Source organism: Trachemys scripta, chromosome 4 (genome assembly GCF_013100865.1).
Source record: "Trachemys scripta elegans isolate TJP31775 chromosome 4, CAS_Tse_1.0, whole genome shotgun sequence".
NCBI lineage: Eukaryota > Metazoa > Chordata > Testudines > Emydidae > Trachemys > Trachemys scripta.
Genome location: NC_048301.1, coordinates 109,906,462 through 109,971,469, shown reverse-complemented (window position 1 = coordinate 109,971,469; position 65,008 = coordinate 109,906,462). Strand labels below are relative to the sequence as shown.

The 65,008-nt window shown below is 47.5% G+C and overlaps 1 protein-coding gene across 2 annotated transcripts; it reads left to right on the top strand.

Annotated features, from left to right (window-relative positions):
* The first annotated feature begins 10,437 nt into the window (after positions 1-10,437).
* On the top strand, positions 10,438-61,593 carry PNPLA2 (patatin like phospholipase domain containing 2). Of its 2 annotated transcripts, none has more exons than XM_034770355.1 (9): positions 10,438-10,993; positions 39,109-39,341; positions 39,648-39,713; positions 52,426-52,635; positions 53,644-53,704; positions 54,913-55,086; positions 55,938-56,070; positions 57,071-57,238; positions 58,525-58,654. In XM_034770355.1, exons 1-8 carry the CDS (start codon positions 10,807-10,809, stop codon positions 57,234-57,236), a joined length of 1,230 nt encoding a protein of 409 aa, XP_034626246.1. In that variant the 5' UTR covers positions 10,438-10,806; the 3' UTR covers positions 57,237-57,238; positions 58,525-58,654. The 2 variants fall into 2 exon arrangements, with proteins under 2 accessions (XP_034626246.1, XP_034626245.1); XM_034770354.1 differs by having other exon boundaries at positions 10,439-10,993; positions 57,071-57,193; positions 58,525-61,593.
* The last annotated feature ends 3,415 nt before the right edge of the window (positions 61,594-65,008 follow it).

Here is a 65,008-nt window from a genome sequence, read left to right as displayed (position 1 = left end):
AAAATATACCTCTAACCAACATAGTTATACTGATAGAAAATCTGTCTGTAGACCAGGCTCAAATATGAAAGGCAGCGTTGTGTGGGGGATAGGATTGTCAAGTTATGGTACCATTTTCAAAAGGTCTTTAGTAACTTGGGCCAGGGCCGGTGCAAGGAAGCTTCACGTCCTAGGTGAAACTTCCACCTTGCATAGCCCCCCACAGCAGCTCCCCACCCCAGCTCACCTCTGCTCTGCCTCCTCCCCAAGCACGCTGTCCCCGCTCTAATTCTCCTCCCAGGCTTGCGGTGCCAAACAGCCGATTGGCGCTGCAAACCTGGAGGCGGGAGAAGTGGAGTGGCGACCACGCACTTGGGGGAGGAACGCTGGTGTTTTGTTTGTTTGGTTTTTTTTTAAAATTGGGGGCACTGCTTTTTGGCACCCCCAAATCTTGGCACCCTACGCAACCACCTAGTTCACCTTAATGGTAGCACTGGCCCTAACTTGGGCACTGAAGTTCCACTGACAGTCACTAGTAATTTAGGTGCCTAACTTGCTTAGGCACTCTTGAAAATCTTACCATTAGAGACCTAGGTTTCATGCATGCACCGTCCTTGCATAGGCTCTGTGCTAACTTATTTTAAACAGGGGGAGTTCAACAGCTCTTCCTTGATTGCCTTCTAGGTTAAAGTTCGTGAGCTTGGCTAATATTAAAAATAGTTTAAATTGCATGGAAATTTAAACAGGTGGGTTTTGAAATAACTTCCTCTTTCCCAGCTCAGACCTCTTCTCTAGGTTCCCTGTCTGACTCATTTAAAGTAGGTTGGTTCTGCTTTGCATCTCTTTTCTGAGGCTAAAATGTTATAAAATACTCCATAAACAGCTCAATTATCAGTTATTCATAGATAATCAGCATAAGATGACCAATATTGTGGTCAATGGACAGGCCCCCAGAGTGTTGGGTTTTTTATAAAAGGATACAAAGAAAAGAGTGGAAATTTGCCAAAAAGAGGTATTTTTTTTTTTAACTTTATTCTCTCCATTTTCATCAGCCCTCTGAGAAGATAATGCAGTGCTCACAGATAACTGACTTTGGTTTTTGCCATTTCAATGAGATTTGTACAAAATAAAGGTTTTAAGTTCCTGTTGGACTGAAATCTGGGATGCAACCTTAACTGTGCTACAGTTCCACTGTAATAAATAACCAGTTTTTCCAGGGCCTGCAATGGTGTCAAGGCAAGATGTGTCCATAACAAGTGAACCCGGCATCAGTTTCTGGATAGATTTAAGACACGTAGCACCACTGATCATCTTCTAGTGGTTGCACAAGAGAGGAGGAAAGCACAGTTGACAGTTGCAAATGTCTATGAAAGAAACAGGCACAGCCTCTTGCTCATATGTAATTGAAAAAAGCAGAGTGTGGCTGTAGCCTCTACCTAACTTTCTAATAGCAGCTGGAAGGGCAGCCAGTCTCCTAGGTTGCTCACTTGCCCCACAAATGCTGGGCTAGCAGCTAGCCCCTCCCTCAGTCAAAGGAGGTGATATTATCTCTTCCACTTGTTCCCCTACAACTAGTATCCTTTCCATGTTCTGTGAACCAACGGTAAGCCAGCTCGTTCTCATCCAAACAGCAGCTGAGGCACTTGACCCTTCTGCCTGGTCAGAAAATAAAAGAGCTGGGCCCCCTCAGCATAGCGAAGGCATAGCAATCTCCACCTCCTCACCAACCCTTGTAACTGCCCCATAGCTCTCTAAAGAGAGCAGGTGACAAGGTGGAACCCTGTAGCACTCCCTGGGAGGGCCCCACCAGCAACCTTTGAGAGCCCTTACTTATGCAAGAATGGTCCCACCCTAAAGCAACCCCATTCACTCCTGGTACAACCCCCAGCTGTGTCCACATAACACCTCATGATCAACAGTATCAAAGGCAGCTGGCAGTTCTAAGAATATCAGGGTGGAGATGCAATCTTGGCCCATTGCCAGGAGATTATCTACTGATGTAATAAGCTGCTCTGTCCCATGCCCCCAAATTAACAAGTGTCCAAAGGTACTGCAGCCACCTGATTGTCATTATTTGTTCAATAATTGTAACTGGAAAAGGCAGCTGAGATACTGGTTGATAACTGGCCTAGCCAAGTCTCAATGGCTCCTAGTCTAGCCCTTTGTATAAGCTGCACTCTGCACAAGAGGCCTAACTACTCCAAATGTCCTTCTCCCATTCTTCACCTGTCCTGCCATGCTGTTCTTTAGGCCTAGAACTATCAACCTAACCTGAGGTGTTGGCCACCTACCATCTACTCCAAAACCCTCCTGAAAATGCACCATTTCTGCTAAACCTTATGCAACTAATCTGCCCTGGAAAGCATAGTCTCAGGTTTGTGTGTTTAAAAACCAACTGACTACATCACACTACTTTGTGATAAATATATAATCAGATCACTTGGTGCTCTGTTTGTCTGCAGCATGTGGCTAGTCTATGGTAAACCCAGCACTTGTTAAATACTGCATTGGTGGAGTTCCCAGAATACCCTTGAGGTGGCAATACACTTTACATAACATTCCACGAAGCTTACAGAGGGAGGGGGACTTATGTATGTTTTAAGCAATTAGGTACGTAGGAAGTTTGCATGCTTGTTTCACAATTCAATAGCAGACCATCTAGTCTGTCTTGTTTACTCCAAGCAAGGAAGCAAAGTGTTTTCATCTATTCTCCCCAACTCCCAGTCTTTCCAGTTGACACTGAACTGGTTTATAATCAGAGTGCTATGTCTAGAAATCTCCATCAGCTTCCTCTAGTGCACTGGGTCAAATTAATCATAGTTCTAACTCCATTGACTTCAGCAGGTGTCTACCACTGAGCAATCTGGCCCATTGCTTTGTCTCTATAGATGTTATTCTGTATTTTCAGTTGTAGCTTCCTTCTTTGCAGTGCTAATGCTTCTTGCATGAATCATCGTAAAATGTGCTTTAAAAGATAAGGACAAGGGCTTGTTCCTACTGAAACCACAGGTAAGGCCCAGAAAGTTGTGGTATATTGTATACACTATAATCCTCTAAAGATATCCCTTTCTCTTTATGTATCCCAATGTCAGGACCAGGGCTCACTTTGGCGCATTCTATGGCACAAGCTCTGTTCCAAAGGTAGTGACATCAGCAATATTGGGAAAGGAAGGAGAACCAAATCTTTATCCTGGAGGTTATGGTGGTAACTGATTACCATAAAATATCTAGCAAGGGAGAGTGCTCTGCTAATAAGGTTGGTGGTGAGAGATGGAAACTTTCATCTCTGGGATATTAGTTCTACTCCAGCTCAGCACTGACGGAAAATCATTTCTTGCGAGCACCTCAGAGCAGGAAGCATGACGTCTTCTCTATTTGGAAACTGCCAGATATATCCCAGGTGCTACTGGAAATAGTAATTAAGTGATGGCTCCGTGGTGGCATCTGTCAAGTCAATTAGTATTCTCCATTGAGTCACTGAGGGTAGGTCTACAGTGCACCTGGGAGCAAGCCTCCCAGCTCAGGTGAACAGACTCAAGCTAGCATGCTAAAAATAACAATGTGGAGCCTGGGGCTGGGGTGGAGACTGGTTAGCTACAGAAGCTCAGAGATAGGGTGTGGGGTGGGCTTAAGAGTCCGGGCTGCTGCCTGAGCCACAACATCCACATTTCTACTTTTAGCACCGTAGCTTGAGCTCATCTTGCGTGAGTCTGACTGCCCAGGCTATTGCTCCAGCCTACACTTATCTGCATTAATTTGGGTTTGTTTTTTAAAGGAAAAAGTAGTTGTAAGAACAAATATTGTCGTACTATGAAAGCAAAGACTCTGTCCTGGCATAGACTAGTAAAACAGAGCTGTGTTATGAAGGTCTAATACACAGTCACAATGCACAAAGGCAATCCTAAAATAGGGAGAAAGTCAACTGGAGTCTTTCCATCAGCTTTAATGAGAGTTGGATCAGGCCCTGGATTGTCTAAAGGAACGTTGTGTAGTCAAGCTGTAACATATGAATGTCATAAAAAAGAGAAGCCGACGTTGTTTGTGTATGTGCTGTACCATAATAATAGCATCATGTTAATTGTATGTAACCCAGGTGACTAACAAGAATGTAATGAAAAGGTTGCAGAAAAAGCTTTCTCACTGCATACCGAGCATTCAATAGGCATGAATGAATATGCAATTTTTGATGAGCATTCAACATGTCAGAAAGGCAATGGTGTAAAGTCTGCTGACACAACACGTTTGAGGGTCACACAGATTTCCCTGTCGCTGGTTGCTTACTGAAAAATCACTGGCTTTGGAGGATTACCACCTGGGAGAAAAACATCACCATTATTTTGTTTGCCAACATTTTTTTACCAGCTAAAGAATCCAGGAAGTGTTCAGCCAGAAAATAGCGTTTACACTGTTTATTGCAACAATCATAACAATATTGTGCTATTTTGCCAGGCAATAATAAGTCCTCAGTCGTATAACCTTGAAGACCAAAGACTGAGTGATGTAAACATCTGAGGAGATGTTTCTCAGATACAGACTGAACCCTGCAGTTTACAAGGTGCAGAAAAACAGGCAGAAGCAACATTAGCCTGAGAGGAAATTTGGTCTTTTGGTTGAAGCACTGAGCTAGAATTCAAGGGATCTGGATTTAAGTCCCAACTCCTATGTGATGTTGAGGCAGTGACCCTCTGTGCCTCAGTTCTCCTTTGTAAAATGTGGCTAGGAATGTTTCCTTTGGCTTTGCCTACAGCAGAAAGTTTTTTTTCCAGTATAACCTAAAGTATGAATTTAAACCAATACACTTACACCTGTCAGGGATGGTCTAAATAATACTTAGTCCTTCCATGAGTGCAGGGGACTGGACTAGATGACCTCTCGAGGTCCCTTCCAATCCTATGATTCTTTGATTCTTTGATTCTGTGATATGGGGTCACAAATTGAGCTAGCCCTTTAAGAGGTTTGGGGTGCCACTGCACTTGTCCCAGCTTAGCTCTCCTCCCCGGATGAAGGAGCTAAGTGCTGAACTCATGTGACAAAGAGCCTGTGACTAAACCAGGCTTGTTGGGGCCGGAGAGCGAACAGCCTGTGGAGAATGAGCAGGGAGGAATTGCAAACAGCAGTAGAACTGGGAGATCCGAGGAAGTCGGAATTAGTGCTTTATAAAGAGTGGGAGGAGAGTGAATCCAGGAAGAGGCCCTGGGAAATCGGAGCCCCACAATGAGGCTATCTGAGGGAGGCTAGATAGCCCTGTTATGGAGGGTTCCCAGGATCAGGAACCTGTAGTAGAGAGTGGATGTGGGTGCCCCCATACTGCTGTTGTGTGTGAGGAGGATGGAAAGACTGTATTGTCATCTAGTGAGGTGATGTGGTGAGCCCTGTGACCAAGGGAGGATGACACGTCTGACTAATGCCCAGCACCTAAAGTGTTGGTTGCCAGTGGTTGGCTGGAGTGAGGGAAACTGAGGCAGCACATGGGCCTGAAGCCAAGCTGTGTAGCTTCCTGATGCAATTTGTATAATCCCTATGTAGCTGTTCTTGTTATGGTATAAGTCTCTTTTGGGTTAGTTTATGTGGCTTAGGAAGGGGATTAAACTAAAGCAAAAAAAGCTACTCTGACTCTGGAATAAGAATGTCCACATGGACAGTTATGCTGGCATAAATGGAGAAATTCTCCTGTGTAGACAAGGCTTTCATCTGCCTTGTCTGTGAGCTCATCAGGACACAGGCTAACTTTTAGGCCTTGTCTACATGGGAACACATCACCAGTTATACGCATATCAGTGTTTAATTTTTTTCTTTATCCTGAGACCATTGAAGCCAATGGCAATTAGGATACTGGATTCCCTCACCGCAAGTGTTTCCAACCTGACTTTATTGATGCTTAATTTGCTGCTGTTCTGATTTATTTTTTTTTTTTTTACTCTCCTTTACTGCCTCTCTAAATAAGCATTTACACAAGGGATCTAAAAAAGCACAGTTTAGGGCTGGGCATCTTTTCTATTTCCTGTAGTGTTAATTTTGGTCTCCCGTCAGTACTTCTCATCGTCACATTGTTGTGCCATTTCAGCTGCGGGCCATAAATATGGCTCTCACGTTCCAGGATCTTTCTGGGCCTGTGTGCTGAGGTAGTGCTGAGATAGTACTTTGTCATGCTGTCTGTGGGACAATCCGATAAAGGCAGCTGATCCAATGCCCACGGGAGTCAATGGCAGTCTTTCTACTGACTTTGTCTGGCTTTGGGTCAGGCCCAAAACATGTTGTCCGAGATGACCCACTACTGTATTACCCATCATTCCCTGCCCTCCCACAAAAAAGGAAGAACGTGGACACACTGATCCCCTTGCGTCCTGTACTTTGCAGTCTCTTCCACTGAAGGAGATAATCCTCTATGGCCAAGTTTGTTAGCACTGCCTTCCAAGAACTTCCCTGTGCTATCCCTCTGGATCAGCGACCTCCAAGAAGCGGAGTCCCTGGGGAAGGCAGGCTACAGCACTAGAGCACTCAATTGGAGCCTGTGTCTGGATTACTTTACAGCAAATGTGCTATTATAAAGAGCACCACCACCCCTCAGAGGCACAACCGCTGCCTTGTCCATCTAGCTAATTATAGGAAATGGGGAAGAATTGCTGTGTAATTACTCACGGGACATGGTCTCCCTACTGGCAGCACAATGCTGATCCTGCATTCGTTAGTCCACCAACTCCCTCTGTTGGTTTCAAAGTGTGTGTGGGGTGACCAGAATAAGGGTCATAGGACTGGGTCTCATGTGTGTGCTTCTGTCAGTTCCATATATTCTGGCATTTCCAGCACAGTTTCTGGTTTTTCTGACCGGCGATAGAAGTGGCAGGGAAATGGAAAATCTTTTCGGCAAACATTGTGAATTTTCCTTGCTCCCCTATTTTTCCTCAAAATCTTCCCACTAGTGCTTTGCTTTGGGCCCTGATCCTGGGAATTTCGGACTCCCACAGCACACATTGACTTCAGTGATGGTTGTGGGCACTTGGCATCAGGCTCATAGTTTCTGTTATAATGGGGCACTAGCTCCACCATAGCTGAGAATAGCTTACGGTTTAACAGCTGACTCTACTACTTTCTCTAAACGCCACAGGTTGACTCAGATTGCCTTGACATGTGTTGTGCCTCAATAGAGTTTATTCTAGGGTCCATACTTGGGTCATTGGAACAAGGGGGTCCTGAGACACCCCCCAAAAAATCACATCCACATTTTACAGTTATGTCTTATTCTGCACAATAAGCTCAAACTATTACACTCATCCACCCCAATTTTAGTCCGCTGGTGTCCAGCATCCACTGCCCCTCTGGGAAAGCAATACAGGCATTAGCACCTCTGCTTACAGAGCACTTCTGAGCAGAGATGCAAACTACATGGAAGCTATGGGGAACACTCTCAGCTCTTTGTACCGAAGAACCATGAGTCTGAATTTGTTCCTTTGCGTGCTGTGCACAACTTGCCTTTGCTTGGAGACTGGGGCCACAATGGGGCTCTCCTTGGAAGTGCGACTGGTGTTCATTATTTTGAGGGAGATCAGCCCCCCACAACTGTACCTTCAATTCCATCTACCTGTCTATGAAAGTCCTGCCGTGGGCAGCAGTATGTGGAGTATGAAGCATGGTATGATGTGTGGGGCTGGGCTGATCCGGGAGAGACTAGGTGCCACATAAAAATGACATCAGCAGGCTGGTGCAAGAATCCCAGCCAGGATGAATCAGTTCTCTGCTGGTAGAGCTCTTACTAGATAGCTTTCAGCATGATGGACTAGAATTTTGCAGGCCCCTGGAACGGCTCTGCTGGATGCACACACCACGCACACAGCATTGCAGGAGGGTGGGGGGAAGGAATATGGAGAACAGGCATGCTCAGTGTGTGGGACAGGCACTTAGGATTTGTCTACACTGGGGAAACTAATTCGAATTAAAGTAAGGTATGAACTTAAAGGATACGTCCACACTACCTGCCAGATAGCAATCGATCTATCGGGGATCAATTTATCACGTCTCATCTAGACGCGATAAATTGATCCCCGAACGCGCTCCCCCCCCCGTCGACTCCGGAACTCCACCAGGGCGAGAGGCGGAAGCAGAGTCGACGGGGGAGCCGCGGCTGTTGATCCCGCGCCGTGAGGACGGGAGGTAAGTCGATCTAAGATACGTCAACTTCAGCTACACTATTCTTGTAGCTGAAGTTACGTATCGTAAATCGATTCCCCCCTCCCCCCCCGCTAATGTAGATCAGGCCAAAGTGCAAGATCTATTCACAGCTTAGAACTATTTTCAGGCTTCATTCAGTGCATGAAGAGTACTCTTTTAACTGAGAACATCCTTTGAGATGAATGGGGCCATTTCACACCTCTGCTTCCAAACCTGCAGGTAGATGTGCAGATCCCCTTCCCCATACAAGGCCCAGATCTGGGGTAGGAACTCTGGATCACCTCTCTCCTCCATCTTGATGCCACCAGCTCTTATGTGCAATGCCATGGCCCCTCCAATCTTACCAGGGTCAGGGAGGGCCCAGGGAGAGATGGGATTTGGTAGCTGAGTGATGGAGGAGGGTGCCCAGAGGCACAAAAGGAACTTAGCAGTGTTTGTGAAGCATATTCAGGATAATTTGATCAAATGTTTCCTGAGATGCACATCCAATATGAGATGCTCCTAATTATCAGAATGCTCTAGAGCCCATGTGTGCAGCTATACTGGCATAATAATAATATATGGAGATATACCTATCTCATAGAACTGGAAGGGACCTTGAAAGGTCATTGAGTCCAGTCCCCTTCCTTCACTAGGCAGGACCAAATACTGTCCCTGACAGTTGTTTCTTTTGCCCCAGATGGCCCCCTCAAGGATTGAACTCATAACCCTGGGTTTAGCAGGCCAATGCTCAAACCACTGAGTACTGATTGCAACAGAGTCTGGGATTTGTGGTAAAAATTTGGGGCCAGTGGAAGGGGGATCCCAATCTATGGCCCCCAAAAAATGAGGTTTTAATTTTCAAAATGCTCCAACATCCATGTCCATAGGACAGTTATCTTGAATATTGGTACGGGACAATAGGAGCCAGGGTGTACGTTATGGTGCAAATTTGGTCAAAAGGTTCCTCAGATACAGCCCCCACCCCACTAAGGACCTCATTTTAATATATTAAAATTACTCTAAAATCCACAGGCAGGGGAGTGAGGTGGCAGCCTTGAAAACTGGCATTCTGCAACAGGGCATAGGATCATAGGAGATGGGGGAGAGTACCCATTGAGATGAATGGGGTGGTTCATGCCTCCCACAGCTGATGTGTCATTTCCATGGATGAATGGAGAGGTTCAAGCCTCCGCAATCCTCCTGTGCTGCGGAGTGCTGTGCAGAGCCTTTTCCCCCTCTGTTAGTCCCTGAAGTGGAATATGGAGTCTTGGGCTTCCCTCCCCTTTTCTGCCTCCAGCTGGTACCTGTGCTCCTGCAGCTACTACTTTCCCTTCTCCCCATAGCCCCTCCAGCTGATGTAGACATTAGCCACACCAAGGATATGGATGCTCCTTTTAGAGGGTGATGTGTAAGTTTCCATGCATGGTCATCTCACTGATGATGTGCAGGAAAACGGGGGCTGGGGTAAACAAGGGGAGGCCAGCTACCGAGAGCAAAAGCAACACTACACACACACAAAATATTTGTTTCTTTGTTCATCAGCAACACACACAACAACCCACTCCACAATATACGCACCTCACTGCATTATCCTGTACTTCCACAATACACACACAACTCACCCCACAATACACACCCACTTCAAAACCCTGTATGCCCGCAACACCCCCCCACTCCAAAACTACTACTCCCACATACACAAACCACCCCAGAATACACACACAACATACCACAACCCTAAACCATCGCCCACCCCTCCAGAACTCCACACACCACAAAAACACATACGCACCAGGCCAAAGCCCTTCATCCCCTTCACACACACCCCATCACACAGGCGTCATCACAATACACACACACACACACGGGTGCCTAGCTAGACTTCCTCTGGCCAGTGAGTGGCTCTCTTGTCATCAGTCTGGGCCGAACGCCACCGCAGCCAGCAGCCATAACTACGGAGCGCACCCCAGCGAGCCACATGTGCATTCCAGATGTGCGTTCCACAGCTGCGCGCCCAGCTTCCCTTGTGGGCAGCCCCTTTAGAACGGAGCCGGCAGCTGCTGCTGGCACCGGTGCCGAGCGGGAAGTCCTCTCCCAATGATTTTTTTTCCACTCAGAAGCCTCTTTGCAAGGTCTCACCCGCCGGAAGGGCGGTATAGGCTCACCCCCGCTGCCATTAGCCGGTGCAGGAGTCTCCTCCCTCCGGCCCCTTGCATTTGGCGTGGGATTGGCTGCTCCGGCCCCACAGCTGACAAGCCGGAGCTCCTCCCCTGCCAGGCCCGCACCCGATATAACACTGTCCCCCTCCCCTCTCTGCTGCTCATCAGGTGCAGGCAGTGGTGGGGGGAGCAGGCGAAGGAAGAGGGCAGAGCAGGAAGGGACCGGCACAGGAAGGAAGGCGCATCGCATCGCATCCATTCCCCTTTATCCCGGGCCAGGGCCGGCAAAGCCCAGTAGAATGTGAGCGGGAAGAGCGACGCACGCGGATCGGGGGTGCCACAACTTCTGCCCCTAGCTCGCTCTTGCCGGGCTTGGCTTGCCCCTGCTCCGGTCCTCCGCTCGCATTGCCCAGGCGGGGCGTTTGTCCGCTGAGGGCTTGGCGAGCCTCGGCTGCCCTCTGCCCTCCCCCCTCCCCGCCTAATCTCTCTCTTCCCAGAGACGCTGCTAGGCGGGGAGGCGATGTTCCCTCTGGACTCCACCTGGAGTATCTCCTTCGCGGGCTGTGGGTTCTTGGGGGTGTACCACATCGGGGTAGCCAGCTGCCTCCAGGAGCATGCCCCCTTCCTGGTAGCCAACGCCAAGACGATCTACGGAGCCTCCGCCGGAGCCTTGACTGCCACGGCCCTGGTCACTGGAGCCTGCTTGGGTGAGGAGTTCATAGCTTTGGGGTGCGCGGTGGTGGGAAGTCAAATAGCCTGTCCCCGCTGCTAGTGCAGGGCAGATCCGGCCTTATGCCTTCCCAGCCCATGTAAAGTAGGGCCGGTGTGTGTGTGTCAACTGGGGGGAGGGATAGCTCAGTAACTTGGGGTTGTGACTCGCGCGTGTGTGTCATAAACGGGTGTGTGTGGTGGCGGAGGAGGGGGCGTTCATGAGCCTGCCCTAGATCCTAGCTAGATGGGAGGTGGGCAATGGGATGGAAAAGTTTGAGATCCACTGGACAAGAGAAGGCCGATAAGGGATCCTCTCTGTTCATCACAGGAACAAAAAATACACTCGAATATGCGAACTATTTTGCCCCCAGGCGATCCCTTTTGCTGGTAAATTCTGTGCTGCATATAAGCAGTTTTGTTTTTTAATGTAGAAGCTCTTTGAACCGGGGACTGACTGTTTCTTATGGCTCCTCTTCATGGGGAAATTGAACAGAATAACTGTTGAGGAATAAGCTATTTGGGAACAGCTCACCCTGTGGACACTCTATTCTGGAATAAAAGTGTCTCAATTTTAGAAGAGTACCCACATGGGATCTCTTTTTCTTAAATTATATGTATCCACCTCTAAGGAATTACTTCTCCTCGATTTCCCCCTCCAAAATATCCTTTCAAGTTAGTTTGTTTCTTGTTACATAAGACCATTCAGGAGCACAGACTAAAACCAAAGAGGGACATTTGATCTGAAATGGAAAGTGAAAACACATCCATAAACAACAAGACTAATATGGGTTATGTGGATAGACTTCAGTGAAGCTGGTTTTAGTGATCACTATGGGCCTGATATAGCCTATGAAAACTTATAAAAGGATACCTAATGAGTATGGTGGCTCTGTACTGGATGTCAATTTATAGTATAGTTGATGGAAGTCTTTAATGCAGGGGTGGGCAAACTTTTTGGCCTGAGGGCCACATCTGGGAATAGAAATTGTATGGCTCACAAAATTGAATGCTCACAAAATTGGGGTTGGGGTGAGGGAGGGGGTGAGGGCTCTGCTTGGGGTGGGGGCAGCATGCAGAGTAGAGCCCCCTGGCTGCCCCTACATGTCGGAGCCAGAGGGGGTCCATGCTGCTGCTTCCAGGAGCTGCGTGGAGCAGCCCCAACCCTGCTCCTGGGCTGGAGCGCTGGAGTGGGGAAAGCCCCAGACCCTGCTCCCCAGCGGGCGCTCGGGGGCCGGATTAAAACGGCTGGTGGGCTGGATCCAGCCCATGGGCCGTAGTTTGCCCGCCCCTGCTTTAGAGCATGTCTTGCAATGAAACTGTTTTGTACGTTGTAATGCAATGATAAAATTTGTTCTAAAAAGGTACTTTTGTTATAACATTATCACGTTAGGTGGGAACTGCTGTGCATTCATTGTACTGGACTAGAATTATGGCTGTGTGATGCAGATTGATCAAAGCAATTAATACAGGAAATTAAGCATGACTTTTTTTTATATATAATATATATAAAAAAATCTGCATCATTGTTGGACCACAGCGGCACAGGCTAAGCGAAGATTCAGCTTTTGATTAAGTTCTGTAACTTCAGTGTAGTTAAAAGAAACATACTCATTGCTCATTGTCACTCTTTTACCACCGTTTGGGGATGGAAAGTTACAGCAGATGAGTTCTTAATGGCTTTGTACTGGAAGCAGAAAAGTGACTGGAGAAAAAGTGGGGGCAGCATATAATGTGCTTATGAGTTTGATTATCTGTGTCTCCAAGAAATGGGGAAATCTCTTTAAATAGAGAGGCTGAAAATAAGGGGGACAAGGGGGTAATCACCTTTCTAAACCTGCTCTTTTGCAGTATTCAGCCTTCTGCTTAGATGTTTCCTCTGGAACGTAAAAGGAAACGTAGCTTTACAGAATATCTCCTGCACAGGTCACCAAGTTTTGTTTTGTTTGTGTATGCCATGGACAGCAACTAAGTGAGATCATAGGGGGCCTTGTGGTTGTTCATTCCTGAACTGCTTACGAGACCCTATAATACAAAGTGTTCAGTGATGCTGTCAAGGCTGATTCCCCACTCTGGCTCTTCGAGTGCAGGAGGTGGGGGCCCACAAGGATTTTAAAAATTAATACTTGCCACTCCCGGATTGTATTAAACTCCCAAGGTTACAGCTTCTCTCTGACCTTGGCTTGGTAAATGCTGCCACCACCCAAATGCAAAACCCGTTTTGGAACCCAGGAAGACGCACTTGGGAATTCCTTCCTGTGGGGTACCCTCAAGCCCTTTCACCCACCCCCTTTCAGGGAAGAGCTGAGAAAGAAAACAAAGGAAATTAACTGTTGCTCCCAGCTAATTAAACAACCTGTGCCCAAACCTCTTAGGACACCAAAAATCCAATCCTGTTCTTAGAAAATACATCTGGAACTTAGGCTTTTGCTAAATTTTAAGAGCAATTCCAAAAATTAAGCACCCAAAATAGCTTTCTTGGGGGTTCAGCTTAAAGGTTACAAGCAAACCAAAACATCTGGGGTTAGCACAGAAGAGTCCATTAGCCATAAGAAATAAACAGAAATAACCCTAATTGCGTCTTTTTAAACATTCCTGATCTAATTACACATTTGGGAGTTCGAAATAAGTAGTTCTAGGTATGATCTGATTTATAATCATACCTGGCTTAAAGCCTCTCATAGGGGAACAGGGAGCAGTTATGCTCTTTCCTGGAGAAAAACAGACACAAAGGGGAAGTTGTGGGTTTTTTTATTTATTTTATTGTTTTTTCCCCATTTTTAAAAGTTCTAGCCTTCCCATTGGCTCTTTTGGCCAGGTGCCCACTCAGTTTCCTTTAACTGGGGGACTTTTTTAACTCTTTACAGGTAAAGCAAGCAGAGAACAGCTAACTGGATGGCTGGGTGTCTCCTCCCTCCCCCCGCCCCCTTCATTTATCATAGATGAAATGTCCAGGAAACTTTAGTCCCTTGGTGGACTGGACTGCCAGACCTGTATAGCTAAGAAATGCCCCCATGTGCAATATGCAGCAATATAATGGATTAAAAAATGTTCAGTGTAACTAAACTGAGGAGTGTGTATATGTGTGTGTATGTGTATATAATATATGGCATGTTTTGTGTTTGGCTGCGAAGAAGGGGTTAACAATGGCTCACAAGCATCTGCCTCTTTATACTGTACTATCTCACTCTAAACCTGGGCACAATAATAAGTGGTTATACTTGCCGTTTGTCGTCCTCTCCTCTCTCTTGAGCCCTGGATATGAGGCCTTTTAAAAGGTTCTGTCTATTCTGTGGGACCTGCTGTGGTTTTGGAGTGGGGGTCCTACGTGCAATGGATCAGGTCAACTTATGTGGCAAGACCAAACCATGTTTTACCTACTTTGGGGACCTAAAGGCCAGTGGCTCTCAGCCTTTCCAGACTACTGAACCCTTTCAGGAGTCTGATTTGTTTTGCATACCCCCCAAGTTACACCTCACTTAAACTACTTGCTTACAAAATCAGACCTCAAAATACAAAAGTGTGACAGCATGGTATTACTGAAAGACTGACTTTCTCATTTTTACCATAGAATTATAAAATAAATAAATTGGAATATAAATATTGTACTTGCATGTCCATGTATAGAGCATATAAACAAGTCATTGGCTGTGTGAAATTTTAGTTTGTACTGACTTTGTACCCCTGGTTGAGAACCACTGCTATAGACTGTAACTGGTTTTCTCTCAAATGACTACTTCCACAGTGATGACCAGCCTAGATATAATTGCACCCTGTGGGATCTTAAACACTTATTTGTTGGGAGTTTGCCAGAATGTACCTTGGGTGGGGAGTATATGGGGCATCCAAACTGCAGTCTGGGACTATAGCCTTGCTCCTTGTGCCAGTTGCTCTGGTGAAGGGGGTAGGACTTCTTTAATCTATCACTTCCCATGGAGGAGTCAATCTAGCGAGAACTGCCACTGACAGGGACTCCCTTGATGCAGCTGCTTCTCTGTCAGCCACAACTTTGTTCCATGGCAGAACAATTAGGCCATGTCTATATGTACAGCGCTGCAGCGGCACAATTGTGCCAATATAGCTCTGACGCTGCAGTGCTTGAGGTGAAGATGCTCTATGCTGATGGGAGAGAGCTCTCCCATGAGCACAACACCTCCTCCCACTTCCACAAGCAGCAGAAGCTATAGCAGCTGGAGAAGCTCTCCTGCCGACATAGCGCTGTGCACACAAGCTCTTAATGTCGGTGTAACTAATGTCACTCAGGGGAGTGGTTTATAAGTTATGCCGACATAGGCTGTAGGGTAGACATAACCTTAGTTTCTAATCGGAGAATCCCATTGCCACCCTGTTCTGTGGGAGAACTGGTGTAAACAAGAGACCGGGTGCCAGGAACTCCTGAGTACTGCTTCTGGCTCGGACACAGATTCCCTTTGTAGCCTCAAGCAAGTCACTTATCCTGTCTATCTCTATTACTACTGTTTGTATTCCGGTAGCACCTACAGTTATACCAGGTGCTGTCTGCACACAGTCCCTGCCCCCAAAGAATTCACAGTCAGGGACTTCTATAAACTAGGATTAATAATATTTATTTGCCTATATCCTGGGAGGTATTGGGGAATAAGTGCTGAGGAGAGACAAGCCTAAAACCGGATCCTCAGCTGGTGTGAATCAACACAACTCCATTGAAGTCAATGAAGCCAATTTGATTTATGCCTGCAGAGGATTCAGTACCTAGATTCAAACCCTTCTGTGTTCTGTAGGGTGCTTTGAAATCTGATCTGAACTTGGCATCTCCAGTCTATTTCTGTAGCTGTGTGTGGAGCTCTGTAGGTAGCTGGCACCTGTCATTTTCTGTTAATGGGAGGACAGAAGAGTCAACAGAATGCAAGGTGGCTGATTCTGGTTTGCCACTGAAAGTAAAAGTGGCCTTGGTGCCCGGATGAGGCATGTCCAACAGTCCCTGCACCTCATCCCTGTTGTAAACACTTGACTCTGAACTCTAGACTGTAGTTCGGGGGTTAGGCTTGGGGAGTGCGTGGACTGAATCACTAATGGGAGAGGACACAAAGGTTGCAGATTCCTGCACTTGTCAGCAAAACAGCTTGTTCCAGGAAAAGCTATCAGTGGCTGCATGACAAAGGCAGGAAGCCGGGTGGTAGCAAGTGCTGCAGGGGATCGGTTGCTCAGGGTTCTAATGCTAATTGTGGCAACTGTCCTGTGGTGCCCTCTGGTCTTCAAATTAGAACACTAAAGTATCTTTGTTTCTTTTGATAGGCAGGGGGGCACTTCGGAGAAGCCCTGTTTGTTTGCCTGCAGATATGATTGAGGCTATGATGCATCTGTGCCTTGCCTCTGAATTCAACCGGACCCCATCATGCCATGTTAAATGCTGTCTGGGCAGGGGTGAGGTTCTTTTGTATGTTAGAGCATTTTACCTGATTTCATTTCTGTCTCAAAAGTCCTGATCAAAGTCAGTGGAAAGACTCCTCCTGTCCGCTTCACTGGGCTTTGAGTCAAAGCCCCAAATCCCCTACAGTCAGGCTTCTGTTAGTAGCAACATCTTCCCAGTCCGCACTTGGTCCCTGCAGCATGTAACTATCATGGTCTGCGATTGCCTCCAGCTTGTCATTGGGTTGATTTCCCCATCGTTCCTGACTTTGGAGCAATTTATTTGTATTCTGGTTGAGCACCAGTCAAGATCAGGGCCTCAGTGTGGTGGGTGCTGTACAAACATGGAACAGAGTCCCTGACCAAAGAACTGTTACTTTAAACAGGGGCAAGATGCTACAGTGAGTGAGGAACATGAGGCAAAGACAAGGGTAATAGTGGAAGGAACATAGTTGTGTATATTAGCTCTGTTTGGGCTCTTACTTAGAAATAATGTAGGTGAACCAGAGATATTAATAAATCATGAATGGACCCTCACCTAGCTATTGTTAGGCAGTTTACCCTCTGTGGGTATCACAGTGGATTGAGGATTTTGGATTCTTCCCAGAGAGTAGCTGCAATAGCAGCTTATGGTCTACATTTGAAGTACATAAGGCAGTGTCCTACACTGGTACAATGTCTGTGCACTTGGTGTGGAGCACATTCTACATTAGAATCCTCTTAAAGTGAACTTGAATATAGATAAATACTTGTAGAGTCCCAAACAATTTCAAAGCATTGCAATAAGCAAATAGCTGTAGGTAGAATGAACCACTTTTAAAATGTAGCCATGTCTGGGTCAGAGGAGAAAGCTGTTTTTAAACAGTGGGGAAGTGAGATGGGGCAAACTTGGATATGAACTCTAGGGCAGAACTCTGTTCTTAGTGCTGTGGACTCATTGAACTGGGGACCTTTTCTACTCTGCAGTAAAATCTCTCCTGACTCCCTTTGAGTGATCTATTACCATCTCCAATATTCCCATAGCATAGTTGATAGATCTGCTTTAGAGGGATGACTGCCGATATCAACTCTTCTGGAATTTGAACCTGTGGTTCTAGAGAACCATGGCATTTTAAACCTGATGCTTAGACCAGCAGATCATCCCTTCTGGCTTATGTAACCTATAATGTCCATGGACCTGTAACCATCTCTGGTATTCCTGTAACATGCAACTGCTCTCTCCTGTAGAGTAGCATAAATAAATGCAGATTGGCTCTGCTAAATCAGCCACTTTTTCAAGGAGGAGGTGGATTTATTGTATACACCTGGCTACCATGAAAACACGTTATCAGTGGGAGCCTCAATGATTCACCTGAAGCATAAATCAGCTGTGACACTATCAGCAAATGCCATAAAGCATGTAAGGACATCACCAGTAATGAGAATCCTGCACACACGGCTGTGAGCCAACATAGAGGAGGCCACAGATTTATGAGCAGGATAATATTGTTTGCTCATGACATTCTTTAAGAGGTTGTCCTTAAGTTAGAGGCTATACGAAGGTTTTATTGGTGTCATAGTTAAGACCTTTTGTCCCAGCCTTGATCTGGGACTAGGCAATGGCTATTTGATGTTCAGGTATATGCTCTCAGGTGATAACATAACAAGCTGTCATGTGACCACAAGAAAGAACACTGCTCAACACCAGAGACCTTTGTGGGGGCAGCACATTTTTCTTCTTTCTGCTGAGGTTCACTGAGGTCAATGAACAATAATAACCCCTTGCTAAAAAGGACACCTAGGGAGTTTGTTCATAGAGTGTACAAACAATGGCTTATCAACAGACAGCAGAGGTTACTGTGTATGGAAAATGTTGGACCAAATCCTCCATTAATATAAATAGGCAGAGCTGCTCTGAAATCAGAGTGACCCCATCTTATATTAGCTGTCTGGCTGGTGAAGTGTAGATTGGGAGGCAATAGTCTGATTTCCTGTGCAATCATGGAAAGAGGGAGGGACATGGGACAGCCTGAAGCTGTTTCCGCATGAAAAGGAGATTTTCCCCCCCCCCCCCCGTCCCAGATATAAATTGCGTAGTTGTGGCGTGTGGATGGCTTCTTGAGATACTGGGAAGAACTTGTGTGGAAATCTGCAATTGTGCATGGTGCCTCACAAACACACTTAAGAAAGGGGCCCCTCAAACTTTAATTAGCTGCTATGGCCTTGTTTGGAAGAACTGCCTCCTTGCATTTACATGAAAATACTCCATTGGTTGTGTGTGGTGTAGTGGTTTCTCCCCCCCCCCCCCCCCCGCGCGATCAGTAGAACATACTCCAGAATCAGTAGAGGTGAAGCCCTGAGTCTTAAATTAAGATGGTATGATGCATCCACACAAGCACCATCTGCATGCCGTCAAATCTGTCAGTTGAAAATGTCCTTGGCTTGCAAACTGACAGTTCCCCTCCCACCCTGGTTCCATAGGTCCCTGCAGTTGTTGCACCCTCACTAGTCTCCCCAGCTGGAAAAAGATGACAGCAATAATGATTGATCATGATTACTTGCTCACCTCTAGAGAAATCCTTTTAAGATCCTGTGAGGCCTGTTTATAATATGGAAAGTCTTTTCTTGTGTTTGTTTGCCATCAGCCACTGCTAATGCATCTCAGGTTAGCATTTTATCTGAAGAGAAATGGTAATTCTATTTCATTAACCTTTCAAAGGATTATGTCAAGACTGGGCTCGTCAAGACTGAATCAGTCCTTTCTTCCTCAAAAATCTCTTCTGAGTCTGAAAACTTAAGGCTTGTGAGCTGTATGTGTCTGTTTGTCCAGTAGCCAGTTGGACCACTTCCTCTAAATTGGGTGACTCAACCACATTAACTTCCAAAGCACTGGGTTTGCAGATGATTGTGGTTGGGCTCTTGCCTCACACTCCCTCTCCACTCAGCCCAGACTATCTGGGCCCAACTCTCTTGATGCCTTGCGTCTTCTGTCGTTTCCACACGTGCAAAGTGGGTGTAATATACCTGACCAGCATGAGTGAGTGAAGCCTTCTGATGTAGTTGCATATTGTACAAGCCCCATACCGCAGTAAGGGACCATGCAAGTGGCGAAGCAGTGGAGAATCGGGCCCTCTGTTCACATGAGCTGGCAGGGTTTGGAAACTGACAAGAATCCTGCTGTCAAAGAGCACTATCTTCGGGAGTTTCAGCACCCTCTCAGCTCACAAGAATGGAGCAAAGACAGTGGGTGGCATTTACAGCAATGCCCCAGGCAAAATACAGCTGATGCCTTAATGCTGAGCCTGCTGGCATCCTCTCACACTGGTGGCTTTTCCTCATAGCCTCTAAACTTGCCCACTTCTGTTACCCAATTCAACCCTTTGGCTCCCTCACTCCTTCAGTTTCTAAGTGTGCCTGGTGGCACAGAAGGGAGGGGAGCTGGACTGTAGCCTAGCCTAGGATCTCCCAGAATCCTAGAGATTTAGGAGTGGTCACTCTGTAGCACTCTTGTCAGGCTGTCTGGCTTGTCAAGCAGTAACAAGTACATTAAAGGGGTTGGCTGATAGTTTCCCCTTCCTCATCTTTTTTGCTAACCACTGTGGCTTTCGAGGGTAAGCTTGAGCCTGTTGGAAGAGGCCACAAAGTGATTAGAATGTCCTGTGACCTTTCTAAGATCCCTCCTGGGAGGGAGGCATTAATCCACTCAATTAGAGCTTACCTGTGAGGCTGAGGCCTGGCCTGCCAAGACACCTCTTAATAAAATGCACCTGAAGATTCTGACTCAGATTTCCTGGGCAGAAGAACAAAGAGGTCTGTCTGATCATGTTCAGGACTGGTTGTGGGCACAGCCAACAACTTGTGACATCTGTTCACAGTACTGCGCAGGCCGCATGGAACATGTTTCTGTGGAAAGTGTTTAGGCATTTTAGTTGGAGATCAAAGAGACATTGATGTGATCCCAGCAGGGATTAATTAGGGCAGGTAACTTGCCTGGTCTAATCAGTGCCTGGGGTGGCTGAGGTGTGGAAGTCTGCCATTACATTTCAGGTGCAGCCTTCGGGGGCTTTGTAACTACCTGTGATCAGACTGCAGGGGGAGGGGGGGAAGTCCTTTAGCACTTCCTGGATCCCAGTAGGATCAGACTGCAGGAGCTTCAGGCTCTTAAAGGAATGATCCCCAAACTATGAATGGAAGTGTAGGGATTTCACTGCAGACTGGTGTATTGGGGGCTAATCTGAGGAGCTCTATAATTAGCGCATTGCATCCTGCTGGCCACTTCCCATAGCCTACAGCTACATTACTCATCCTCATGACGCAGAGGATCATTACAGGAGGATGATTCCTCTCTGCCTCCCCACAACATGGCTAAGGGATTCGGATACAGATCTCTCTCCAAGTCATGGTTTTCCCCTCTTAAGTCTTGGACCTTATCCATGCTGGGAGATTTGCCTTGATTCCAGCCATGGCCAACCAATTCAGTGGAGCAAACACCCACTGTTACTGTGGAGCATATCTACTGTGATGGAACCAGGATGAGCTGCACCAGTACAAATAGTGGCTCTTCACTGCCTGTGCTGGTGCAGGTGTAGCTGTTGTGATGGCTGCAGCCATCACAAGTGCCCAGTGTATGAAGCCCTGGTGAATGTGTTTTGAGCAGCCATTTTCCAGAGCCTGGGTTGAGTGAGAAACCTTGATTATCCTTCCTTGCTGTGAAGGGGAAATGGGTTCACACCACAAAGTCCCTTGGAGTTTTTGAAGACCCCTCTTTTGGAGGTAGGATTTGAAGGCTGCAGCACCATTTGGAGCTTTAGCCTGGTGCAAAGTCTTGAAGACTTTCTCCATTGCCAAATATGGTTGAGGAGTGGGCAGAAATTGAGATTGTAATGATTGGGTGAGCCCTTCAACAATCCCCAAAGCAAGACCAACATGACATGCCCCAATTCACCTCTTAGTGGGGTCCCTGGATGCAGCTTATTTAGGGCTTGGCTAGACAGGAAGGTTATGCTGGCATATGGTAGGGTGTGAATTTTAAACCACAATAGTTAAACTAGTATAACTCCCTGTGCTGACGCCCTTATTCTGAAATAAAAGTGCGTGGAAGAGCTACCAGTATAGTTCTACTCTCCCATGTTGACCAGCCCTAAGTCTCCTAAAATACATGCATGTACAGAGAAGCCAATTCCAGGCACATTCTTAGCTCTGTGAGGGTTCTGCTCTGCCTGGCAGATCTCGCTAGACTCTCTGCTGTCTCATGACTCCTCAGGTTTCTATCCTGTTTAACAGCCTTGTAGGAGGAGCAGAGGGTTTGCTCTTAAACTGGGCTACATGCTATGCTTTGTGACCAGTACGCTCCGATCTCAGTTGGTTAGAAACATCAGTCATAATTTTTTTTTGTGCCCAAGAATCAGCGACTTGTGGGCCATGGTTATAATCTTACTGCAATACCCAAAGATGAAGGTATCAGGACCGCAAGAGAATCTGCTAACCTTTCAGCCCTTCCTCCCCCCACCTCCGTAAGTAAATTCCATAAGGAAAGGGATTCCTCACAAAGCTAAATGTGTCCCTGGTCTCCTCCAAGTGTGACTCAGAGCAAAATTTCTCATTATGACTTAATTGCTGTCAGTTTGCCCCAAACGACCTAATGCCGCTGGAGAAAAGTTGGCTCGTGTAAGGTTGTTCTTAATGTATATCCACATGATGGAAGGGCAAAGAGGACATAGCAATTGGGGCCATAACGGGCACAGAGGCAGGCGCTTTGCATAACATAAATTGGCTGGCCTATAGTGCCAACTGGAAAAGCTGATCTCTTGTGTTAGGCTCCAAGCACATTCTGTGCACACTGCTCCTTAAGGGCCGTGTGTGTGTGTGTGTGTGCGCACACACTAATTTTCTATGCTCTTTGCTGTCTTTTATCCCAAAGATAAATGATGCAGATCGTGTATTCTTAGTGTGTATGAAAACTGTAACCCCCTTGTCTCCTTCAAACATGTCGTTATCTGAAGAATACTGTCTTCAGTGTGGTGGTCCTGGTGCACTGTTAATTAATGAGAATTGGTGCAAGCTCTTGAAGTCTATTCTTCTTCTTGTGGTAGGGGCTGATCTTGGTTGGGAGGCTCTAGCAAAAGGAGACCTCTGTACATGCACATATTAAGAGATGAGTCCCTGTGCTAAAGAAATTACAGCCTGAAGAAACAATTCAGACACAAGAAGTATTAGCCCCTTTTTATTGAGGCATAGCGAGATTAATGACTCTCCTGAGATCACAAGAGGAGCCTGTAGCAGAGCTAGAAATCGAACACAAGTCTTCTCAGGCCTAGTTCAGTGCTTTAGGCACAAGTCCATCCTTCCTATCTGGGGAATGGGAATCTTCTCTCTACATTCAATGGGATTTGGGTTAGGCCGCTAGTCCCTGGGGTAGATATATTTTAAACCATGACCACGTGGGCCTGGGTGGGATAGGAGGAAGAATACCAAGCAAGTTACTTTCCTTGCCAGTCGGACAGGAGTCATGCTGGCTGTGTGTTCATGCTCATCCCCCATGGGCTAGTTGTTGTTAACTCCCCAGACCTAGTCAGTACAGGCCCAGATCTCAACAGAAGCAGTCTGGCTTTCTCCAGTCTGAGTGAGTGACAGGAAAAACCAAGGTGATAAGGGCTGATTCTCATCAGCTGACTAGTGCAGAAATGACCTTTGTCCTTGCTGCTTTCCAAGGCAGATTGCCTGCAGAACTTTGCAGGGGTAGAGGTGGGGATGTGCTGTGTATGGTAGTTCTGCTTCCCCTGGGGTTTTAAGGCTGCATCAAATCTGTCCAGTACTCAGTGAATTTTTCTGTGCTACCTTCTACCCCTGAAAATGGGCACAGACTGACTGCTGCTGCTTTGCATCTCTCCTGCCTTGAAATGGAAGTACAGAGTTCTTGCAGAAAGGCTGTCTGCTTTCTCGAACAGCCGCACCAATGCTACAGGGCAGACACCCAGCTATGTAAATCCATGCAGCTCAGCTGACTTACACCAGTTGAGGAGCTGGGCTCAGCTTTTTTGTGTGTGTTAGGCTCTTTCTCCCAAAGCAAGGCTCCTCTGTGTCATAACCCTATTGCATCTATACCTTGGGGCGAGAGCATGTAGCCCAGGGGTCGGCAACCTTTCAGAAGTGGTGTGCCAAGTCTTCATTTATTCACTCTGATTTAAGGTTTTGCATGCCAGTCATACATTTTTAGGTCTTTCTAGAAGTCTATAATATATAACTATTTACTTTACATACAAAAATAGTTTAAGGTTTTTAAAATGTTTAAGAAGCTTCATTTAAAATTAAATTTAAAATGCAGAGCCCCCCGGACTGGTGGCCAGGACCCAGGCAATGTGAGTGCCACTGAAAATCCGCTTGCGTGCCACCTTTGGCACATGTGCTATAGGTTGCCTACCCCGATGTAGCAGATCTCTCCTGTAGTGGAGGTGCACCAGTGTGACACACTTGTACCAGGACACCAGTTTTCACTGTGCTGATATTGGCTTGTCCTGCAGACCTGTCAGCTGACCACCTGATTCTTCACTGCCTCCAACCTTGGGTAATCACTTAACCCCATGTGAAGTGGTGTCACCCACTAGTGAGTTTGAGTGGTAGCATTTTACTTGCATCTGACATTCATTGGACTAGTTTCTCTTTTCATTCAATGTTACACTGATGGTGCAACACCATTGGTTTTAGTGGAGTCGCTCCAGATTTGTACTGCAAGAGGAGAATATAGCCCCGCTTTGCCCTGTGTGTGGTCATCTATGCCTGTGCAAGGCAGTAGAGGATCAGGCCATTTAACTCTCCTGGAGTTTGTGTGTGTGTGTGTGTGTGTGTGTGTTTGTCTCCTGTCTTCCCGCTTCTGGCATTTGCAGCATGTATGCTGTATGAGGGACAGCGAAAAAATGAGCATTGCAGTGCACTCAGCGTGCAGCTCCTGATGGATCACATATCCTATAGATGCCACATGGCAGAAAGTTCTGATCTCTCCTTAACCCAGGAGCAGGGGTCAGAACAGAATCTTCCCTTGTGCTTAGTGGGTTTCATTCTGTTCCCGCATCAGAGCGGTTCCACTGAATTCTGAAGGGTTGCCTTGAGAGAGAGGGCTGAAGTTAGCTCTTCAGTATGCCTGGATAGAGAGGGTCAGTCTTATTTAAAACCTCCCCTTTTTGTGCTTTGTTTTACCCTGCCAGCATCTCTCTAATGCTGCATTGCTGATCACCATATTAACTTACATAAGGGAATTATCTTATGATGAAAGAAAAGATGATCCAGGCTGGTGTAACTGCTTTAATCCCAGTAGCAACAAAGCAGAATGATCCTGGCTACCAGTCTGAGCTAAGCTCTTCTTTGCCCCCCTGCTCCATAGCAGCTCCCTTTTATACGTGGCTTGGCATAGGCAAGTATTTCAATGCCTGATACAAAGGCAGTCGTGAGTCAGACTGCTGTCCACATGGCTTACTATTGCTGTGCAATGCCTTGGACTCTAACATAAAGGTTTAGATGTAAAGGTTTAAACGTAACAAAGAATAGCAGTTCGTACAGTTCGCCCACCTGCTCCCACTAGCTCTCCCAGGTCTGTTTAGCTGAAAAAACACAAGTGAATTCCTGTTGGCCCTTAATGGCCAATCTCTACCGCCTTGCACTGTGGCAGAGTTGCCTGCTGAGTTCTGTCTATGCAAGGCAAACAGCTATGCTTACATATGGACTACTGTGTTGTGTATGCAGGGTGGGAGGTGGCAACATGTGGGATGATAGACTTGTGAGAGCTGAGGCAAAACCCAAGGTGGCTTAAATCTGTTTTTTATCCTCGCTCTTTGGTGGGGCAGGGAGAGGGGACAGACCTATTTCTAGTTGAGGTTTATCTCCTAATAGGAAACTGGACTGCAGCTGATGGCCATTCCTCCTGGTCTCCTAAAGGCTCCTTCTGGGTTTGGTCCTTTTTTATGAATAAATTGTGGCCAGTGGCTCTTTACTCAGACTGAAACAATTTAAAATAACCTGTACATAATACCTATTTATTAGGGAAGAAGGCTGGCCTTGTAGCTGAAGCACTGCCCTGGGACCCAGGGGATGGAAGTCCAGTTGTCAGCTCTGCCATACCCTGTGTCTTTAGGCAGGTCACATGAAGCCAGACCTCCTAGTACTTGGCACCTATAGTCTGGGCCAGACGTTCCAGAAGGGCTCGGCCTCCAACGTGCTGAGCCCTTTTGAATATCTGGCCTTGATTGCAGGGGCTGAGCTCCATGAAAATGTGTTCCTTCATCTCATGGCTTTAGCCACTCACCTGCAAAATGGGGGTGTCAAAGGGTAACCGGCCCCTTTGAGAGAATAGGTTCAAGTCATCTGTGACTAGATTGATGGGGTCTGATACAGGGCACCTGGCCTCTGTAATGACCCAGGCAACAGGAAAGAGCGGCAGAGAGCTAGTGAGAGTTGAGTGAGAGCCATAGTCAGGAGCTGCTGTGGGGAGGGAAAACTAGTGTAAAGAGAGAACTGGTGCACTATTGGGAGAGAATGCTATGGATAGGAGTCATTGGAGAGAGCTGGCCAGAGCAGGGAATCCCTGGTGAGGAGAAGGCTTGTGCCCCTCAGTAAGGGGGAAGAGCCAGCTCAGCCAGTGCAGGCTGAGCCCAGGAACAAGAGGATTCAGGAAGGGGTTCCCATGAGTAGGGGTAGGACTTGTCAGCGACGGGGCCTCAGGAGCAGAACGCTGTAGAGAGCCCTCTTGCAGAAGGTCTAAGGTTCAAGCTGTGGGAGAGGAGTTGGAGCAGCCTGGAGAACTTTCAAGGGTGTAGAGGCCCTGGAAAAGGGGCAGAGGAATTGAAGTGGGACTGTTTGACTCTCTGGTGGGTGGCCTGAAGACAGTATCTGGAGTGCAGCTGGATAACTGCTACATTTTAATCTTGTTAAGAATCATCATAATCTGAAGGAGCTGCTGATAATTTTTTTAGTATAAAGGCAACTATGCCCAGAAGCAGGGCTAGAATTGGGTTGGTAATGTTCCTGTCCTCGGCCAAGGAGGTGATAGTCAGTTTGACTGGTGGTAGAGAAGATGGGGAAACTCAGTCAGCCCCAGGGACTGTAGGAGAAATTGAGGCAGGATTTGTCTGTCTCCCCACAGGAGGGCACCCTGGTGGGGACAAGTCTGTCATAGAGGGGAACTGTAACAGATCCCTTGTCCTGCTCCCACTGGAAACTAGAGGGAAATGAGCCTAAAAATTCAAGGAAAAAAGCAGGCTATTATTTATGGCCTATGGCCAGGCTTTCTAGGAACCCTCCTTCGCAGAAGTGTTTGTACAGTGCTGTAACTGAGTTCTGCACAGGCCCTCTGACGAATACATCATTTACCATAGGAGTAGCTGCCTGTGCAACAAGGCTGACCTATAGGTTGACCTTGGGGCGGGTGTGTGTGTGTGTGTGTCTGTATTTCCTATGTCTACAGTTTAGAAAAATTTCCTTTCCCACATGCTCATCTGGAACAGTCAGCCAATCACCATCTCATTAACAGGTGCCAAAGCAATGGGGTGGGGGGAGGGACTGAATCTATTTAAAAAAAAAAAAAAAAAGTCCCAAAGGAACACTTTGTACTAGTATGACACTCCTTAACATGCTTGGGTTTCATATAAGTGATAATACCGAATGCCTGCCTTCATGCTATTTCTAACTCCTCTTACAGGACTCTGGAAATATTATTTTAAATAGTTTATGATCTAAGGATTTATACAATTTCCAGACAGCAAACAAAATTGAAAAGATGTAGAACACTAATGCCTGTGAGAAATCTGACACCCACCCCTCCGCCCAAACAAGATACAGTACATGGCTCTGGGATGCAGGAAGCAGTTGCTGCAGAAAAGCCATGTATATTACTTGGTATCATACAATCCCTGCTCTAGAGATGGGGAAACTGAGGGAGACACAGTAAGGGATACACTGTTTTCAGGTGATCTGCTGCCTGGTCTTCACCTGCAGGTGGGCCAAAAATACACACATGGGTGCTGTGAGCAACACCCCACCCCCATATGTACAATACACTGCAGATGCAAACCCCTGATAATTCCACTACTCTGTGTATGCAGTTGTTAGTATAGACACAGGTGTCTGTGCTTGTGAAATGCAGGTGTAAGTGTGTGCACATGCCTTGGGGAGGTTAAGGCCTGACAATCTGGCCCTAAGTGACATGTCCAAGGTCATGCAAGTATCTGTGGCAGAACCAGGATTGGAACCCAGTTTGCCTGCCTGCCACGATACCCACTATTCTTTCCCCAGTGAATAGCCTGATGTAGGTTCTGTGATGTTCCTTCAGCATGGAAGTCACATGTGAAGCATGGCAAGAAAAAAATGAAATGTCCAAGTCTTGTCTGCACTATTTCTGCTCCAGAGTCTAAGAACCCGTGACTTACAGTGATCACTTGTTGGCTTTTCACGGAGTTAATTTTCTGTTCATATTGGTGGTAGGTGAAGGAATCGCTTACCTCTTCCCTTCTTAGCATGGTGCCACTTTTTCCAGCACTTTTTTTGCTCAAAAGCTTTGACATGCTCCCTTTCCCTTCTGGATTCCCTAGGTTTAACAGCCAATAAACATTGTAAAAAGTCCAAGCAAACCCACTACTTCTCACCCTAAGGCACCCAGGAGAAAGTGGCAGCAGAGAGAGCCTGCAAGAAACAGCTAATGAAGGGGACTGCACCCTCCCAGTTACACTGCAGTGTGATTCCCTGGGTTACCCGATGCGAGGCAGAAATGGCTTCCCCTTGGAATTCAGGGGATGGTTCTGATACTGTCCCTTGATCCCTTGTCAGTTGCAGACTTGGCTGCATTTTATGTAGGCACAGTTTTTGTTTGTTTGTTTGTTTTTTCCCCTCCCTTCCCCCCTTGAGCTATCTGCTGGAAGCAGACTGGTTGGGCCATGTGAGCTGTTGGTGGTACATAGTGTGAACATTGTTTTCCTGTTGAGTACAGGAAAGGGGAAGTGGCTTTCAAAACAAGTTTTTAAAAACATCACCAGCTGTGACTTCTCTTCTCTTCCTCCCCCCTCTGCCCTTCCCCCAAATCCCATCCTGCCTCAGCACAGGGGGCTGGGCTAGATGACCAATTGAAGATCTTTCTGGCCCTAAATTTCTATGATTCTGTGTGAAAGTGAGTTTGGTTCTCATCTCTGTTTCCTGCTAGCATGGGTGTATCCTTGAAGGACCCCTTAGCATAATTCCTATCCCATAGGGATGTACTGAGCACATCTTATGCCATTCCTCAGCTTGTGTAACCTGGCTTAGCTCCACTTGCATCAGCCCTTGGCTTCTATCCTATCTTGGGGCAGGTGACAGGAACCAAACTGCTCCATCAGTGGATGTTAACAGTGACAGAAAGCAAAGCAAACTATGGTGATCTTCCACAAGCTGAATTTACTAACTGACCCACCCGAAGCAAATGGAACTGTCCTTAGTTTACAGCCATGCGGGGTTCCTTGTAAGTGATGAACAGAGACTATTCTGGCAATCAAGCTGCCCAAGGAAAAGTTCCATAAGCCAATCTTCTCTCCCTGTGAAATTCCCATGTTTTGCAAATCCTGTTGCTGTGAATCTTGTTTACATCTCAAGCTGGCCAGGAAATGGCTTTCCAATCCCTGGAGAGACTGAGATTTCAAAGTCTTTCCCCATCCTGAATCAGGATGAAAAGTCAATCTGAAAAATTCTCATGAACCAATCCAAAGAATTTCTAGTCGGGTCAATCAAAATGTTTTGTTTAATTTTGACCTTTTTTGTTTTTCACTTTGTTTTGAAATTTTAGTTTTTTGTTGTTTGTTTGTTTGTTTGTTTGTTTGTTTTTTTAATACTAAAGTCACTTGGAACTGAAACGTTTTATCCCATGTCAAGATAGGATGTTTGAAAACTTTGACTCAGGAGATTTGTTGCAATTGATCCTTTCCCACCAACAATTTTGGTTTGACAGATTAGTATTCTGATTTCTACCCGCCACTCAAAAACCCCTCAGTTGGAAAATTCCAGATCAGTTCTGTTTAAAACATCTAAAATGGAAACAATCGTCCTGGTAACAACTGGGGAAATAGCATGTAACGCTTACCATCAGTATTCAGAAAGCAGGTGAGTGTAAAAAGATGGACCCCCATGTGGAGTGAGCAGAGCACAATTCAGTTCTACATAGTTTGCTTCCAGGGGAAAAGCAGACAAATGCTCCGAAAAGTTGTTCTGAGCAGGAGAGAGAGGACCTGTAATGCTTCACCAGAGCCAGGGAAGGCAATAAGACAACTCCTGTAATTCTGGAGGACGAGTCTGCTTTGGAGGTGGGCAGGAGAAGATGCATTCTGCTCCTTATTATGAGAGGCTATCAGGGAAGTTGGGAATGTGGACATCTGATCAGACCCTCTTACGGTGTCTGTACTACAGCAGCATGTAAATGGGGCCCTGATCTTGGTTGGGACTTTGAGTGCTGTGTACACACGTTGGAAAAGAGCACCTGCCCTGAAGAGTTTACACTCTAAATAGCCAAGGCAGATCATAGTGCTTGACTAACGTCCCACTGCTCATGCCATTCCCTATGCAGAGGGGAACTCACTTGAATCCTCTTGGTGACCGCAGAGTGATTGAATGATAGCAGTTCTTCTGCAGGGGTAAAGCCAAGGGCAGCAAAATGGGTCTGAGTGCATTAGAAATGGGAAAGCTGCACCCAAACTAGCCATGCTGGTGCTAGCACTGGTGTTGGCAGAGGTGGAGGGACTAGCATAGGCCAGTCTCTGGCATGTCCAGCACTGCCCCTGATTTCATGAAATGCCTGAATTCTATCTGAAGCCCTTAAAAATCTCCTGAGGGGCTACTATCCATTTCTTACCCCTCAGGGATGGGTGACAAGCAGAGAGGGTGTTACAGAGCCATCCATTCCTCCCTCTTTAGCCTCATCCTTTCTGGCTACATTGGAAACCAAGCACAGTGATGCCATAAACTTTTCCTTTACTTGTGGTTCCACCCAGCATCAAATTGCTTCCCCACCCAAGTCCTAAGTTCATGCTCCGCGTGTGCCAGCTGCTATAGCTAATGGAACAGGAATGTCCCTGGCATAGACTGGTGCTCTTTATACTGAGATGGAGCCTTTCCAAAGGGAGCCACAACTCCCTGGGGGTGTGACAGCAGGAATGGCTTTAGGCTAATGTTAAATCTCCTCTTTCATTCTCCTGGACACACTGTTCTTCTTTATTTGCAGTCATTCTTCCATTTTTGTTTTTTATTCACTTAAATATTTTACAGGTCAAATCTACTTTGCTGATAAGAGGGCAGATGTTAATTGGGTCTGGTGACGCTTTGCTTTCTTTAGTACTGTACCATATGCCCTTGATTCAAGGTGCTGCTTTCAGATCCAGTTCTAATGCTGAAAATGGCCTCTCATCCCCTTTCCCCACCCCAACCTTATTGCAGAAGTGTGGTTAGATTGTCATTAAGCCCTGGTAGTGTGCTTGGTCTCACTGGAGAGCATAGGCTCCTTTAGATCTCTGTAGAATATCTCTATCTCCTACTCTTCCATTTCCTCTTCCCCACTTCTCTTGGCAGCTTGAGGCCCAGTTCTCTGTTGCCCTGTGCGTTCCTTTACACACCCTTTGCGCAAATGTGTGAATGACAACACAATGTGCAGGGCAATGGGGACTTGGACCTCTGGTATTTTGGTGCCAGTTTCCACCTCTTATGGAGATGGGAACCAGACTGCAGCAGCTTCACAGATGGTGGGGTCTTTACCATGTCTAGCTATATAGTAACTTATGTGGAATCAGGTTTGGTGTAGCAAGGAACCAGACTAAGAACAAGCAGACCAGCCCCACAGCTAGTACTAATTCACCCCTTTGGTAGCCTCTACACAGAGGCTAAGGTCTGAGCTGGCCTGGAGACTGAACTATGGCCTTTCCTCAGAGCTGATTCTGCCAGGGCCCAGGGATATTTGGGACTTCATTCTCCAGGGCTGTCAGTCTGGCACTTCTCAAGTGCTACCATGTCCAGGATTCCAGTAGGTGGGTGCTGTTCAGGAGCATTCAGATTTGCACAGAGGACCAAATTGGGGGGGCGGGGAGGAGTTTGTTTATAACTACAGCTGGTCAACATTTTGTTTTCATTGACCTGTCTTTTAGTGGAAAATGGCTTTTTGATGAGACAGACTATCTACATATGTCCATAAGCACAGCCAGCAGCAGACAGAAGTGGCATACAGGTCAGGTTCTTCTATTCCAAGATCCATTGAAATCCATGGGAGCCTGTAATGGAGCAACTGACCGCTGTAGCACCTCCTGCTGGTCATCCTGGGAATTAGCTCTGTCCACTCAGGAGCACCCTCTGCAGGCCAGTGTCTCGCTTGCCACTGGCCCCAGTGTCCCTCCCAAACCCCAGTGTCCCTTATCTTGTGGTTCTGCCCCCTGCAGTACCTCAGTCTTGCTGGGTCTCCCCTCCCAGGGGACCCCCCACCCCCCATCCCCACCTCACTCTTTGGCTACTGCCAGTCACCATCTAGCCCCCACTCACTGGGGCAGACTGCAGTATAATTGCCACTCATCATTGGCAAGGAGGGTTTGCCTCTGCAACCCCAGTACCTTCTCAGCTTTAACAAGGTCTGCAGCCTGGGGGGCTTTCCAGGCCAGAGCTCCCCAGCTCCTCTGGCCTTTCCCCAGCCCTGCCCCACTTTAGGTACCCTGCTCAGCTCCCAGCCACCAGACCCATCCCTCTCAACAGCTAGAGAGAGACTGACTTAACTCCAGCCTAGCAGCCCTTTTATAGGGTCAGCTGTGGCCTGACTGGGGCATGGCCCCAACTGAGGCTGCTTCCCCAATCAGCCTTTCCCCAGCCACAGCCCTCTCCAGGGCTGTTTTTAACCCCTCTGGGCAGGAGCAGGGTGATCACCCCACTATAGAGCCTTTCCACTGACTTCTGTTGGCATTAGATCAGGCCCAATAATGAGGCTAATGCTAAAGTGCAAACATCTATTGCAGGCTAGTTGGTACCGGGGTGGGGGTGAGCTTCCTCCCCTCCACTCTGTCCTTGCTGTTTGGCCTTCACCAGCTCTCTCTGGTCATCCTCACTGACAGTCCCTAGCAAAACCCAAAGCAGAATTTGTTTTGCGCTTTCCTGGAACAGCGTCTCTGGTTGTCATGGGAGTATAACACCCACCCATTTATGTTCAGATGCCTTCACAGCTGTCACCTGTCCTGTGACAATGACCACCCAAATGAATGAACCTGATCCCCTTTGGCAGGACCTCTGCACTGGCCCTAATTCCGAGAAAGTCCCTGGCTCTGGAGTTCACTCTGCCCATCTCTCCCCAAGGGGGTCTTTATCCTTCAGTGCTGTCATGCCCAAGCTTTCAGGGCAACCACTGCTTTTAAATGAAGTAGCCTAATAGTCACTTTTCATATACTTGCTGTATGTAAGGACTCAAAGAATAACTAGCTCACAAGGATCAATTGCCCTTCGTGGCTTGTCTAACGTAATGTGGTGAGCTTAGTGCTGGTGAAAAGTGCTGTATTGACAGCCTTGGAGACAAATGTTTTTGTCCAGGGAACAAATCCAGTATAGGCAGCAGCAGTGCAAACAGCTCCCAGTGCTGCTCCATCAAGCTTTCTCAGCCCAGCTGGGGTGCTGGGCTTGCTACTTTTGATCCACAGACCCTCTATCCATCCTCTTTGCTTACAGTGTATTGTCACCCTACTCAGCAGCCAGTGCCATGGGTTGACAGATGTCCCGATTTTATAGGGACAGTCCCGATATTTGGGGCTTTGGCTTGTATAGGCCCCTATTACCCCCACCCCGTCCTGATTTTTCACACTTGCTGTCTGGTCACCCTACTGCTGTGGGAGGGCATTTATCAAATGGTGGGGTAATTAATGTGACTAGTAATAAGCCTCTGGCTAAGCAAGCTGCAATAAGAGTAATCCAATCTCATGCTTCTGCTTTTTAGCTGTTTCTTGTGGCATTCTGGAAGCGTCTCCTCCCCCTCGACCTCTGTACAGCATTGCACAATTAGTCTTGCCTGGCGTGCTAAGATCCCTGCCTTTGCAGGCTGAGGTGCCAGCCTTTGCCAAAGACAGGAAACCAGGCTGGATGAACCAACTGGCCTGATCATGGTACACTTTTTTTTATATAGTTTTTCTTTTTTATATATATAATATATAATATATACACACACACACACACACACACACTGATGCTCTTCATCTAAATGACCGAAGGAAACAACAAAACAAGGGAGAACTAAAGTGGCTCTCTGAGGATAGGACAAGAAGCAATGGGCTTAAATTGCAGCAAGGGCAGTTTAGGGTGGACATTAGGAAAAACTTCCTAACTGTCAGGGTGGTTAAGCACTGGAACAAAATTGCCTAGGGAGGTTGTGGAATCTCCATTGAGGATTTTAAGAGCAGGTTGGACAAACACCTGTCAGGGATGGTCTAGATAATACTAAGTCCTGCCATGAGTGCAGGGGACTGGACTAGATAACCTCTTGAGGTCCCTTCCAGTTCTATGATTCTATCAAAGTGAAGTCTCCAATGAGAGCTCATTATGGCCCATCCTACCATCGTCTGTAATAGCTCAAAATAACCTAAGAAGCCCACAGCCTACTGCAGTCTTACCTCAGTACTTAGGCACTGAATAGCGTTAAAGGAGGCAGGAGAAGTCCCCAGAGATGATGTCCACTCAGGCGTGCCGCCAGCTTTTTTGCCGCACTAGACGGCAGAAGGTCCCGCCCCCGAAATGCCGCCCCCGACAGAGGTGGTGGAAGGTCCCACCTCCGAAATACCACCGACGACTGGGCCGTCCGAAGATCCGGCTGCTGCGGTCGCCACCCCCCAAATGTTAGCGCCCTAGGCGACTGCCTAGGTCGCCTAATGGGTTGCGCCGGCCCTGTGTCCACTCTCAGTCCCACAGGGCTCCAGTCCACTGTATCTCTGCACCCTTGTACCTGAGGTTTTAAGGCTTCTACTTTTTAAAGATTTCTGCTGTGCCCTGTTTGGGGTGGGGGGAAGGGATTGATGGGGGAGGGAAAGGATTTCTCACCTCTTCCTGTCAGTGTTGCCTCATTCCCCATCTTCCTCATTTTACCTCCTGCCTCCTTCGCTCCATGTCACACCAGGCCTTACAAAGGGGGGGGGGGGAGCATAGGTGGATGCTCAAATCTGGGGAGCACATATCTCAACTTAACCTAGCATTTGCTGGTCAATCTTTGCTTTAAAAAAAAAAAAAAAAAAAAACCCACCCAGATGTTTTGCTAATCAATAACTGGCTAAAATATCAACAATACTTGCACTAACTGTGCGTGTGTTCTCTCTCTTCAGTGACCAGCAAACTGAAGCGCTGGCTCTAAGAACTCTTCTGGTCAGTAAACATCTCTTGTTGCGTAATCCTCCCTATGTGGGTCTTTAACACTGTGCCTCTCTCGTTCCCTGCGCAGGCATTCAAATCCAGAGTTCAGGAAGCACAGCAAGGGAGCTTGGTGTTCTTGGCTCAGCCCATAGTTTCCCAACATGCACATCCCAGAATTGACCCAGTTTTGCATGGGGGCTGGATGGCCTTGCGGTTAAGGCACCAGACTGACACTTGAGAGATTTGGGTTCAAGTCTCAGGTCTGCCATAGATTTCTTGTGTGATTTAATGGAGATATCCCATCTCCTAGAACTGGAAGGGACCTTGAAAGGTCATCGAGTCCAGCCCCCTGCCTTCACTAGCAGGACCAAGTACTGATTTTGCCCCAGATCCCTAAGTGGCCCCCTCAAGGATTGAACTCACAACCCTGGGTTTAGCAGGCCAATGCTCAAACCACTGAGCTATCCCTCCCCCTGATGTTGGGCATGTCACTTAACCACTGGTTTTCCCCATCAGTAAAATAGGCCTAATATACCTGTCCCTTACAGGGGTATTTGGGGCACTTGGATTCTATGGTGATGGTTATGTTATAATAACCTAAATAGAATACCGATAACCTTCTAGGTTAGGATTGTATTATGTGGTTCTCAACCAGGGGTCTGAGGCCCCCTGGCAGGCCATGAGCAGGTTTCAGGGGGTCCCCCAAAATAAACCAGAAAGCAGGGCTGGCATTAATCACCAGGGTCCAGGGAAGAAAGCCGAAGCCCCACAGCCTAGGGCCAAAGCTGAAGCCTGAACTCTGTTGCATGGGGATGACGCCAACTTAGCTTTGCGGAGCACTGTGTGGCATAGGGGTGTGGACAATTGCCCTGCTTGCTACCCCCTAATGCTGGCCCTGGCTTTTAATCTACTGGATATGCAGAAAAACACTTTTTGTGGCACAGGTGGGCCACCAAGTTTTTATAGCATGGGGTGGGGCGGGCTCAGAAGGAAAAAGGTTGAGCATCCCTGGTATATAGCACTACCCCCTAATGCTACCAACTTTAGATAGGCAGGGATAGAATGGGGGTGGGGATAAGAGGAGATTGGGTAGGTGTGGCTGATTCATACTGGAGTGAGATCAGAAGTGAAGCTACTCCCTGAATACTGGTCTCAGGACAAAGGGTTGATAGTGCTGAAACCTGCTTCACTGATGGGAGCTCAGACTGTCTGTTCTGCTCTGTTACAGCCTAACAGCTTCCAAATTCCACTTAAAAATGGGAACCTCTTTATTTATAAATATTCAATGATATTCAAGGGCCTAATCCTGCACCCACTGAAGTCACTGGCAAAGGTCCTATTGACTCAATGGTGTGGAATTGGCTTCCGAATGCTTTTAACTATAAAAGGGTGTGTGTGTGTGTGTGTGTGTGTGTGTGTGTACGCGCTAAGTGGCTTTTCATTTCCTGGTTTCAATGGGGAACGTCACAATACCTCAGGGCTCTGACGATGTGATTGCTTGTTTCTTATTAGCAAATTGTAATCCTTTTTATTCCACGCCAAATGTTTTCCCTCCTGCAGCTGGAGAGGGGGATGGCACTGGATTTTAAGCTGATTTTTAACTTGGTCTCTGCCTTCCTCCTCTTCAAATCGAACAAACAGTTCCTGAATGAAGCTGAAGCTCTATTTTATGAGAGTCCTTCACGCCCCCTCCCCCCAACGTACAGCTTCATTCCCGACTCTGTCCCCTCTGTCTCTGAGAGTACCTCTTATTCTGCATGTAAGGCAAAGGCTCTTGTTTCCCCAGCTCTGCTAGAAGAGGCTTGTTGGGGTGGCAATTTGTGCATGCAAACAGCAGTCTGGTTTTCGGTTTGGCTCAGGCTGGTATCTATACCCGCTTTGCCTCTGTTCCCATCACTCTCTCTTTTAGCAGAGCTTTGATGCTCCTTCCAAACAGGGCTGCTTGAGGCCGCTCAGCAGAATCAGCTGTTCCTTCCTTCTGCAGGGAGATGGCTGCGTCCCTCTCCAGTGCCAACTAGGTCACTGGGCTACAGTTGAAGCAGGCTGCCTAATCCCTGCTTCCCATTGGGTCCTTCTCCAGAGCAGTTCAAGTTAGTTGGGGTGGAACTGCTCTGCAGGGAAAGTTGTCACTAGGTCACACTGTCGGACTGTAACAGCACTCAGTAAATCAAATCCTAGACCATGGCTCCTTCCCCAGCTGAACCTTTTCTAAATGTTCCCTTCTAGGCTTGAAACCGTGGAAGGATTTTTAATCACAACTCCCCCTCCTCTACTAAAAGTAGAGGGAGACCACTCCCTGGCTTGACTGAGTAGTGCTCCCCACCTCACCCCACGACTTCTGTGGGGAGCACTCCTCCTTCTGTTTGTCTAATTTAGCCACTGGTTTAACGTCTCTGCTAGAGCTGTGCCCTGCAAACTGGGATATGGAGCCTTTCCTTTCTAGACCCCTCATTCAAGTCCAACCTAGGGTCAGTAGTGTCTGTTTCCTTGCCTTCCTGGTGATATGGGTTGATGGTCACATACAAGGTCTTGGTGGCCAGCTGACCTCTGGCCCTCTGGATAGGCTGAATCTCCAATCTGTGGAAGGGGGAGCAAGGTGAGGTAGTAAATCTAGGGAGGTGGGGTCTGAGCAGAGCCCTAGGAGCGATGAATCCCAGCTTTGCCATGAGCACACACACTCACACTCTCTCTCCCCCCCCCCCCCCCCCCATGTCTTAGGCAATCACTTGGCCCCAAACTTTTCTGCTAATTTTAGGTACCTCGGTCATTTAGGTGCCTGACCTGAAAGCCCTAGGACTTGATCTACAGAGGTGCAGAACACATGTACTCTGAAAATTGAGGCCCGAGTGTCTCTGGTTGGGCACCTAAATAACTGAGGTATACAAGTTTAAAAGACCTTTTGGAAAGTGTTGGCCTATACCTCCCTGCCTCAGTTTTCCCATCTGAGATGTGGGTGGTGCTCACAGAGTTGTGAGGATAATTAATGGTTAGAAAGCACTCGCTATTTCTATTAGTAGCAGGACGGTTCATTCCAAGCTAGGAAATTTCCCTCAAAAGGCATTTCCTTGTAGGTCTATCCATGGCGATAAGCAGGGGTGGCCCAGCTGCTGGCTTCAATAAAGATGCACCTGCCAGACCTACATTTGGCTAGTAAAAGGCCATACTGGAAAGCTGAGGGACTTGGTAAACTGTGGAGCTTATCCCCACATGTCAGGCTAACAGAAACCAGATGAATGAGACAATGGCCCTTTAAAAATAAGAGGAATTCACCCCCAGTCTGGGGGAGGGGAATGCAATTAACTGAGGTGACCTTTGTGTAACACTGATCCTATCCCCAAGACTTGGCTTGTCAGGTGCCAGTTAACAAACCACAGTAGCAAGCTGCAGGAAACCTGCAAGTAGAGCTGGTCCAGAATTTTTTGCCCATGATTTCTTTTAAAGAGAAAATGCAAGTTCTGCAAAATGAAAGTTTCAAATTGAAACCACCCATAAGAATTTCCATTTTTGACTAAACTAACCCCGCTCCCACCCAATCGGGGGGGTGTGGTGTGAAGAAAATGTTTCAGGTTGATTTCACCTGAATAGGAACATTTCAGTTTGAACTGAACCAAGCTATTTCCCATGATGCACTGCAACTTCCCCTCTGACCAAGTCACATGGTACATCATGGGAGATATAGTGCAGCCAACGATCCTAGTCAGTAAGGGAGAAAGGGGACAAGGGACACCAGAATTACAAATTCTGTAAGGCACCATTGCCTCTTATATGGATGCTGTGTCAAACTGACTTGGAATGTTTTGATACTTCCGAAATAAAACTTCGTAAAGAAACTTTTCTTTCCATTCAAAATAACCTTGATTTCAAATTTTTGTCCTAATCGGGAATGAAAACTAGTGTTGAAATATCAACTTCCCACAGGACTGAAATGCCAAATTTCACTCTGTTCTACCTGCAGGAATGTATGGGATGGCAGTAAAGTTGGGCCAGTAGGGATGATGGAGGGGATGGATGAGCAGGGTCTGATCATATCTGTGTGTTGTCTTAAGGACTGGCCTCTTGGGTTGACTCAGTCTGTGCTAAGGGGATAATGCACCAGTGCAACCAGGCAGTGCAGTATATAGAGGTGGGGTGGGATGGAAATATTTCTAATCTCAAGGCAGATCACCTGATGCTCTGAAGAATGAGTTTTTTACCTCTGTCTTAAGCTGCATAATTACAGATGCTGTTAATGGTCATAAAACTAACCGATCTGGCTCCAGTATCTGTCTCAGTGATCTCCCATCACACAAGGTGACTGTCCACTGTGAGGTTTTTCCTTTCCCTGGTTCTAAGACTACCCACCTTGAGTTTCATAGTGCATCTTTTAACCCTTTGCTGTCTATCTTGGTTGTAGGTGAGGCAGGTGCTAATATCATTCAGGTCTCAAAAGAAGCCCGGAAGAGGTTCCTGGGCCCTCTACACCCATCCTTCAACTTGGTGAAAATCATCCGCAGCTGCCTGGACAAGACCCTGCCGGACAATGGGCACGAAGTGGCTAGAGGACGCTTGGGCATCTCGCTGACGCGGGTCTCTGATGGAGAGAATGTGATACTGTCAGAGTTCAATTCCAAAGAGGAGCTGATTCAGGTGAGTGAGGAAATTATCACCTGAGTGGTAGAATGGGGATGTCTGCAGGCTCCCTCCTCTGTTGGAGAATTGCTGAGGGGTTGGTCTTTGTTCCAAAATTCTTCACGTTCGAGCATAACCACAGCCAAGACACTCTGAACAGGTTGCTGGTGGTCAACAGACCTCCTCTCTTCAGGTAATCCAGCAGGTGGCTGAGCCACTAGAAGAACTGAGCCAGTCTTCCCAGGGAATTGGTCTCTTCAGGTTCTGGCTTTTTTACAAAAATATTTCTTCTCTCTTATGCTGGGTTTGTGCGCTCTCTTTCAGGCCTGTGTTTGCAGCACCTTCATCCCGGTGTACTGTGGGTTGATCCCGCCAAGCCTGCAGGGAGTGGTAAGTAGTCCTCATAACATTCGCCTTGTCTGGAGTAGTGTGCAAAACAGTGAAACACCTAGAAATAGCCATGACGGATCATGCTGATAGTCCATCTAGTCCTGAATCCAGCAGTGTCTGGTAACATACTTAAAAGAGAGGTGCAAGGAACCCTGAGATCAATAATTTATGGAATACATTGCCCACAATGAGTGACTGGTTTATGCCCTGAAGCCTGAAGGTTTGTATTCCTTAGATCTGTTTTTAGTGCTACCTATGGCTGGCTGATAATGTTCCATCAGTCCTTTTCAATGTTTTTTTTTTGACAAAACAAAATTTTTCAGAAAATATTTTCTTACCTTGAAAACAAACTTCCACTGAAAACAAGAGGGGAAAATTTCAGCCAAGAAGTTTTTGCTTGCCTGGGGGCCATGTTTGTTTGTTTGTTTTCATAAAGAAAAGAATCATAAAAACTTTCCATGGAACACTTGCTGACCAGCTCTAATCCTTTCAACTGTTACTGTGGTTATCTTCATTATCCATTCAAGTATCTAATCCCTTTTGAATCCTACTAAGCCCTTGACCATAGTGATGTCTTATGGTAGGGAGTTCCGCAGGCTAATTATATACTGGGAAATCTTTATTTTTTTTTTTTTTTTTTTTTTTTTCTGTCAGGTGGAAATATTTGCCTTTCACTTTCATTGGGAGCCCCTCTATGTTGTATTATGAGAGAAGGAAACTAGGAGCACCTTATTTTACCTCCTCTCTGTCATTTTTTTTATTTTTTTTATTTTGTACACCTCTTTCATGTCTCTTTTCTAAAATAGACACTGTCTGTCCTCTTGGAAATCTCCGCCTTTAACTATTTCTCACCCTTCTAAAAATGCCTTTCTGCTATAGCCTTCCTGAGATACAGTGACTGGAACCGAACAGGGTACTCTAGATGAGGGTATGGCATTAACTTGTATCAGGATTTCACATTTTCATAATCTTTTACTGAATTCTTTATGCACTTTGCTGCTTTGACAGCCACTACGCGTTTGGCAGAGATTTGCATGGAGCAGCCCACCAGGATAATCAGGCGTCTTCTCTGAGTGGCTACAGTTAATTTGGAACACATTTAATGCGTACCAGCCGTTCAAATGGTTCCTTCCAATGTGCATTACCCCTGCGTTTGTCAACACTGAATTTCCTCTGCCATAGGGCTGCCCCATCACCTTGCTTGCTTTGGCTCTTCCTCCTGAAGTTCCTCACAACTTCCTCTAGTCTTACTTTACCCATCTGCAAATTTTCCCATATCGTTTCTCTCCCCTTTTTCAGGCCATTAACTAATCTATTAAACACAGATTCTAGTACAGGCCCTTCAGGGAGTCCCATATTGAACATGAGAGTTGAGTCTTGCTCTCTGTGTTCAGTGTCTTAACCAGTTACTAATCCATGGCTGTACTTTGCCTCTCATCTCATGACTACTTATGTCGCCATAATAGCCCCTTGTGAGCGACTTTGTCAAGGGCTTTTTTGAAAGTCCAAATTGTCAACCAATTCTCTTTTTATCCATTATTTTGATGACCTGCTCAAATAGTCCATTGGATTGGAGAGGCGTGATCCTGTTCCTTTATGGAACAGGGTTGATATCTATCATATCATGTTTCTCCACCACTCTGATAATTCATTCTTTTTAAATCCTTCCGGTTAAAATTTCCTGTTACTGGTCAAAGCCTGCCTTCAGGAATTCCTACAGTCACCCTGGCCATTTTATTTTTTTTATTTTAAAAGATGGGTACAATATTTACTACAGACCTGTCCTTTTATTGCTAGCTGCTTAGTCGTGTGCTCTGAAATTGCATCAGAGCTCTTGCGTGTAAGCCATCTGGGGCTGGTGACTTGTTGCTTTATCATCAACTTTTTCTTCTCAACACCAGAATTTCAGATAATGCATCTTTATTGTCTGAGAAGAATAGGTAGGCATCTCCCCAACCTCCTCTGATGGAGATTGGTGCTAAGAAATCCAGTGAGCCTCTCCACAGCATCTGCATCCTCCATAATTATTTTGTTTACTTCTTATCACCGTCCCACCTATCTTGTATCTGTCTATTTGCACTTCATTTTCTCTTGGCCCTCCTAATTTTCTCCTTGCACATCAATTTGTTGGCTTCACATGAGTTGGGTTTCCATTTTCTCAATGTCTTGGCTCAGACCAGTATGATTAAATGGAATGGTTATTTGTTGCCTTCTTGCTTCCATTCATCTATAGGGAGTATGCATTCCTCTCAGGACTCAGATATGGGATGCATAAGTAGCCTCTGAACTGAAGCTAAGGATTTTCATTGCTTCATATTTGACTTCAGTGTGGTGGTTTTTTTTTTGTGTTTAAACCCTACTTCCTTATTTTTATTTTTAGAATCCCCTCCTGTTGTCTTGGCACGCTACATAACATTAAGAATATTATGGGAAACTACACAGATGCAATTGGGTTCCAAATGACTGTCTATATCTATATTTAAACATGCAAAGCCTTGCTACACCTATTATTCCTGAGGGCATGCTGCACCTAAAAATTCTGCCCCCAATATTTTAAAATGCTGCAAAATTACAAAATTTTTATTTGTCAAATACATGTGGAAACTCCAGCATGGCATTGGGGAACACAGGCTACTGGTTTCACAGAGGTGGGAGATTACTGTGCAGCTCCCCCGACTCAACAATGAGGCTGCCCCCACCCCTGACACAGCGCAAGGACCAGGCCTGCCCCAGAAACACCCCAGAGCCCTGCTCCTCCATGCTAGGTGTACCAGGTGTGGGCACGCAGGCTCAGCAAGGCAGGATCCAAGTGTGGAGTGGCTTAGTGTGGGGGGTACAGGTGTGGGTTAAGAGCATTCTGGGTGGGGGATCCAGGTGTGGGGCAGGGGAGGGGGAATATGGATGCACAGGGGCATGTTGGGGATTCTGGGTACAATGGTAATGGGACTCTGCAGGGAGGTGCAGGTGGTTAGGGCTCAGTGGGGGGGGGGGGGAATCTGGGGGTGTGTCCAGATGCTGGAGGGGTGGGGATCTAGGTGCAGGGGGCTTGTCAATGGGGGGCTCTGCATGCAGTAGGGGGTGAGACTCAGCAGGAGGGTCTGGGTATGAGGGGGTCTAGGTGCACAGGGGTTAAGTGGATGCAGGAGCAGCTCCCTGTACAGTGATCCCTCCCCCTGCAGCTGAGGAGCAATGGGTGCAGGAAGCAAAGAAATCATTCTGCTGCAGGGAAGCAAAGAAATCTGTGGGGGACATAAATTCTGCACATTTGCAGTGGCGCAGAATTCCCTCAAGAGTAACATGTACACTGCTGCACTATTGTGGTGGCCTCTGCAATAGAAAACAGGGAGGGCTGCTAACGGGCTCCCAAACCTTTTTAAAGAGATACTACCCAGTTCCTATACACTTCACCTCCCCTCTAAATTGTAATGTCCAATACTAGTCTCTGGTACAATCCCACCAGGAATATCACATTTAATAGTTGTATGTGGTCACTAGTACTCAGTGGTTCAACTACAGTTACATTCTGAATTAACTTTGTATGGTACTTGGGGTGAAATCAAAACTAGCTTCTCCTTGTGTGGGCTGTAGAACAAGCTTCTTGGAGCAGCTAAGAGGTGTTTATTCCCCTATACCTTGTCCCACCATGACACTTGCCCAGTTCATATGCAGGGAGTTGGAGTCACCCTTGATTTGTGTCTCATTAGATTCAGTTGCCTTCCTGAACTCCTGCTTATGCTGTCAACCTTATTGCCCTAATACAATGAAAACCTCAGCAGTCATGTTCTGCCCAGTAAATACTAGGGGGGGGAAGAGACATCTGGCTGCCATGACCTGTGAAATCATTTTCTTGTGGCACAGAGGAATCACCTAGCATGGCTATGATCAATCAGTTGCTACTCTGTACTGCAGGTTTGGCAGTGTGAGGCCTACAAAGCCAAGTTAGCAGTTGTGGGCTGGGTTTATCCTTAATAGCTCTCTTTGAGCTGGGTGAATTGCCTTGGGACATTGTCATCTGATGCTCCTTGCTGCTGTTTTGACACAGAAGCCCTTAAAACAACAATCGTACTTCAGTCAGTGCCATAACAAGGGGAGTCTGTTAAAATGCCGGAGTGGCTCTCTTCCCTCCTTGCTAACGGGGGAGTGTTAGTTGGAACTGGGAAGAGGGGGGATTCCCTAAGGGAAAATGGGGTGCAAGTGGGCCACTTGCTATGTAAATGCTGCCCAGGGCATGGGAGGTGAATCAGAATTATCTCGTACAGGCCAGGATTAGGCCTGGCTGTTCATCTGAAGTGGAATGTGCTGACCTGCTATGACAGGCTTGTGGGGAAACTGCATTGCAGAACTGTGAGTGCAGCATGTAATGCTCTTCCTTTGGCTTGTGTTAGCTGCAAAAACAGAACAGTGGCTAAAGCTTTTTGCTGCATCCAATGAGGTGTAGCAGTGGAATTTTTCTGTTCTAGGGGGCTGGCGCCATCCCTGCCAAGGGCAACCGCATGGTTGAATTTGCTGTGTCATACTGGAGACCTGGCAATAGCTGCTGCTGCTCTCACTTCTCCTGTCTGCTTGGGGTGGGCACCTAACCCTACCAACATCTGATGATTTATTAGATTATTGCTTTGGCTTCCTTGTAGAGCTGGCCTGGCTCCCCAGTGCTTGCCAAATTCCCAAGGCATGCTGCCCAGTTTATCAGTGATAGACATTGCAGATAATCCAGTAGGTTTTGTCATCTATTAAGCCAACCTTTTTTCTGCTGGATTTTCCCCTGCAGGGTTTTCTCAAGTCCCTTGTCGGGTCTAGTTCTAGATCACTTACCTAGGAGGCTTTCTTTCCACCATTTCTGGTAGGGATTCTGTTCCACAGGCTGAGAGCTCTTGAGTGAACACATTTGTCCTGGGCCTCTGCTTAAACATTGCTGCTTTCTTCAGCTGCCCCCTGGACAGTTTCTCTCCCTCCTTGGGCTTTGCACCTTTCTAGGTCCAAGTATTTGCTGTTCCTACACACAAAGGACAGTCCCTGCCCTGAAGAACTTACAGCCTAAACAGACACAGAAGTGTTATCTTCCTTTACAGATGGGAAACTGAGGCTAGAGAGAGTTGAAGTGACTTGCCCAAGGTCATACAGGCAGTCTGTGTCAGAGCAGGGACTTGACCCCCCCCCCCAACTCTCCTGAGTACCCAGCCAGTGCCTCAATTACAAGCCCAGCCTCCCTCTCATACAGCATCGATGTCTCCCTCTCTGTTACGCAAGCAGTGCGGGCAGTAAGGAGAAAGGGGGCACCAGGCTAATACGAGCAATTGCTGCCCTTTCAGAAAAGTGATTGAAGTGGTAGCCTGTGTCTAAGCTGACCCCTTGGGAGTGTGAATGTCAGAGGGGGCTGACGCTGGGTCTGGTCAGTGCTGCATGAGAACTTGCTGATTGTGCCATTCTGTGGTGGCGTATCTCTGCCAAAACCCTTCATTCCAAAACCACATTAAATACTCAAGGCTTTTTTCCCCTCTAATGTTCTGGATGAGCTGTGTTCTTGGAAGTTAAAGATGTTTTGTCTTTTTGCCACTTGGTTTTGCTGATGTATCAAGAACATAACATTTCATGGGGTCAAGGTCTGTTATGTGGAGGGACAGATCGGATGAAGCAGTAAACTCCCACAACCCCTTCCTGCAATATAGTTGTGGCTCCCCTGGGTAGCCTTTGGAGTTGGAGAGTTAACTCACTAGTGTGCATGAGGGGAATATACTTAGCATCTGGATTTCATGGCACCCAGCATGCTGCTGGTGAAAGGTGGAGAATACAGCAAGGGCATGCTCACCATTTGCCACACACCACCTTGCCACCCTGGGAAAGAGTGCGTGAGAATATGAGAAAAGGGCTATAGATGCTCATACACGTTACACTGCTCCAAAGCCCACCCTGACAACTCAGTACAAAATCAGGTCCTCAAACTGCACAGCCCTATCTGTTCTCCCTCCCCCCTTCCCCCCCCCCATCCAATCTCACAGAACTACCCCAGTAGTTACTCAGACAGATATAGCCCAGGGACTTCCCTTACAGCCTGCGAGGGATAACAACATATAGGCCATGTGCGCATCTCCCATAAGTCCCTCATAGTGTTCCTATCCTGTTAGGCCCCTCAGACTGTTTCTTGTGTGATTCAGCACTCTATGGACTCTTCCTCCTTCTATCATAAAGCAACACTGTCCCAAGCCTGCGCTTGTGGTGCTTTAACCACTTGTCAGTGCCAGTATCCTGCTGGCACCAGAGCAGTCCCATGATGGTGCAGCAGGTAAAATATTCAGGGGGAGATACACGAGGAGGGTAAAGTTTGTGCTTCAATGAGCAGCTCTTCCGGCCCTAGTGCCTGTAGCAGAGGGGACTGAGACAGCAAAGGCATTTCTTGGCTATTCTTAAACCAACAAAAGCCACTTTCTGTAAAATTGCTAAATATCTGACAGTACTAAACCCACCCAACATGGCCCCTATTTGTAATGTCAAGCACAGTCTGGGCCTTGTAGCCACAGGCTCCACGGGAGCTGTAAAGGGGACCCTGGGAGCTGTAGTTCCTTGCCTAGCTCCCTACCTATAGAGCCAGCCCTGGAGCAGGGAAAGAACTAAATTTCCCAGCAATCCCTTGGCAGCTATCATCAGGAAAGGGAGGGGGAGGGAGTGAGGTAGCTGAGCCATGCTGCAGCTTGCTGTGAATGGAGAGCTGGCTGCTAGAATGGGGTGGCACTGTGAGTGGGGAACAAGTGTGCCCAGCCCAAGGAGTAGAAGGGGATATCTGGGGCAAAGCCTTCAGAAGACTTCCCCAGACTGGATTAGGGATATTGGTGTGACCTCACCTTGCAGCCCCCAAAGAAGGAATTGGGTGGACTAAAGGAACAGTGCACCTCTCTATCTGAAGCCTAGCAAGGGAGGTATGTGGATCCCACTAGAATTTAAAATGAAAAGTAAGGGAGGGGAGGCTCTGCTAGAGGACCTGGGCAGCTTTAGATACAGTACCAGGCACGTAGGAGGATTTCCACTTCTGAGCCATGGAAGCAGAAATTGACTTTTCCTTTCCAGATTTAGCTAATATTCAGAAAGGGAATCTAGCACCTGCCGTCCAGATTTGAACACCCTCAAAATTCAGGAGTGCTCAAGCTCAATTTGGGCAGCTGTTACTTCATTTCTCCCAAATCAAATATACTGATCCACTGTAACTTGCTGTAGAAAAAGTAGGATAAAATTGAGCAAGAAATGCTTCCCAGTGGTTATTAGGACTGGAATTGCTATTTTCAATAGCCATTGCCTTTTTGTTTGGTTTGTTTGTTTAAAAGGAAGACCGTGATGTTGCATTGGCAAATTCCTCATAGCAAGAAAGAGTGGAAGAAAAGAATAAAGGCACCTCAACTTTTCCTCATTTATGTAGGACAGTCTTATAATATGCATCCAGATATCCCCCAATCACACAAGCTGAAAATTGTTACACTTTACTGCAATTCTGTAACCATATGGGAACCAATCCTCTCTGTGTTGTGTGCACATCCAAAATTCCTGTTGAATGACCCGCCGTGGGAGCAAGTTACCAGTGACCCAGGGCTGGGACAGCAGGAGGGTGGAGGTTGGGGGGGAGCCCAGGGCTGGGGTGGAGGGCAGCCAAAAATTTTTTTGCTTGGGGCGGCAAAAAACCTAGAGCCGGCCTTGCCACCAGCCACTAAACATTCCTCACCCTGCTAGGTTGGGCCTGTTGCTTTCCTTGTGTGCATCCAAAGGAATTCCATGGGTCTCCCTTTATTGGGGGGGAGGGAGAGTGGGGGAGTTTGAGAACACAGCCCCTTCCAGTGCCCTTGGTTGATGGCTCCATTTCAGCAGGAGCCAAGTGAGATGCATGACAGTTCCAATTCCTAGCAATGAACATGGAAAGAAGCAACCAACCCAGTCTTCTCCGGGTGTGCGCTGTATCTGTGTGCTACACAAACAAGGGCAGGGCCAGTAGGATCCCGCTATGAGATCAGCTGAGGCAGCAGGTGTTTGGGAGAGGAGACCTAAAAGGAGGGAAAAGGGTCCCAGAACTAACTCCTGGGCAGCTGAAATAAATGTAGCTTGTAACATGCCTTGGAGGGGAGCCAGAGATAGATCCTCCTCCACAAAAGAGGACCCTTGACTGAGACACCTGGCCCTGCCCCAATCGTGGCTGCTCCTAAGGACTGAGAGCTAACCTGCCTAGCAGGGCTGTCACTGCTGGGTGGAGAGGGGATCGCTCAAGGACTCAGAGCCTAGATCAGGGGTCGGCAACCTATGGCACGTGTGCCAAAGATGGCACACAAGCCGATTTTTAATGGTACGCTGCTGCCTGTCAGGGTCCCGGCCGCCGGCCCTGCTCAGCCCGCTGCCAGACCCAGGCCGGCAGCGGGCTGGGTGGGGCTGGCGGCCGGGACCCTGACAGGCAGCAGCATGCCATTAAAAATCCTGCCCGGCCCAGCCTGCTCTTCTCTGCCCCCCGCTCTCTCCTGCGGGGGCAGGGGACAGCAGCTTGGTCCTGCCGGCTGCTGCTGCAGGGCAGCCTCCACCGGCAGCTAAGCTCCCTCCTCCCCCAGCGTGCTGGGTTCCTGCCCCTTCTCCTCTCCCTGCCTGTGGCCAAACAGCTGATTGCCCTGGAGAGGGAGGGGGAAAAGCAGAGCCGGAACTGCAGCCGCAGTGTGCTCGCTACTCCGGAGAAGGGATGGGGCCTTGGGGAAGGAGGGTGGAATCAGGGCATATCCTCTCCAGCCGCCTGCCATGAGCCGCTCAGGGCAGGGGGCTGAGGGTGTGAGCGGGAGTCATGGGGATGCTCCCAGCCCTCTGCCCTGACTCCTGAACCCCCCACGACCCCAGCCATGACTCCGGCACTCCCCACTCATACCCAGCTCCCCCACATTTCATGCCCTGACTCCTGCACCCCCTCACATGCCCTCAGCCCTGACTCTTGCACCCCCACATCCCCACCCCCACCCTGAGCACCAAACAGAAGCTCTTGCACACGCACCCCCCACACACACACACATTCCCACCTGCATCCCTCACACCAAATGGGAGCTGCCCAGGTAAGCGCTCCACACCCAAACCTCCTGCCCCAACCCTGAGCCCCCTCCCTCATTCTAGCTCCTGACCAGACCCTATACCCCAACCCCCAGCCTGCTCCTTCACCCTCAGCTCTGTGCTCAGTGCAGAGAGAGAGGAAGAGAATGGGCTAAAACCAGGGAGAAGGTAGGTACTTACTCTATGTGGGCAGGGCTGGGACCCCAGACCGGCAGCAGGCTGATCGGGGCCGGCAGCCGGGACCCTGGCTGGCAGGAGCCGGCGGACAGAACCCCAGGCCGGCAGTGGGCCGAGCGGGCCGGCGGCGTAAGATCAGCATTTTAATTTAATTTTAAATGACACTTCTTAAACATTTTGAAAACCTTGTTTACTTTACATACGACAATAGTTTAGTTATATAATATATAGACTTAGAGAGAGAGAGAGACCTTCTAAAAAACGTTAAAATGTATGACTGGCACGCAAAACCTTAAATTAAAGTGAATAAATGAAGGCTCGGCCCACCAGTTCTGAAAGGTTGCCGACCCCTGGCCTAGATTATAATAGGCTGTGTAGAGCAAGGCTGTGTTTGCACAGGAGTAGTTTTGGCTAGAGATGGGCACCGTGGCAAAGGTGCTTCTGCAGTTGAGCCTGAACTAGGAACAGTCAGTAGCAGTCAACCAGAGAGCAGGGTGCATAGGCCCGCATATAGGTTCCTTTTGATGAGAGTCCCACTGCACCATCACCTTTGCAGCAGTCAAACACCCTTTTTTGGAGATGTTACTTTATACTGCCACCTGCAGGAAAGCATCTGCTGCTTCACCCTGGCTACAAAACCACTGGCTGTGCCATGGTCTACAACAGCAGCTCTCAACCTTTCCAGACTACTTTACCTCTTTCAGGAGTCTGGTTTGTCTTGCGCACCCCTACGTTTCATCTCATTTAAAACTACTTTATTTCAAAATCAGACACAAAATACAAAAGTGTCACAGCACACTATTACTGAACAATTGCTGACTCTCATTTTTACCACAGAATTATAAAATAAATCAATTGGAATATAAATATTGTACTTACATTTCAGTGATTGTATATAGAGCAGTATAAACAAGTCATATGACATTTTAGTTTGTACTGACTTAGCTAGTGCTTTTTATGCAGCCTGTTGTAAAACTTGGTAAATCTGTAGATGAGGTGATGTACTCCTTGAAGACCTCTGTGTTACCCCTAGGGGTATGTGTACCCCTGGTTGAGAACAACTGGTCTAAACTCTTAGTATACTACTGTCATGACCTAGAACCCTATGGTACTAGGCACTGTACAAACACTGAACAAAAAGATAGTCCCTGACCCAAGGTAGTCAAACATTCAACAACCTCTCATATTGTAAAGCAGACTTCTCTAGCTACTCTCCTTCTGCCTTCCCTTCTCCTCCCCCTGAAATTGTGGGGTTAGCATGTCTCTCCATCTCTGGCTGTACAGGGTGACCCTTCAAATGAGCTGCTGCCAGGATAGGGAATGGTACCCAACAACTGCAGCCAGCTTCAGGCTGGGGATAAAGGAGGACTGTTTGTGAAATACCAGGTGGAGTCGCAGGGCCCTCCCTAGTGACTTGTAGAGGCTGGGTTCACTAATCCCCAGGCAGCGCCCTGTGCAGGGGTCATTTATTGCTATTCCATGCTGTGTTTTCCCCCCTGAGTTTTGTCTGTTCCCTCTTTTATCTCTCTCCCACCTTGCTATTGCTGAGTCCTGCACGGTCACCGAGTTCCGCATATCTGGTGTGTCGAGATGCCAGCTTCCACTCAGTAAACACCACCCAGCCCATTCGCTAATTGCGTTGCCGTAGGAGCCATTGCATGCATTGCCTGTAAATACCGTTGGGGAATCTAGCGCCTCCTTGAACTCTTACTTTTAGGCCCTCTGACTCAGAATTGCCCTGCAAACCTAACAATAAAAAACCTGGGGGAAAGCAACACCCTGGGCTATCTCAGAGGAGTATGCTGTGCAGCCCAGAGTCCCGATCCATGAGATCACCTGGTGGGCAAAAGCACTCAGTCCAGGCAGGAGTAGGAACCATGCAGGTGAACTTGTTCGCCAGGGCCCTGGGAGCCTGCTGGAGAAGTTCAGCATGTGCTGTGTGTTCCCCAGTGGAAGTAGGTGAAAGGCCATCTGTGGAGAAGGAATTTTTTCTGGCCTGTTACATAAGGACGTTAATAATAGTGACAGCGGGGGACTGATGTGAGCTGTGCAGAGATAAGCCACTTGTCTCCCTTCCAGCTAGAGAGAACAAAATGTAAAACGTTTTCTCCTGCCTCCCCTCTCCTCTCCCCCACCCCCAACATCCAACCCTCCCCGGCATTGCACAGCGAAAGATCCACCCTTGTTATGGGCCTGGCTGAAAAGGGAGCCAGAACTTGTGTCCTGTTATGGGGCTGGGCTGACTTCCAAAAGGTCTTGCCGGTTTCTTGTTATTATGCTAGTCTGCTTTCAGCCTTGCAGTCCTTTTAATGGACTGCTCAATGGAGCTATGTGCGTGGGCATTTCCCTCTTCCTACCAGTATCTCCTTAGTCTTGCTTAGGTTCTGCTCTAGCAAGCTATTTGTCATCCAGGCATTCCTTTTTGTTAGTCACCTGCCCAGACAGAAGGGTCTCTTACATTGGGGCTGACCCTGCAGTTCTCTGCAAGTCAATGGGAGCCTTATCTGAAAGATTACAGGTTCCTGCCTCTTGCTCTGCAGAAGTCTCTTCCGTCTTACTGCTCTGTCAGCCTAGCCAGTAACATATCCCTTTAGCATCTGGATACTGCTTTCTGGGCCATCACAAAGGTCCATTATGGGAGTCATCTTGTTCAGTCTATGGTTGTGCAAAAGCTAAAGGACGCTTTGAATTGACCCAGTTAGCTAGATCTGAACATGCCAAAGCTGTCTCTCCATCAAGGATAATTAGCAGTAACCGTTGCTATTAAAAGAATATGGTTATTGTGCGCAAAACCAGAGAACCCTCCTATTCCACTCCTATGCCAAAGCTAAACCTAGCCAGCCGATGGGTTCCTTTAAAATGGGCACATATGTGACTTTTACCGCTAAGCAGACAAATTGGCAGCAAAGAGTCTATGCTTTAATTTGTTTTATCTCCCAATTATCCACCAGTAGGCTTCTGTATTTACTAACTCATTTGTTTTAAAATCATTAGATGCGTGGTTTATAGGAATGCTCGCAGTACAGACTTCCTTGCAAACTAGTCATGGTGAATGTAGCTTAGGTTATGCCACCTGCACTGTGATTGGTCACCTGACTGTCACCGTATCATTTCTGCTCCTTGTTTGGATGGCTCCCAAGCCCCCAAAGAGCACTGATTACGGTTTCTGGTGCAAATACTTTTGAATCCGTATTCACAAGGGGTGACCTTTTTCCTGTCTCCACAAACATTCTTGTGTGACTAAAAATTCTCTCCGGTGAATAGGCACAGAAAAAAACAGTTAGAAAGAATCACGAACTCCCTAGATGGGAAGTCATGGCTGTCAGTCCAGCCACCGTTAGTGAAAACTCTGTTTGTAGTACTCTCCTGGCTTGTGAGTGTGTGCAATAGGGATGCAGAGCGTTGATAGAAACTGGCTTACGGAGGGAGAGGTGCGGGGGGAAAAAAACCCTATCCATCATTTATGTCTCCTTCCCTCCAGAGGTACGTTGATGGAGGGATTTCGGACAACTTGCCGCAATACGAGCTGAAGAACACCATCACGGTGTCTCCGTTCTCAGGCGAGAGTGACATCTGCCCCCGGGACAGCTCCACAAACATTCACGAGCTGAGAGTCACCAACACCAGCATCCAGTTCAACCTTCGCAACCTCTACCGCCTCTCGAAAGCCTTGTTCCCCCCAGAGCCTCAGGTGAGCGCCCTGTTGGGGCAGCAGAATGCTGACTGTGCACCGCGGTTTGGTGGGTGGAGCTCTGGATCCTATGTTTGCATTGACATTTAAACCCCCAGAGTCCATCCCATAGCCATTTAAACAAGCTACACTAGTGTTCTTCCCCCTGGGAAATCCTGAATCCAGGCGCTGGTGGAAACCCTGAAAATATCCTCCTGCGGATGGCTTTTGATTTAATTGGCACCATGCAAGAAATGGGTACCACTTCTGAAGAAGGATGCACATGCACTCAGGACCAATCCGCCCCTGCATTTTAAAAGCCAGTCTGGAACCTTCAGGCATAAGCATCATCTTGCCATTGGTGACTCAGAGTGACTGCCCGTCAACCAGGTGCTAGGCACTGTCATTTTTGAATGTGCTTGTTTGGTACAAGCGCCATGGATAGCTTGGACAGTGTGAGCTCTCTCTCTCTCTCTCTCTCTCTCTCTCTCTCTCTCTGATTCACATGCGCTGCCCACCCCCCTCCCGTTCTCTGGAGGGCTTTATAAGGGCAGATATCCAGTGGACCATCCTGGCTTCTGTTGGTGAAGGATTCCACAACTTACCTACCAATCAGAGCAGCTTACCAGGGAGGCCAAGAGATACTTTTAGGGCTATGTATCGATGTGATATGCCCACTGTGACCTTGGGTTAGAGAGAGCTGGCTCTTGAGGTGCAAATGGCCATGCAGGTGGTGCCTCCTTTCACATGGTGTCCCCTTGCCCCCAAGACTGTTTCTGAACCTTCCCTCCCTCCTTTGCTGCTCAAGTGCCAGGGTGGGGAGCAGATGAAGAGGTTGGCAGGGATGAGTTTGTGGGAAGGGGAAGGATAAGCAATGAACCTCCTGATCAGGTGGGGCAGGAGGGGGATAGAATTCTTGCATTTCCTCTAGAAATCCCAGCCCAGGGCTGAGATCTGCACCACACTCCACCTAACCAAACAACCTTGCGCTCCAACTCCCCCAGTGACCCACTCTGTGTCTCTGTGCAGGTGCTCCGGGACATGTGCAAGCAGGGCTACCGGGATGCGCTGCACTTCCTGAAGAAGAATGGTAAGGCACCAAGCTACCTCCTTGCAGTGACTGCATTTTGCTTACGTTAAAGGGACACTGTCTGACTTGGTTAACCCCTTATGTTCTGGGCCATGGGGTTTAACTGTAAGTTGTTGGTGCTGGGGAGGGATATACAGGAAAACTCAAGGCCAAATTGATTCCTAGTGTAACTGCAATGAAGTCGGGGTTACAGCAGGTGTGAATTTGACCTCTGACGCTTCAAAGCCTGTAAGCAATGAAATAAACGAAAGTGTGTCTCGGCACTTCAGGGAACAGAGCTCTAGTATCTTCTGCCTTGATGCAGTGAGACGCTTCTGCTCCAACTTTACTGGCATCCTGTGTTAACACTGTTTTCATGGCACGCTGCATGTGCCTGTGGTGCCACCTTGCGGCCAGCCTATAGCAGATCAAGCTTACTCATTCATTTTGTCCTGTATGCTTAGCCCCCCACCCGTGGACGTTAAGGAAACAAAGGCAGTGTCTCTGTTATGTTACTGGATGACGCTGCTCTGGGTAGGGTGACCAGACAGAAAGTGTGAAAAATCGGGACAGGGGATGGCGGGTAATAGGTGCCTATATAAGAAAAAGCCCCAAAAATCGGGACTGTCTTTGTAAAATTGGGACATCTGGTCACCCTAGCTCTGGGGAGAAGCTGTGCTTTCTGCCAGCACAGTGCCTCAGTATGGGAGGCCTGCACCAGTGAAGTGTGGTTACACTGGTGCAAATGACCTTCATGTAGGCAAGGTCTGCCAATGGTGAAGTTACAAGTAGGTATAGTCTTGCAGGGTGGGCTGGATCTGTGCCATATAGTAAATCGGAGAGGTTTGGATTAAGCATGGGTCTGATGCACCTGTATGGGTTTGGATTCTGCCTATGGTTCGAGTATATAGCAATAAAAAAGGTGAGAGCAATAACCTACGGTATTTCCAGAGTGTACTGGGAGGCGTTAGCTTATCTGGCTGAGAAAAGCACTCCAGCTTCATGTCGCACCCTAGGTGAGCAGGTATCTAATATACCTTGCTATGCATCATAACACAGGTAGCCAAAATGGCTGCCCGCGGTTGGAGATAGAAGGCCTATTTCATGGCTGTAATGTTAATCCACCCCCTCTTGGTATCAGATGAGGTGAAATCTAGCACTTCAACCAATCGACAAGCAAAACAACTGGCTAAATTGCCACAGTCCCACCACTCACCTTCCCTCCCCAGGTCTCCTTCACCGCCCACGGCCCTCGCGCCCTCTCCTTGCCGTTGAGAACTCTTCAGGGGAGAGGGACCCAGAGGAGGAGGAGATGGGAGCTGAAGACCAGCTGAGGGAGAACGCTGCCCTGGCTGCTGTCGAAGATCACATCTTTGAACACCTGCCACCCAGACTGAACCAAGGTATGGTCCCTAGGGGGACAGTCCAGACTTCTAGCTGCTCCAGTGAAAAACTCTCTCCTCTCTAAGCTGACCAGCATAGCTCATTGGCCTGTTGGGATGTGAATGTTGCTTGTTGACCACCATGTTAGCTAATGTATCGCGTATTGAACCGGAGCCCTTCTCAGCTTAAACCTGGAACCTCTACACCTTGAGCTAAAAAGCCAGGGTCTGTAGTTGAGAGCCATAAAAGACTCGGATTCTGTATAGACTGGGCATCGGGGAGGCGGGGTGGGAGGTCATGTGCAACACATCCTGCCTAATGGGTTATGCTTGCACACCACCTTCTGGGGGACCATAGAGACTAAAATTTTAGGTTGACACAGCTATAGCACTTCAGGTTGTGAAAACTCCACACCCTCCGGCACCGTGGCTGCGTCAGCCTAACTCCCAGTGTAGACACAGCTAGGCTGATGGAATAATGCTCCCATTGACCTACCAACTGTCACTCAGGGATGTGGTGTTCCTACCCTGCGGGAAAAACCCCTTCTGTCACTGTAGGTTGCTTCTATGCTACTTAGCTCTGCCAGGAGAGTCCCTGTAGTATAGATGTGGCCTAAGTGAGCTGGAGCGGGAACTCGCCTCCCCTTTGTGGGAGGGAGGGAAGGAGGTTTCTGGATTTTGCGCCTCATGAGCCAGGTGAAGCCAAATGCTTGAACTCTTTGTCTCCTCGTTTGGAACGGCACATGCTCTGAGTGAGACTTTCCCTGAGGTGAGGTAATTTTTGAAGTTCATGTAGCACTGGGGAGGAGGTGGTGGACAATCACGCTGCATTTGCCAGGTGGCTGGTCTGACCCGTGTTGTTCTGTCCTCAGCCCTTTTGGAAGCTTGCACTGAGAGAAGGGGCCTATTAGTTGGCATCACCAACTTGTTGCCTGTGCGCTTGGCCTCTGCCATGATGATCCCGTACACGCTGCCTGTGGAATCAGCTGTCTCCTTCACGGTCAGGTAAACCTCCCACCTGTTTGCTTGGTAGCACTGTGTAACATGTGATGTGGCCAGTCGGGCATGGATATAGGGCAGGGCTAGGATCTAATCCAGCCCTCCTGTGTACAACAGCTGCCCAGGACAGAGACGACTTCAATTCCTATCAGTCACTGTGTTGGGACTTCAGCCACAGCCCGTCTGACTCACTAGGTTGAAGAGAGCTAGTTGCGTTTGGAAACTTGCTCTGAGAGTTGTAGTAAACTTCCCTAGAGCAGCTAATATGGGAGTGGAAGGATACAAGAGCGAAACTAGGGTAGAGAGGGGTGGCGTTAGCATAGTCCCATCCCTCCTGATTGTTCATGTGGGGGTGGGATGAGTCCTAGAAGGTTTAACATGCCATTGTGGTCTGATTGGGGAAGGGAGGGAGAGGAGGATAATTTTGGATTTGAATTTTGACCCCATTTTGCCACCCTAGGGGGAAGGGGAGAGCAACAAGTCTCAGTGGTTTGTTGGTATTGGTGTAAAGCACTGACCCACAGTATGAAAACAGTGTTTCTGGCTGGAAGAAGGCAATAGAGGCAGAGGAAAACCACTTTCCAAACCTTTAAGAAGGCTTACATTCAGGGATTGAATAGGGAATAGAATATTGGGAATTCAGGGATTGAATAGGGAATAGAATATTGAATGTGAAGTGGCCTTTCATCTCTTAGTTACCTCCTCCATGGAGTTCATGAACTAAAGTTGCATGAGATGGCAACATATAGGAGCTGCTGACTGTCATGCCTCAGGGGTGAAATCCATGTATATCTTGCTGCTCCAGGCAAAACTAGGGTGTGCTTCATCAATGAAGTGGGGGAAGCGCCATCATTCAAGTCATTTGATATGAAGCTTTGGAAAATGGTCGTGCATTGGCCCTGCTGGGCTAGGACTAGAGGGTCTGCAAGATGTTTTCCAGCTCTCATGTCTGAAGAAGTGGCCTCTCAGCTAATTGTTCTCTTTCTGTCCCTCCTCTCCTGTTCAGGTTGTTGGAATGGCTGCCGGATGTCCCTGAGGACATTAGGTGGATGAAGGAACAGACGAGTAATCTATGCACCTATCTCATGAGGGAAGCCAAGAAGAAACTGGGAAGCCATCTCTCAGCCAGGTTCTTCTGCTTTCCTCCCAGCCCTCCCTCTGCAGCCATCTAGGGGTGGGTATGGCCTGTGGGAGGGGGGGGGACACCCATTTCACCTTCTGCTGTGTCACTCTTACTGAATCGACTTGGAGCAAATCAAGAGACCTTGTCTGTTGGGTTGCTTAGTCCTGGGGTAAAGTTCCCTCCTCCCTCCCAGGATGATACTGTACTGAAACGTTCAGGTACCAAAGCAATGGGCGTGGTATAAAAGCCGTACTCACTTGTCCACCCAGCTCCATTTCATAGAAGACGCAGGTATGCCCGTCTGCGTGGCAGTCGCCAGCTTGAGGACTCTGGAGCCTCAAAGCTTCCTCTGAAGATAATTCAACTCAAGTGGCCGTTTCTGCTTAGAGGCCTATGCCTGGAGTAGCATGGGGCAGTGCCAGGGTATTCCAGGTCAGAATGGAGTACAGCTGGGTGGGAAACCGGTTTCTCGTCCCATGAAAACTGTGGAGATTTCAAAAAAAAATTCCCATTCTGCATTGGGACAAAACCGAGGTGCGTGTGACTGTGAGAGACACCCCCCGACCACCTCCCATAACAGCCTGGTGAGGAGGATGCTCATCTTGGATGTGGGAAACCGAGGTTCAAGTCTTGGCTCGGAATCAGGCAGAGCAGCGACTTGAACGTGGGTCTCCCAGTGGAGTGCCCAAAACACCAAGCTGTTGGTTCTTCTGGGATACAGCTCTTTCTCTGTCTCTGGTTTTATCCAGAAATTCTATCCTGGACTTAGGAAACCGTCCCAACAAAAGTTTAATCGAAACTGACTCCCATGGAAAGTTTCCGTTTTGACAAATCTGGACTTTCCAACGGAAAACGGTTTTGCCAAAAAATTCCCAGCCAGCTCTAGTGTTGAAATACTTGAGGAGAGCTCCAGCATTGCTTGTCTGAATTATGGCTGGCCAGTGCCCCGCATGGGCCAGTATGTGGGCTGAGGTTGAGGTGAGAATATAATACTTTATCTAAATAATATTCCTTGTGGTATGGAAAAGCCTAGAGGTCACGAAGGAGATCAGGATTTCATTGTGCTCAATGCTGTATGTACACCTAGTAAGAGTCAGCCCCTACCCAGAAGAGTTTAAAGTCTAAATATGCAAGATAGACAAAGGGTGGGAGCAGAAATGGATGAGTACAGAGGTGGAGTGATTTGCTCAAAGTCACACAAGCAGGTTGGTGCCGTAATCGGGAATAGAATTTAGGTCTCCCAACTCTCTGTCCGGTGCCCTGGCCACTGTACTGTGCTGTCTGCGTGTCCCTACCCCCATGTATTTAAGTTGTAATCCATGTTCATTGCCTTTCAGGCTTTACTACCATTTTGAGCTCCGAAGGACCCAGAGCCTACCAATCCCCTTGGCCTCTACCTACAGCGAGGCGCTGCCCCAGTGGATGCGAAGCAACCTCTCCCTGATGGACGTTAAGACGAAGTGGGAGGAATATCAGCGCCAGCTCATGCTGGGATTGTTCTGCATCAACGTGGACATGCAGGCCTCCATCTTCCCGCCGGAGGGGCTGCAGATGAGACACTCACCGGCAGACTGTGTGCAAGAGAGCCTGCCACTCTTCTGAGCCCCCCGCCGCAGCCAGGAGGAGGAGGGCGGGTGGGGTCAGACCTGCATCTCAGCAACCTACCACCTTTGAATCTTGCAACCCTGTGATGGGAGCTTCCTCATGAACAAAGCAGTGGCATCCAGTGTAGCCAATTGCTATTTGCCTGACTGGGGAGGGGCACAGTATTAAAATCAACACGTTTGCTGATGATGACCACTTAGAGCTGTGTATCAGCACCCAGCATGGGGGAGGTGGCAGTCCCTGGCTGTGCTGTAACGGTTCCAATGGGCTCCTCCAGGAGACATACCTGGAGGATGTAGCCTAGATCAGGATGTAGCCCATGCTCTGGCGCTTGTTTTAATTGTCTCCGGTTTTAGATCTACACATTTGTGGCTTTGTTTGTTTGTTTTTTTGTTTTAAACAATCCAGCACCCTGTGGCTCTTCACTGTTTGTGCTACCAAAAGGTAAAGCAGCCCATAGTGCCAAAGCAGCTATCGTATGGGCCCAAACCCGCCCCTCAACTCTCCTTCACTGGAGCCAAATTTTGACCTCTGTCCTCACTCAAAGCCAGCTCTGACCCTGCTGCTGTTAATGTAGATTTCATTGGCATTGGGACTGTAGAGTCACAGGAGAGAACTGGAACTTGTTGCTCTAAGCTTCCTTCATCTCTTCTTGGTTTCTCTTGCCTCTCTCCTTTAGGGATCTTTGTCTCCATTGGGCTGCGGAGGCCTGAGATCTGTACTGATAAAACTGGCTGGGAATTTTTATTTTTTTTTTGGGAGGGGGAGACATGAGATGTTCAGCTGAGATTTTTCAGGATTTAGGTGCCTGATTCCCATTCATTTTAATTGAACTAGCCTTAGGTGGCTTTGCAAAATTCAGCCTTCCTTCCCTGGATTGGCCCGATGGCTGCCGTTGGGGAAGGAATGCGAAGGGCTTGTAGGAAGGCCAAAGGTGAAGACTGCACAGTGCATGTTGTGTCCAAGTGGCTTATGGTGGAATGTCACAGCAGGTGCCCAGGAGGTGGTTATCTGGAGGGGGAATGGGTTCCAGCTCCACGGGATCATGGAGCCGGAGAACCCTGAAACCAAATTCCCCGCTGGCGCAAACGGACGGAATTCCGTCGTAGCCAGTGACGTTGCACCTGTGTATGCTTGTGGTGAGTTTGGAACTTAGTGAAGGAGCTGACGTTGGATGATGCAGATTGCCAGTCCCAGAGATGCCGCTGTGTCAGCAAGCCAAGCGGGAGCTGTGTGCCCCCCATTCTGACCGAAGGTGGTGCTGCCCTGAAGGTGACAGTATAGTGTGAGCAAGAGGAACAAGGAAGTTGGGGAGGTGAAGCAAGACGTGCCAAATCCGTGTGCAGGCCGCTGTATCTTTATTTTGTCATTTAAAAGATGAGTCAGTCAGTGAGGTTATACCAGAGCTGAACTCTGCCCAGTGTTTGGAAGGGTGCTGCCTTGAAATAGGCAGTGTCCCAAGGTAACCCAGTAGCATTCCATTGCACATATGCTTCTAGCAAAGCTGTTTCTTTGGCATGTTCTCTGTGAGAGGATGGGCGTCTAGTCCCACCTGTTGCTTGACTCACTTCTCAGGGGGAGGGGAGAGATGGCTTCCAGTGGGGATTGTATGTACTGAAAAAGCCAAAATCCTAACACTGTGACTGTGTCTGTGACACACAACCATCTTCAAGGTTCCTCTCCTTGCAATGCCTCTGGCTGTGTGGGGCTTCTTTCTACCTCTGCTAGCACAAACAATCTGCAATAGGCCAAAGCAATTGCATGTGGCCTCTTTTGGGAGTAGGGACGCGGGGTGCCTAAAGTTCAGCTATATACTGTATACATAGAATAGTGACTCGTACAAGGTTCTCAAATGCCACTTCGTAAAGCAAAGGAGATGCACCCAGAAACTCTGATGATTGGCACGTGATAAATAACTAACAGCTAGAAAGTCCGGGAGAGCACCCGTGTCCTGGACCTGATGAGAAAAGGTGTGTCTCTTCCTGAAGGTGAGGTTGCATGCTGCTTGCTAGCAGCCATGGCCTGTGTGATACGCTTGGTGTGGGTGGGAGTGTCTGCCTCTACCAAAAGGAGCATTGCTATAATGTCTATAATGACATGCACTATAGAGACCTTCTGGCAGAAAGCAGCCAGGCGCTCACCGGGTAACTACAGCATTCATTTTGTGATTGCCATCTGCAAGCAGGACTCTGAGGGTGGAGCGTCCCTGGTGGTGGTGGACCTGTCTGTTCCCACAAAACACTGGTCTGGAAACAAGCTTGTGTGATTTAGAGTGTCCCCTTGCCAACCTTCAAGTGACACTACCTGCATAGTGCAAGTGCCTGCTCAGTTGATGAAATGGGCCTGGTATTTGTCTCTGCAATAGTCCAATCTAGCCAGTTTTTCCCCATTCTGTATTTGTGAATTTGTTTTTTCTTCCCTAAGCATAGCACCTTACATTTGTCTTTGTTTAATTTCATTTTGTTGTCCATAGCCCAGTTCTCCAATTTATCAAAATCCCTCTGAATTTTAGCTCTATCCTCCAAAGTGTGGGCAATCCCCCCTCCCCCGTGTTGTGCCCTATATCATTCCATTAATCATTACTCTTTGCAATTGTTTAACCAATTATGTATCCACTTATAGTAATTCCACTGAGCCCACATTTCTCCGGCTTACCTATCAGAATGTCACGTGAGACTGTCAAAAGCCTTGTTGAAGTCCAGGTATATTATGTCCATCGCATTCCCCCTAAAACCAGTTACCCTGTCAGAGAAGGAAATCAAGCTGGTTTGGCATGATTTGTTCTTGTTATATCCATGCTGGCTGCTAGTTATTACCCCTTCATCCTCCAGGTATTTGCAAATTGAATGTTTTATACATTGCTCTAGTAGCTTCCCAGGTATCGAAGTCAGGCTGACTGGTCTATAGTTCCCCGGCTCCTCCTTTCGCCCCCTTTTTAAAGATGGGCACTACATTAGCCCTTCTCCAGTCTTCCAGGACCTCTCCTGTCATCCATGAGTTTGTAAATATTATTGCCACTGGATCTGAGATTTCTTCAGCTAATTCCTTCAGTACCCTCAGGTGAACAGCATCAGGCCCCATTGATTTTAATTAATTCAAATTGATCAGAAGATCTCAGACGTGTTCTTTACTTATCCCGATCTGCATCCCTTCCCCTTTATTGTCTATGGTAACTTGGCTAGTCGTCCGGTCACATTATTTTTTGTGAGAAGACTGATGCAAAGTAGGAGCAGCTCTGCCTAACTATCCTCTTCTGATACCAGCTGACCTTGTCCAGTGAACAGCTGACCCACACCATCCCTGATCTTTCTTGTATGACTGACATATTTGAAGAGCCCCTTCTTGTTATCTCTAACATTCCTTGCCAGCTCTAACTCATTCTTTGGTTAGACAAACATTGATCAGCCCAAAATCTGAAGTGCCCAACACAAGAGGACACTTTGAACTATTGCGTGATGCACATCAAAGTTGGTTTCTCTCAAGCCAAGTTTTCAAAGCCCTTGAATGTGGTGCTGCTGGTTCTAGTCAGCGTGTGGCTTTAAGAAGTGAGAGAGAACCCTTATTACATTGAGCCAATCACCTGGGATCCCATGCAGGGTACTTGCCTACAGCAGATTGCTAGTGCTTTGTCTAATGTCTTGAGCCACGTAGCTTCCACCACTTTCACACCAAGGTTGTGTGTCTTTGAGGGTCCTTTTTGCTTTCTGTAATGTCAAGCTTATTAATATAGCACCTTAGCCCACGTGCACAAGAAAATAAATATACTTATGTAAATACCACTTGCTGCTTGTAATGAGGCACGTAATGAACTGATGTATATAACCAATGACTAAATTATGTTGTGCTGTATAGTTATTTTATGTTATGCACAACACTGCATGTCTTCTGAACCTGCTCTGTAAGCCACAATGAATGTACAGTATGCTGTGTTTTTGTGGTGTCTGCCTCAATGCTAATATTATTGCAAGTGGCTGTTAAAGGGGAGAGGATGCCCAACTCTTCTCTGATACTCAGTGGTCCTAGGGATTGCTCCCTTCTGGAAGATCATAGGGGGCCAGAGAAACTTAGCACTCTCCAGTCACCTAGGTCATCCCTCTGCCAATGCAGGGCTGTTACCAGACTACAATAAAGAGTCTTCCTGCTTCTGTCTGGTTTTCTAGGACTTCAGTGATGAGACTTCCAGCACTTCCCATGGGAGAAAGGGCTCTTGTGTTCACAGGGGTGTGTGGACAAGGTTCCTGCTGTCTGCCTTGCGCAGTCCTCTCTAGTCAATGCTATGTTGAGCTTGCACGCGTCCCATGAGCTCGCCATTCAGAGTGCATAAATACATTTTTCTCAGGCAAGAGCTGGCATTTGATTTAGGAGGAGATAAGGAAACAATGGACTAGCTTGGTCAGTCACATGTATCTGCCAGTTCAGCACTGTGCTGGACTCCACCGCGTGCCTTCTTTACACCGTGTTGCCAGCCATTCCTTTCCTTGTCGCGCTCCCCTTCACACTCCCTACCTCCCCCTTTCCACTCTCCCTTTGGAATCTGCCTTTCTGAATGCGGCTGCAGAGAGTTGTTTCTCAACATGCTTCATATCAGGGAGGGAAACGAGAAATCTATCTCACACACACACACACCCTCTGTGCAGGGCTCCACTACAGTAAAACAGTCTCTAATCCATTAGCACCCTCACCCTGAACTGATACACTCAGGCCTTCCACAAAGTGCAGGGAACCGCAGATGCCAAGTACAGGTCTAGAAATAAAACTTTTTCTGTTTCAGTGTTTCACTTGCAGTGTATAGATGAGAGCTCTGTATGCCAGCTCCTCCTGAGAGCTCTCCTGCTGATGAGGTGTGCTAGTGCAGAGTATGTAGAGTACTGCAGGAAGTCAGAGCAGTGATTAGACCATAAGCAATTGATTTATTTACACAGCAATGTCATTAAGTAGCACTCAGTCACTTGAACGTTCAGCATTAACATTTTGATGCCTTTTTTTCCCCCCTCCTGTTCTTGTTTTCTAATGTTTTTTGCTGAGGAAAGTGTAACTATTTATTTTGGCAAAAATATACCTCTAATAAAAACTTTCTAAAAATTCTCAGCTGGGGTGATGGCTTGCTTTCTTCCCATTTCTACTAAAAGTTTATGAAAGATTTTAAATGCACTCCAAGATATACATTGAAAACTTTGGGCTACACCCAGTTCATCAAGTTCTAGGCAGCCTAATGGGAGCCACTCCTCTTGAGTGCTTTGGAGGCAGTGTGGCCCAGTGGCTAGTGCACATGTGACTGGGATTCAGGAGACCTGGTTTCTACTCCCAGCTTTTACTAATGCTGTGTGTGGTGGTGGGGGGGGGGGAAGTTGTTAAGAATAAGTGGGGGTGTGGGAACCTGGGGCAGCCTCCCCCCAGAATGGCTGCTGCTTCCTGTTGTTTTGGGGATTGGCTAAATGGCTCTTTGGGATACAGCTCAAACTCATTTGACATAGAAAGTGTGTGAGAGATTGTGAGGTCCTTTGGCTCCTGCTGCAGAGAGAGAGCCCAGATGCAGGTCCTGTTCAGCCTCTGCAATCCGCTAACTGGTGCCAATTGCCAGGCTCTTCAAAGGGTTGAAAAAAATTGTAATGAAAGCTGAGAGTCCCCTTTACATTTCAACTTCCCCTGCTTACAAACAAGGGAGAAGAGGGAGGTTTCAGAGGGGAAAGACAACAGCGCTGCTCCTTCCACTGAATGGTAGATGCCAGGAGTGAAATCTTAGCTTCACTGAAGTCAATGAGTGTTTTGCCATTGACTTCAATGGGGCCAGGATTTCACCCCAAGGTTTAATAAGTGATATCAATTCTTGTGATATTTGGAGTTTTAGCTTTTTAAAGACCCAGCTCCTGGAGTCATTTGATTATATTAGATTCTGACCTTTCTTTTAAAGGCTCTAGCACTCTGGTGGTGGAGAAAAGTTTGAAAATGTGATCTGAGTATGTCCGAAAGGCTCCATGTTTTTGTTTGTTTGTTTGTTGTTTTAAGGCAAAAAAAAACAAAAAAAAAACTTGTCTGGGTTAAAATAATGAGGTTATTTTAAAATATCTCATCATTTGTGGTGGCCTGACTCCTAATTTTCAAACACTTGAGTTTGCCAATACTGACAACAGTAAAATAATTTTGCGCACTTCATGTGTTAGAGGGATGTGCAGGTTCAAGATACAGCAGTTGCAGGGGGCGGAGATTGGAGCCATA

Bases quoted from the DNA above. Each gene is read 5' to 3' on its own strand.
- PNPLA2 (XM_034770354.1), top strand. From the start codon at position 10,807: ATGTTCCCTCTGGACTCCACCTGGAGTATCTCCTTCGCGGGCTGTGGG. The intron at 10,994-39,108 runs GTGAGGAGTTCA...TCTTGGTTGTAG, and splicing joins GGTCACTGGAGCCTGCTTGG to GTGAGGCAGGTGCTAATATC. The intron at 39,342-39,647 runs GTGAGTGAGGAA...GCTCTCTTTCAG, and splicing joins CCAAAGAGGAGCTGATTCAG to GCCTGTGTTTGCAGCACCTT.